Here is a 68730-nt window from a genome sequence, read left to right as displayed (position 1 = left end):
CAGGAGAGCCTGTTTCGCTACACACAGTCTGCTCAGGCTGAGCCGCTTAAACACAGACACATTGTCTCTCAGTTCCGGAAGCTGGATGTCCAAGATCCAGGTGTCGCAGGGTGGGTTCCACCTGAGGCCTCTCTCCTGGGCGTGTAGACAGCTGTCTCCTCCCCCGTCCTCACATGGTCATCCCTCTGTGTACATCTGTGTCCTGATGTCCTCTTCTTATAAGGACCACAGTCACTTTGGATTAGAGGCAACTCTTATGACCTCATTTAACCTTAATTACTTCCTTAAAGACCCCATCTCCAAATACAGCCTCATTGAGGGTTAGGGCTTCAACATAGATATCGGTGGGGGCACAGTTCTGTCCATAACACCTTCCTCATTCATCTTTAAGAGTGTTCTGGGCTATTCAGAGCTTCATGCATGTCCGTGTAACATTTAGAATGAGTTTGTCAAGTACAGCAAAATCCTCATTGGGATTTTTATTGGGAATATATTGAATCCACAGATAAACGTATTTTGCAAATTGAGTCTTCTGATACAAGAACATGCCCTGTTTCCTAATTTGGAAGACAAAGTGCAGCCCCCTCCATAAAGGGAGGGTTCTCGGTTAATCACCTTGTTTCCAGGTAGCATTCTGTTCTCCCCCAGGCAACGGTACCACACTGGAGGTGAGTTTTTGGCCTCTGCTCTTGGCAGACTGGATGCTCAGCCTTGGTGTGGGGATGTGGGCATTGCTAAGCCCCTGCAGAGCCTCTGGCTCTGCTGCCTTGGCCACTTTGCCCCTGGGCTCACTGAGCCACAGTCTTCTGTCCACTTGCTCATAGAGGGACCCTCTGCTGTCGGCATCCCCTGGTGGGCATTCAGGAGGGACCCCAACATCTTAATGCTCTGTGCTTGTCCCAGGAGGTCCATCCACAGCTCCAGCTCCATCCCAAAGACCACCTTGTCACCAGTTGTCCAACCAGGGATGAGATTTGCTGCCCAGGGAGACATTTGCATTGTCTGGAGATATTTTTGGTTGTCCCACCGGGGAATAGAGCCCCCTGCATCTATCAGGGAGAAGTCAGGGATATTGCTAAAACATCCTACAATGCACAGGTTGTTCCCATCAACAAAGAATTACCTGGTCCCAAATGTCAACAATTGAAGTTGGACCCTTACCTCACACCTTATAAAACAAATTAACCAAAATGGATACATGACCTAAATGGAAGACCTAAAACTATGACCCTTAGAAAAAAACATAGGGCAAAATTTTCACAACATTGGATTTGGCAGTGATTTCTTTGATATGACACTAAAGGCACAGACAACAAAAGAAAAAATAGACAAATCGGACTTCATGAAAATTTTAAATCCTTGTACATCAAAAGACACTATCAATAGAATAAAAAGACAAACCATAGAATGGGAGAAAATATTTGCAAGTTATATATCTGATAAGGATTTAATATTCAGAATATATAGAGAACTCCTGAAACTCAACAACAGCAAAACAACAATTCAAAAATGGGTAAAGGACTTGAATAGACATTTCTTCAAAGAAAATATACAGATGGCCAATAAGCACATGAAAAGATACTAATCATTAGGGAAATGCAAATCAAAACTACAATGACATACCATTCCACTCTCCTTAGGATGGTTTCTATCAAAAAAACAAACAAACAGAAAATAGTATTGGCAAGGATGTGAAGAAATTGAAATCCTTGTGCACAGTTGGTGGGAAGGTAAACTGGGGCAGCCTCTATGGAAAACAGTAGGGAGCTTACTCAAAAAATTAAAAATAAAATCACCATATGATCCAGCAATTTCACTTCTGGGTATATACTCAGAAGAATCGAAAGCAGGCTCTGGAAGAGGTATCTGTACACCCATGTTCACAGCAGTATTAGTCACAGTAGCTAAAGTGTGGAAGCAACCCAAGTGTCCACTGGTGGATGAAAGGATAGCAAAATGTGATATGTCCACACAATGGAATATTATTCAGCCTTAAAAAGAAAGGAACTCCTGACACCTGCTAAAATATGGATAAAATCTGGAGGACTTTATGTTAAGTAAAATAAGCCAGTCACAAAAAAACAAATACCCTGTGATCCCACTTACAGGACGTCCCTAGAGCAGTCAACTTCACAGAAACAGAATGTTGGACGGTGGTTCCCAGGGGCTGCGGGAGGGGGCGTTAGTGTTTAATGGGGACAGAGTTTCAGTTTGGGAACATGAGAAAGTTCTGGAGTTGGATGGTGGGGATGGTTGCACAACAACATGAAAGTACTTGATGCCGCTGAGCTGTGCGCTTAGACATGGTGAAGACGGTAAGCTTTGTGTTATGCGTGCTCTACCACAATGAAAGACCTGGGCGTAAAATGCCAACGATGCTAAGGTTGGGGACCCTGGATGAACCCTCCCAGCAATCTGCCAACATCCCTCCAAGTCCTGCACACGCCCGTGAGTGTCCCCCCTGCCCCCCGCCCCCGCCCGCCACCAGCGCTGAGGCCACTTCCGCACCCGCAAGTTGTTGCGGTTGCTTCCTCACGGCGCCCCGCCCCCGGGTCTCCCCATCTGCTTTTCCTCATTTTCTCCTGCAGTCTGTGCTGCCGCGTGGACTGTCCCCCTTCAGCTGAAGACTTCTCCTTGCTACGTCGTTTGTGTTTGTAGCACAGATCTGCTTTTGCTTATCCGAAAACATCTTTATTTTGCCTTCATTTTGGAGGATACTTTCAGTGAGTGTAAGTTTATAGGTTGGCAGGATTTCTTTTCTTCTGCCACCTTTCAGATGTCATTCAATTTTCTTTTGGCTTCCATTTTCAAGGTTGGGAAGACTTGCCCTACCACATAGCAAGATTTATTATAAAATCATTTATTAAGAGCACGTTACATTGGCTCAGGAATATGCAAATAAGAAAATTAGATTCTTACTTCAAACAAAAAATTTGGATTACTTATCTTTTTCATAATGATTCCCAGAAATTCTAGTTTTCTGGATACTAACATCTGTTCTATGAGCTGCAAATATCTTCTCACAGTCAATAACTTTTTCTTTCTTTCTTTCTTTCTTTTTTTTTTTCATCTCTAAGGTGTATTTTCTTGAAGAGGAGTTTTAAAATTTGAAACTAACAACGATAAACTTACTTTTGAGACGTTTTATTTCACTTATGGTATTTTCCCTCCACCTGGAAGACAACATGGTTCTTATTTAGCTTTTGTCTAGCAAACTTGTACGTACTTAGTCAGTTAGCTATAAGCTTATAAGTAATCTCAAAAGTGTGGAAAATAACCTTCTCATCTTGAGACAGGTCATCTTGTTGCCTGAGAAGTATCTGGCCCAGCTCTGCCCCAGAGGAGTGGGAGTCTGTACGGCAAGAGGGTGGTGCCTTGTCTCTGCTTAATCGTAGCAGGAGCGTGAAAGGCCATCCCAGCATCACAGCACGTCTGTCCCTTTGGGAAGGGCTGCTCGGTCAGGGAGTGGCACACGGTGCTTCTTGCCTGTGAGACAACACGGTCGTAGCCCCCACCTCACTGGCGGTGAAAAAGATGAGCTGATATAACTGCTTACACTGTGCGCCCCACTGCGTCAGCTTCCTTGTTTGTTTCCTAAGGGGCAGATACACTGGGACCCTGAACAGTGTGGGTGGTCGAGGCAGTGTGGGTGGTCCAGACAATGTGGGTGGTCCATGCAGGGTGGGTGCACTGGGCAGTCTGGGTGGACCGGGCAGGGTGGGTGGTCCAGGCAGGGTGGGTCATCTGTGCAGGGTGGGTGATCCGGGCAGGGTGGGTGGTCCAGGCAAGGTGGGTGATCCTTGCAGGGTGGGTAATCCATGCAGAGTGGGTGGTCCGGGCAGGGTGGGTGGTCCAGGCAGGGTGGGTGATCCGTGCAGGGTGGGTGGTCCGGGCAGGGTGGGTGGTCCAAGCAGGGTGGGTCATCTGTGCAGGGTGGGTGATCCGGGCAGGGTGGATGATCTGTGCAGAGTGGGTGGTCCGGGCAGGGTGGGTGGTCCAAGCAGGGTGGGTCATCTGTGCAGGGTGGGTGATCCGGGCAGGGTGGATGATCTGTGCAGAGTGGGTGGTCCGGGCAGGGTGGGTGATCCGGGCAGGGTGGGTGGTCCGGGCAGGGTGGGTGATCCTTGCAGGGTGGGTCATCTGTGCAGGGTGGGTGATCCGGGCAGGGTGGGTGGTCCGGGCAGGGTGGGGTCCAGGCAGAGGAGAGACAACCATGGAGACATCAGGCTCTACCCCTTTCCCCAGTGGGCTTTCCTTGAGTGTGGCTTGAGTGCTGGTCTGGGCGCCGCTCCGGCATCACAGCCAGGCCGTAACCCTGGGCGTCGTCTGGAAACCTGCTGCTGCCCCGGCGGCCTTGCCCTCAGCCTCTGCACCGGGAAGCAGCATCTGTCCAGCAGGTGGCAGGCCCGTCACCTCCTCGCTGGGGCCGCCAGCCCTGAGGTCCCCTCCCGCCGCTCCTTCTCTCTCTTTTCAACCCACCGCACAGGAGGAACGTTGCTGCGCTGACATTTCCTGTATCTTGGGAGTGTACGTGCTCCTTTTGTTTATTCTCACAAGGTTTTTATACTTAATCAGAATTAAGGGTAGGAGGTCAGAATCCAGAGAGCACAGCTGAGAACACTCCCAGAAGCTCCAGGAGCCCTCGGGGTCCCTGAAAGGTGACATGGGGGCCGCTGTTCCATCCCCGTGCTGGGGAGAAGGGGCAAACTCAGGAGGAGGGGGCCTGGGTACTCTCTGCCCCCCTCCTGCTGGCCTCCGCCATGGGGACAATCCCAGGAACGCAGAAGTCGGCTCCCGGGGCAGCGCTGGTCTCCAGAACCCCGAATCCTCACCTGGCTTCTCCAGTCAGTCACGGAGAGAAGAGATCCTCCCAAACGCCACATGAAGACAGATAAGTAACTGTACCTTCTTTTTCGGTATCAAAGCCCCCCACACGCCACTTCTCAATGTTTCAACGTCCTCAGCTTGGGGGAGATTAACAAGTGTGTCTCCGTAAGAAACGGTAGAGAGGCCGGAGGGTCTTTACCTGTTGCCTCTCCCGCCAGCTCAGTGGGGCCGTGGCGCACTGCCATCGTGGCACTGCCGGGAAGTGGGCCCGCGAGATCTGGAAACAAAACCTGTGCTGGCCCCCCTCCTGCTTCCACCGGTCAGACCCCTGAGCGTCTGTGCTTCCCTCGGCCCGACTCCATGTCTTGGCCGCAGCCCCTGGTGGCCCAGGCACCTTGGGGAGGAAAGGTGCATCCCAGGGACACCTGGAGACCCCAGCATCACTGACCTCCTGGCAGGCAGTGAGCTCCCTGCCGTTCATTTCCATTTCTGGCTAACTTTCCCTACAAATACTGGGGCTGTGGTCTTATCTTTACATCAGATGTTGTGAATAGTAAATATCCAATGAACACGAAACAGCTGTGTCGCCCTCGCTTTGGTCCAGAATGCAGGCACGTCTGGGTTTTGTCTGCGCTCGAGAGAAGCTCTGGGGCCCAGCACTTAGCCCTGTGGTGGTCGGGCTGGTTTCGTCTCTGAAAGGAGCTGGGTGTGGGCACCCGGGGAGGGCTGGACACGGCTTACTGTGTGTGGCAGGGTCCCTGGTGGGGCCCCGGGGCAGAGGTGTATGGGGAGAGCTCTCGGACCCGCAGCTGTGGGCCCCTGGGACGTCCCTGCAGCCTGACCCAGCGGCCGTGGTCGGGTGCAGCTTGCTGCCCTGCTTGAGGCGGGCCGCCAACCTTCCCCAGCGGGGGTGGGAGCTGTGGCCCTTCGGGGGCACCTGGGCAGCTGCCCTGCCTGCTGGGGCTTGGTGCTCACGCAGGTTACTCACAGGACCGCGATGCGAGGGAGGCCGTGCATGAGGTTCATAAGAGTTCAGCAACCCTCGCAAGGTCCCTGAGAGGGAGGACCGCCAGCCTCGCCAAGGGACCATCCCAGGTGTCACCACCTCTGGGGTTCCTGTTCATAGGAGCCTTGTGCCGTGCTGAGCATAGTTATATAAGTGGCCCAAAATTCCTTTGAGAAGGAGATGGGGGGGGGACACGCTAAATAAACAACCGGAGTGATTTGTTGAAAGGTAAAGACTCGTTTATTTCCCTCGTCATAAACCTGCCGTGGTAACTGAGCGGAGACCTGACCAGCAGCGAATTCGGCGGCCAGGGCGCCTGCTGAGGCCCTCGCTGCTTCGGGACCTTCTTGTAGACACGTGCTGGGTGGCTGGTACGAGACTCCAAACTGGGGAGGAAACACCGGAAACAGCAGAACCAGGGGCTGCCCCTCCTCGTGTGGCTTATTCCTGGCTCTCTTCCAGCGGGCCTGGCCGGTACCCGCAGTTCAGTCTGTAGAGCAGATGCTGGGCAGACACTGTCCAAATAACTCTTCTATTTGCTTGTAGCCATGCACGTTCACTGTAAAAAATCTGGGAGCTGTAGAGAAGTATAAGTTGATGAAACAAAACCGCTCCCAAGTCGTGTGGCCTGGAGCCTGTCAGGACCTCGACGCATGTCCGTGCAGTCAGAACCCAAGTGTGACCTTCTCTCCTCTGCTGTCACCATCACGTTGCACATATGAGGGTCCTGATTTTTTTTTCTCCTAACATCACATAGTGAACATTTTGCCATGTCATTAAAATTGTTTGAAATTTTAAAGGAAGCATAACATCATCAGATGAATACACTATAATTTATTTAATCAGTCCCTTGTTTAGGCTGCTTACTGAAATGCGTTTTATGGACCCAAGTGTGTGTCCGTGTGCGAACACTGACCCTTCAACGCCCCCTTACCCAGCCCCAAGCGCATGTTTCCTCACCTTTCTGCTAACAAAGGGACTCTATAAACTGTGCCCAATCCAAAGACAAGACTACCCTGGGGCAGTCCTCAAGCAGGCACGAAATGGATATTTATTCACCGTGCGCTTGCTGCTAGAGGACCCTGCGAAGGTAGCGCCTGCAGAAACGGGCAAGGCCACCAGGTCAGGAGGCCGGCGGGCCCCACAGGGCACAGCCCCAAAGGTACCGGGTCATTGTCCTTCGCAGCTGCCCAGCGTGATATTTGGGGCGGGGGGGGTCCCTGTGGCTCTGGTCTCCTGGGGGGGCAGGACACCAGCCCCAGCACAACGGCTGAGGGACCACAGCCTTGGCTCCCAGTGCAGGTGTGGGCAGGGCCGGGGGCTCTCACCACCTGGCGCCTGGGCCTCAGGTGAGCAAAGCAAAGAGCCCCTTGGGTTCACCTGAGCCAGCAGCACCGCCCACGGTGGCTGTTGCAAGGGCAGGCCCCTGGCAGGAGCCCACGCTGACCGGACCGCTCCATGGGCCTGGCTGCCCTGGGCCGAGCGGCCTGCGGGCAGCGACGCCAGGAAGGCCCGCACAGCACCGGGCAGCACCGTGCAGACCAGCCACACCCCGCCGGGTCCCGGGGGCCAGCCTGCCCCTGTGCCTGGGAACACAGCCCCCCTGGGGCAGGCACGGCCCCCCACCTGCCTCGCCAGCCCCTCCCCGGCTGCCTGCCTAGCAGCCCATGTCTCTCACCCCCTCTGCTGGTGCCGGGCTTGAACAGCCTTGACCCTGAGCCCCTGACCACACCCCTGGGCTGTGCAAGCTGCTGGACAGCGCCCGTGGCACTGACGTGAGCCTGGGAAGGCCGAGCCCCGGGGTGCTGATAACGACACTTTAAGGTAGAGCTTCCCCTCCCCGGTCCGGCGGGCCCTGGGGACGGGGAGGGGGGCCAGGGCCTGACCCCACTCCCTCCCGAGGGTGTTCGTTCTGCCGGGGTCAGGGTGGCAGGAGGGAGATCCCGGTCTGGCGAGGCACTCCTGGCCCCTCAGAGCCCCCAGAGCACACCCTCTGCCTCCTGGGCCCCAGGCTGAGCCTCCCTTCTGCCGTGGGTCCCCAGCCCAGAGCAAGGCCACAGTGACGTGAAGGGCAGAGGACGGTCCAAGGTCCCCCCCCCCGCCGAGACCTGCAGGCCGGCTCCAGGGGAGGGCGCTGGCAGGGTCTCGGCCTGGGCGGGCTGGCCTGCCTGCTGCCATGAGGTCCGGCAGCCACACGCTGTGGAAAAGCCCCGCGTGGGTTCCCCGGGGTCAGGGTCACGGTCATGCCATGGCGGGCAGGACCGCAGGGCCGCCTTTCCCGATAAGCCCCTGGCAGCCGCTCCGGACTTGGAGGGACAAAGTCACTTTCTTGCATGGCCTTCCCGGCACCTGCCCAGTACCTGCCCGGTACCTTCCCGGCACCTGCCCGAAGCTGCCAGAGGCTGCAGAGGCTGAGCCTGCCGGGAACCCAGGAATCCACCGTGGGGTTGCGGGGACGTCCCCACCCTGCGCCCCTTAGGGTCCAGGGCCGATTCTTTGGGCTCTGTGGTGGGGGGTCCTCACGGCCTTGAGGGGGTGGGGAGGTGGCAGCCCGAGGCTCCCCCATCCCCGGGCCTTCAACCGGGTGGGGGGCCGCATGGGCCCAGGGGGCAGGAAGGAGGCCCCCTCGGGTGTCGGGGCTGCCACACCTTCCTGAGGAAGGGCCGGCCCTGCTCTGCATCAGCTAAGATAAGCGGCGTACACTTGGGGAGCGGCCGGCGCACGGCCGTGCCCGCCGCTGCCTTCTGGAAGCCCCGTATCTGATGGCTGAGCTGCAGGTGCCACCACCCTCCCCCTGCTCGCACAATTATAAAGCGTCGAAGACGCCCCGGGCGCCGGCCCCTCCCGCCGCAGCCTGCGCGCGGCCAGAGGCGTGTTCGCTCCCGGCGCTGACCCTCTGCCCTCCAAGGAGCGAGCTTGGCTAGAGGTGACTTGACCGTAAAACGATTTTCAGATCCTCAGCCTGGGCGTCCAGGCAGGAGCCCCGCCCGTCGCCTGGAGCCCTCGGGCTGGGACAGGCCTCCGCTCCAAGCTCCCGCCCCAGCTGCCCGTGCTCTCTGTCCCAGTGACGCGACGTCCAGCTCCAATAATTGCTCCTGGCAGCGCATCATTTCTCCTAGGCTGATGAGGGCGTCTAAACCGCGAGAGGCTAACAGCTGGGCGCGGGCAGGACGGACACTCCGGGGCCCCTGAGAGCGGGCGCGCGCCCGGGTCCCGGTCCTCCGGGGCCCCTGAGAGCGGGCGCGCGCCCGGGTCCCGGTCCTCCGGGGCCCCTGAGAGCGGGCGCGCGCCCGGGTCCCGGTCCTCCGGGGCCCCTGAGAGCGGGCGCGCGCCCGGGTCCCGGTCCTCTGGGGCCCCTGAGAGCGGGCGTGCGCCCGGGCCCCAGTCCTCGGGAGCATGAGTCCTCCACCCCACGAGTGCGGCCCTGACCACGCTCGCTCCCGTGTCCGGTGGTGACGAGGCCCCGGGGAGCGTCCCCAGAAGAGGCCTTGAGGCCTGCGGAGCAAAGCCCCCTGGGACCCAGAGCCGGTGGGCGTCCAGCTGAGGCTCCCTGAGGACCCTGCCGCCCCACTGCCGTCCAGTGCCCCATCCAGGGTGCGTGTGCAGAAACCCCAGAGGCATTACCGCCTGGGCTGGCTGAGCTTGTGCACCAGTGTCTTCCTAATAAACAACACGTGAAATTTCCCTAGATGATCTCTCTTCACAACTTTAAGGTAGAAGACAACTGCTTCTGACAGAAGCAGCTCTGCTGGTTCTGCTTCAGAACCTGCTGCTGACACGCGCCGTTTGCACGGCTTGCACAGACTGGGGCTGCTGGCGGGGCTGGAGCTGCAGGCTGGGGCTGCGTCTTCCCCGCGTGGCCATTCCCGACCATCCCCACCTTCATCCCTCATTCGCAGGTTCCTCCTCCACACGCGGGCACCAGGGGACCAGCACTGACTCAGGCAGAGAAACCCTGGCGCCCAGCTCCGCGTCAGGGGAGACAGACGCTACAGAAACAGAAGGGGTGCGCTGGGGGTCGCTGTCTTCAAGGCTGGAGGTCGGAGGGGGTTGCCACTCAGCATGGTGTGAGGACGGGCCTGCAGGGGGCCGGGCAGCACAGGCTTTGGGGGGAGGGCAGCTCTCACAGAGGCCGGAGGCGGGGGAGAGGTCAAGAAGAGGTGTGGGCACAGGGGCCAGGTCTCAGGTGGGCTTTGATTTCTCCAGGGGGCATCATCAGGAGGCTGACGGCCCACCCACCTTTTAAAAGGATGGCCTCACCTCCTACAGGTCAAGGGCCTGGACCAGACCAGGGAGCTGTCACCAGCCAGGTGTCACGACCCCGCACGGCCTGTGACCATCGCCCCGTCCTGCTTATCCTTGGGAATTGACTCAACACACTGTCCTGTCCAGACACACTTTCTGTTATCTTTTCCTATTTTTTAAGACTTTATTTTTCTAGAGCAGTTTTAGGTTCAGAGCAAAACGGAATGGAAGGTACAGAGAGTTCCCACATACCCCCTCCCTGCCCCCCACACAGCCTCCCCCATATCGACGTCCCCACCAGAAGGTACGTTCGTTACGACTGATGAACCTATATTGCCTCATCTTCATCACCCAGAGTCCAGTTTACACTGGGGTTCACTCTTGGTGCTGTACATGCTATGGGTTTGGACAAATGTACAATAACGTGTGTCCACCATTCTGGTGTCACACAGAGTATTTTCACTGCCTAAAAACTCCCTGCGCTCCTCCTGTTCGTCCCTCCCACCAAACCCTTGGCAACCACTGATCCTTTTAACGTCTCCACAGTCTTGCCTTTTCCAGAATGTCCTAGAGTTGGAATCCTACAGGATACAGCCTTTTCAGATCAGCTTCTCTCACTCAGTCATATGCATCTAAGGTTCCTCCACGGCTTTTCATGACTTGATACCTCGTTTATTTTAAGAGCTGGAAAATATTCCAGGGTCTGGATGAACCACAGTTTATCCATTCACCTGCTGAAGGACACCTTGGTTGCTTCCGAGTTTTGGCAATGATGAATACAGCTGCTGTAAACATCTGTGTGCAGGGTTTTGTGTGGACATGAGTTTTCTACTCCTTTGGATAAATACCGAGTAGTGGCGTGATTATGGATCAGATGCTGAGAGAATGTTTAGTTTTGTAAGAAACCACCAAACTGTTTTCCAAAGTGGCTACACCAGTCTGCATTCCCACCAGCAACGAGTGGGAATTCCTGTTGCTCATTGCCTGTGTCCCAGATTGTGGCTATTCTGATTGGTGTGTAGTGGTCTCTCGTTGTTCTAATTTACATTTCCCTGATGACATATAAGCGGGAGCATCTTTACATATGCTTATGTGCAGTGTGTTTATCTTCTTTAGTGAGAGGTCTATGAAGGTCTTTGGTCCATTTTCTAATTGGGTTGTTTGTTTTCTAACTGTTGAGTTTTTAAGAACTCTTTGTATAATTTGAATAATAGTTCTTTATCAGATGTGTCTTTTTTTTTTTTTTTTTTTTTGCTGCGTTGGGTCTTCGTCGCTGCGCGTGGGCTTTTCTCTAGTTGTGGCGAGTGGGGGCTACTCTTCGTTGTGGTGCCCAGGCTTCTCGTTGCAATGGCTTCTCTTGTTGCGAAGCACGGGCTCTAGGCGCTCAGGCTTCATAGTTGTGGCGCAAGGGCTTAGTGGCTCTGCGGCCTGTGGAATCATCCGGGACCAGGGCTCGAACCCGTGTCCCCTGCATTGGCAGGTGGATCCTTAACCACTGTGCCACCAGAGAAGCCCTATCAGATGTGTCTTTTGCAAGCATTTTCTCCAGTCTGTGGCTTATCTTCCCATTTTCTTGAAACTATCTTTTGCACAGCAGAAGTTTTTAATTTTAATGAAGGCCAGCTTATCAGTTATTTCTTTCATGGGTCATATCTCGCTGTTGCGTCTAAAAACTCATCTCCAAACCTGAGGTCATCTAGGTCTCTCCCGTCTTGTTTTCTGGGAGTTTCAAGTTTTCCATTTTGAGTTGATTTTTGTGAAGGGTGTGAGATCTGTGTCTCAATTCTTCTGCTCTGTGGACATCGGGTTTTCCATCACCATTTGCACCCTGGCTGATGTAACGCCCCCCGAGGCTGCCACCTCCCGGAGCTACTCTCCCTCAGAGTACGAGCTGGAAAAACCGAATCTATCTGAATATTTCCTTGAGCAAATCGGTGATTGGCAGGGATTTCTTGGGGAATGAATACAAATTTTGCTTTGAAGCCAAATATGACTGTTGGACTGTCTGCTGCCGCAGGCCCCGTTTCCCGAGGGGGGTCGCTGGGCGAGTGTAGGCGCAGGTCTCAGGACTGGAACCCAGGGCCGCAGGGCACAGGTCCTGCTCCGAGGGGGTCTCTGCCTGGAACTAGCGCCGCGGCCACAGAGGCACCTCTGCAGCAGCATTGCAGGCCGTGCTTCTGGGCTTAGCCGCTCCCTCCTCCTGCTCTGGGTCCTGGAGCACCAGTCTGAGAAGCTGAATGTGACTTCAGGGGTCTAGGGGGTGTTCCCACCTTAGGCCTGAGGGTCCAACAAAGTTTCTCATTTCCTTGTTGAAATTCTCCCCAGGGAAGATGAACTGGGTGACCTGGTGCAGCTCACAACTCCAGCAGGACCCCGGGCTGGAACCCACACTGGCCTCAGTCCACCCGCAGGGCATTCCACCCTCCGCAAGAGCACCTGCGGCAGGACTCGGGGGGGCCCTGCTCTCAGGTGGGCTCCCCAAGCACGTGGGCAGGGGGCTCCAAGAGGCAGCGCCCAAAACTGTCCTTGGTGAGACGCGTGCTGGGCATTTCAAGAAAAGCCCCCGTGGTCATGGTGAGAAAGCCACAGAAGCGCGGGCGCCGGCCTTACCTGCTGCACAGCCAGGTGGGACCTCCCTTGGAGACACGGCCTGAGCACCTGGCCTGGCCACAGAGGGTGTGCGGATCTGGAGCGCCCAGGCGCCACCTGAGCTAGCAACTGCCTCCTCTTAGAAGCGGGCTCGGCCAGCTGGTACCCCCTGCGACCAAAAAGTGGGGAACGGGGCTAGCGCCTGGTCCTCCCCTGGGACGTGGGGGGCCAGGGCAGTGCGATGGGCCCGGCACACTGCTTTTTCGCCTGGACCCCAAATAAGACGTGGCTGCGACTCCACCAATGCAGTCAAATTGCAACAATGCACCATGATTGCCCACAACTCACCCACAATTTCAGTCTGCCTACAGGCCAGAGGGATGGCCTTCAGGGAGACCCGGTATCAGCTCGGCTCCGCCCCGGCCCCGCCCCCAGGCCACGCCCCCAAGGCCCTTCCCGGCCCCGCCCTCTCCCGCGGCTCTTAGGGGGAGGGGCCGCTGGGGAGGGGGCGCGGGAGCAGGGAGCTGAGAGCAGCCAGGCCCAAGGACGAGGGGACAGAGGGTCAGACGGCCTGCACACCAGCGCGGGGGGCAGATTGAGGGCGCCGTGCAGCCCCGTGCCTGGCCTTGACACTCACCCTGGACGGCCTGCTTGTGACGCGGGTGGCCCAGATGCCGCCGCTGCCCCTTCTCCAGTCCCAGACCCTGGGGTCTCGCTGACCAGCTGATTCTCAGGCAGGGACGCCCCACCTCCACACCTCCGCCCCCCCAGCTCCCACTGCTTCCACCCCAGCTGGCCCCCCCTCCGCCGCCTGCCGGGCTGGCTGGATCCGCCTCCTCGTCTGACCCCACTGCCAGGGGCCCCGCCCCCCCACCCCGACTCAGGAGGCACTGCCGGCCGGCCCTCATGCCTTGGCTCCTCCGGGCCCCAGGGCAGACCCCCAGGTGGGGCTGGTCCACTCCTGCGTGCCGCCGGTGGGCACGTTCCCAGGCTCGGGTGCCGCCCCGGGACAGCGGTCCAGGGCCAGGGCCCTCCTCCGGGCAGACTCTCTCCAGGCCTGAGGCCTGTGTGGGAGCCGCGCTTGTGGACACCGTCGTTGTTGTCACTGTGGATGAACCGTGTCTGGACTGGCTTCCGAACAGGCAGTGGGAGGGGCAGGGGGAGGTAACCCGAGCTGAGCCAGCTCAGGACAAGGAGAAAATGGACGGTGTGGAGGTCAAGGCTGGCCTCTGGAGATCCCCATGAGGAGGCTCGAGGGAGGGGGTCTGCAGCTGGCCTGGGGGCGAGAGGGGAGGGCCCGAGGCAGGAAAGAAGCGTCAGGGGCGCAAGGGAGGACCCAGAGCCCAGGGGAAGCCTCAGAGATGGGCAGGGGCTGCTTCTGCAGCCACAAGGCAGAAGCGACAGGCCTTGGGGGCTCGGAGCGGGCGTCCTCCCCGCCGCTCCTGTTGCCGGAGAGGCCCGGGGTGGCCAGGACAGCTCCCTGCGTGGGGAGGGGGCTCTGATGGGGACTGGCGGGGGGGGGTGGGTTCTGTGGCCTGAGGCTGGACCAGGGGCCACCTCTCCTTGGAAGCCGCTGTCCTGTTGCGGATGGTGGTCCGAGGCACCCTGTGCCGTCAACGTGAATTAGCACGAGTTAATATGTAATTTTGCAGCCCATGGGTATCTTGCCAGAACCAGGCTATTGTTTGATAAGGACTGAATGAGAAGAAGGAGGGAAAACACCTGATAAGAGCCTTCTCCCATTGTGAGGCGCACCAAGGTCAGGAGGGGGTCCCAGGGGAGGGCACAGACCTGCCCCTCCTCCACCCACGTGGGGCCCGACCGTCGGGACCCCTGGTGCTCCACCAATGTCTGCACTGCCCTTGGGGGACTTTGGGGTGATACCTCAGCACTGGCCTATATTGAGTTATTCTGTTCTCACTACTTTGTGCTAACGGCTACCCCGGGCCACAGCCTTGATGAGGGGCTGGTCACCCAGGTAACCCTGGGAAGCCCGGCCTTTCCGTCTCCATGGGCTTTTCCCTCCTGGCTCACAGACAGCAGCCCTGAGAGGCAGGGTCAGGGCGAGTGGCTGTAAGGTCACCCATCCCGCGTACAGGCAGTTCCCTTCCTGCTGGCAGGTTCCAGTGGCAGGTCGGGCAGAGCGCAGGCTCTAGGGGTTAAAGTAAGAACACGGCGCGTCATAAGCTGGGCTCATCTCCCACCCGGCCCGAGCCCAGGGCCCTCGCACTGCCCGCTTATGGGCCCGGCTGCCAGCGGAAGTAGGGCTGGTGACCAAGGGCCCATGCCTGCTGCTCCCCAGAATGATTCTGCCAGGGCGGGGTGCTGGCCTCTGGGGGAGCAGGGGAGGGCCTCTGGGGCATCTCCGACCCTGCCCAATGCCCCCGTGTGCAGGCCATGCCTCCCCCTCCTTCCTGGGGTGCTGGGCACCCTTGGGCATGGCCCCCTCTCAGATGAGCAAACATGGGAAGGAAAGGGGGGCACCCACGCATGTCAGAGAAGAGCTATTGGACTATTACTGGGGGGACACCCCCCTCCGCCCCCACAAGCTGCTCAGAGGTGTGGCTTCACAGGGATCAGCATCGGAGTCTCAGGACACACGCGCTCACACACGGCTTTGCTGCACACGTCTGGTCCTGGTCGAGGACAGCCTTCCTGCCCTTGGTCTCCCGCGCTGCAAGCAGGTGGAGGGTGTCTGCCTGGGAGACGCCATGGGGCCGGGCGCGGGATGCCGCTGTGGTGCTGGCCGCCTCGCCTCCGCCAGCTGATGGGGCCAGCCCGCCGGAGATGCCGTCTCCCCCAGCGACGCTGTCCTCTTGCCAGAGCACACGTGTGCAGACACACTCTGGGGCGGCCAGCGGCCACACTGTCCACAGGTGGACGAGGCCGAGCGGTGTTCCAGCCGAGGTTCTCAGCGCGTCTCCCGAAACTGCTGGTCAAGGACTCATCAGGGTTCCTGGTCACCCCAGGCCAGCTGCCCCCCACCGCCAGGCCTCCCCCTCAGCCCTCATGCTTCTCCCACTGCGGGCTCTGGGGTTACGGTGCTGTGAGGTGAGTGGAGAGGGGCTTCAGGCCGAGGTGTGTGGGCACGCACCAGGGAGGGGCGACCGCCACAGTCGGCGGCAGGCAGCCTGCGAGCAGAGCGCCTGTTACCCAGGACCGTCTGGGCAAGTTCATAAACCAGCTGCTGTTACCACCATCACTCTCCTTCAGGCGAGCCAGTCCCCCAGCCAGCCCGGCTCAGTGGGGCACGTTCACTGTGGCTAAGCTCTGTGCCGGCCCCACACCTGGGCAGTGGCTTCACTGGGACCATCACAAGGGGCCTTGGGTGCCTGCAGAGAGCGCCTTCCTCCTGCACAGGGGGACAGTCGCCCACACCTCTCACTCACTGAGCCCAGACACTGGACCCTCACGTGGAGCCCTCGGGCTGGGGGCTGTTGCCATCACCCCATCTGACAGATGAGCTATGCAGGCGCAGAGAGACTAAGCCACTCCCCAAAGGCAATACAGCCAGCCAGAGCAGGGGCAGGATTCCCCCAGGCCCTGGGGCCGGCGTAGGCCCACCCTCCACACTGCTGCCCCTCAGGGAGAATGTCCACGGCCAGGGCAGCCGAGGGGGCTCAGGGGGCCTGGCTCCGGGGCCATGTGATGCGCAGTGATTCGCCGAAGCCTCCAGCTTCCTTGCTTTACGATGGGATTAGGAGGCGTGGATGGGGCTCGTGGGACTCACTGTGCATGGGGTTCCCAGGGGTATCGAGTGAGATCAGGGACGTAGTGGGGGTTAGCGGCTGATTTTATTTTTCTGTGTATGTAACTCTCGATCTCTAAATAGGGAAGTCTGAGGCAGAATGATGAGCGTATTCATTTGCAGGCAAGCACGAAGGCCCATCCGTGTCCTGAGCCAGGAGCCCAGGGGGCAGACAGCAGTGTGGCCAGGGAACCGTGCGGCCAGCTCATGGACACGCACACGTGTGAGCGGGCCACGGATTCTTCCTGGTACGTTTTCTTAAATGCCAAAGGCATGTTAAATAAAGGACACCATGGCCCCAACCCAAAGGACAACTCTGCAGACTCAGGAATTCCCCGCGACAGTCCACGCCGTGAGCTGGTCGTGGGCAGACGATATGCATTTGATAAGGTGTCAGAGTCACAGAATTACTGAGAAAATATTTTCACGTGAAGGAAGTGGTGAGCAAGCATCCACTTGCCTCTTGCTCTTAGGTCGGATTTGGCCGACTGCAGCCAGGCGAGCCAGCCGGGAGGGCCCAGCCTGGCTGTTCTGCGAGAGGGCCCCGAGCAAGCATCCAAGAAAAACACCCTTGTTTTCACACGCTGAAACGCAGGAGCAGGAGAGATTGATTTTTGAAAATATTATTCCTGAAATCTAAACCTGCCGCTGGTATTTCCCAGCAGCCTGGATATTTGGGCATCTCCAATTCGGGATGCCAGCATTCACCCTGGGCTTGGCTGGAGCCGGTCAAGGAAGCACATTTGAACTGGGGAGGAAAAACTTGAATTTCCATATTGTCTCCCCCGCCTCGCCCCACATCTCCGCAGTGACCTTTGCACCCGGCTGGCGTGGCCGGGGGCGGCGGGGGGGTGTTGCTGCTGCAGGAGGGGTGGGGAGTGGCCCTTCCACGCCCTTTCTGGGGCCACTAAACGGTGACTCAGATGGTGCTGTTTTCCCAATTCTTCCTCAGAATTACACTCAATAAACCTGGCGACTCTATTTCTGGAAAGAAGTCCGGTTTATGTACCACACGGCCGTATCTCCTTTACAGCCCCCAATTGACCTCGGCCCAGCCAGGGCCAGCCCAGGACAGCCTGTCCCCACTGGTGCCTTCGCTGCCTGGCCTGGGCAGTGCTTGGGCCAGGCCCTGGGTCAGGAGTGGCGAGTGAGGATGGGACGCATCCAGGATGGGGAAAGTCCTCCCCGGCGGTGGTGGAGGAACGGAGGCCAGAGGGGACGCAGCTGGACTCGGGAGGGGTCCCCTGGGCTGAGTCTGAGCCACCAGAAGCTGGTAGGGGCCAGAAGCCCCAAGCCCCAAACCCTGAGCTGCGGACGGGAGGCCCACTCGGGCCGCTCCTCAGGGTGACGGGCTCAGCATCCCTTCCCTCCCCGGACTGGACCTTGGCCCGTGAGACTCTCAGCCCAGGGGTGTTGGCTCCTGCCCACGGAGTCCCCGCAGACAGGCCACCCTCACGCGCAGCCTGGGGCTGTCTCTCTGTGCGGGTTTCCCAGTCTCTCATCCTCCCTCGATCTGCTTTCACCCTCATTTTACAGACGGGGAAATCGAGGCACGGAAAGGCCACGTACCCAACGGTGCTCCACAACCCCCATGAAAGCGCCAGTGTCCTGGGAGCCTGGTGTGCAGTGGCGCCTGGCAAACCCCGTGCCACGGGCAGGTTGCCGGACACAGGCAGGATGCACCGGGGACGGGGCAGCAACCTGCAGAACGCTTCCAGCAGGCCTGTGACGGTGTCCACTGGGGGACCGGGAGGCAGACTCGCCCCCCTCGGGGACAAGAGCTGGTCTCGATGAAGCGTGGCTCAAGGCCCAGTCCTGGAGTCCCCGGCCGTGGGACCGGCGAGAGGCGTCCCTTGAGAGGCCCTGGCGGGGGTGCAGGAGTGGCAAGGGTCAGCAGGTCTCAGCCATCTCAGGCCCCAAGGGGTGGAGCAGGGGAGGGTTCGGCCGACGCGGAGTGTCCCCGCACACAGTGCCCGCGGCCCTCCCTCAGGACAGTCCTGTGGGAGATGCGCTGAGGACAAAGGCAGGTTTGCTGAGCCTGGCTGACCGCGGGGCCTGGCGGACTCCCATCTTGGCTCCTGCATCCCCTGGAATCCAGCACGCACCCTGAGAGGGCAGGTCCCTGCTGGGGCCAAGGCCGGGGCGTCTGGGAGCCTGGGGACAAGCATGTGGGGTCACCCTGCCCTCTGGCTCCACCCCTTCACCAAAGAGGCCAGCAGCCCCAGCTCCCCCTGCCACTCCTGGCCCCGTGGCCCCATGGCCCCTGTGCCCTACAGGGGAATGCCAGGGTCTTCAGGGACCAGGCAGCCCTACCTTGGGTCCTCTTCCTCCAGTGGGGACGGGTTCCTCCAGAGCCCTTATTTCTGTTCGGGGGTGTTTCTCAGGGGAGTCTGAACAAACAGCTGTGCTCAGGCAAGTCTGGGCCAACAGGGGTGGCCCCCTCAACGGCATGCTGCACATGGCAGCAGGGCAGGCGGAAGGGACCCCCAGACCCTGGGACAGGTGACACGCTCGTGCCCTGCGGCATCCAGGCACAGGACCCCCCGCGGCTGGGAGGCCCGGGGAGCAATAGTGGGTGCCTGGGCTGGGGTCGGCCTCGTGCCCGGACACGGATGGGTGCCCTGCGCCGAGCCGGCCCCGCCTGCAGCCAGGGCCGCGGACTCCGCGAGGGTCACTCGGGACCGGGCAGGGACAGTGTGTCCGGGACCCTCGCTGAGCGGGGAGCGGCGCCGCTCTCACGAAAGCACCAGCAGAGGCGTCAGGCCAGAGGGAGCAGGGCCGTCCTGACCGACCTCGCAGACAGAGCCCTTTGTCCTCCCTGTGGTCCTTCTGACGAAGGCAGGCAGCTCTCGCCTGGGGGCCTCGAGGGAAGAGGCTGTTTGGGGGCGGGCGGACCTTGGCTGTGCCCTGGACGCCGAGTTCCCCAGAAGCCGCCCTGTGCCAGGCGGTCTTGCATGAGCGGCGTCGCCATCTGAAAGGCTAATGTGTGCAAACGAGTGCTCTGCTCGCCGCAGGCCTGCCTAGGAATGTGCCTCCTCACCACACACCGCACGCGCTCCCCTCGTGAAAACTTTCCATCGTCGGCTGGTCCCGCCGCGCGCTGTCCTCGGGGAAGCCTTCAGGTTCAGGCACCAACGGAGCCGGTCAGAGAGCTTGAAGGGAGGCCGGGGGCCGCTGCTCCGAGGCTCAGGGGGACGGGTCGGCGGCTGCACGCTCACCGTCGGTTGGTTTCAGGACTCAGACTCTGGTCATCGATTCCGCCTGTGAGTCCCCATGGGGACCCCGGCCCGAGCCAGTGTGAAGCCCCCCAGACAGGAGCCCGTGGCATTCGTGGTGCTTCCTAAATGGGGACAGTCCCGCTGGTGACAATGACAGGCCCCCAGAGCCAGCCAGAGCGCCAGCCTGAGTCACGACAGAGGCAGCGGGGGCTCCAGCCCTGCTCGCAGCCCCGCGGCCTCCCGCCCCCCCCAGGGCCCCGCCTCTCCAGGCTCTGCAGCTGCCCAGGCCTCCCGGCCCCTCTAGGCTGTGTGGGCCCGGGGCTCACAGAAGGTTCCTGGCTCTCTGTGAATCCGCAGCCAGCCAGCCAGCCAGCGCTCACACTTAAGAACGAGGACAAAAGGACAGATGCATGAATCTGCTCGCGGCCAATTTTCTAGCATGTTAGCAGGAGTTCTAAAGTTATTCCTGGAGAAATCTCTCTGGATTCCTTTTTTTTGGGGGGGGCGCGGTCGTGGGGAGCCGTGCTGCACGGCTTGCGGGGTCTTAGTTCCCCGACCAGGGACTGAACCCAGGCTGCCGCAGTGAAAGCGCCGAGTCCTAACCACTGGACCGCCAGGGCATTCCCACTCGGGATTCTTTTTAAATAACTGCTCTCAGGAGTGAATGTGTTAAAAAAGCCGGCGCGTCCCCGGCGAATGGGGCTCATCCCGGCGGCCGGCGGCCTGTGCGGAAGCACAGCGTTCACTGCGCGGCACCCAGCTCCGCGGTCCAGAGCCTCCGAAGCCCTCCACGCACACCGTGCCGGCCCCAGACAAAGCCCAGCTGCCCTGCTCTCCCTGTCTGGCTATTGTCACCTGGCCTTCCAGGCGAGTGTTTGCTCTGGGCCTGGCCTGATACTATCGATCGCCAGGTGAGGTGGGGCTGCAGGAGAGGCGGGAGAGAGAAGGTTTTCAGTCCCAAGGGGACCCGCCGTGGTGCACATCGTGGGGTGCAGATGAGGCCACCGGGCCGTCCACATCTGTGCTCCGTGGTGGGCGGCCACCCGGGGGAACTCGGGCTCGTCAACATAAAGGAGACCTTGCCCGAAGCAGGTGGGTGTCTGGGTGCGGGTGTGGGCCCAGCGACTTACCGTGTCAGCAGCTCCAGGCCCTTCTGGTTTCAGGGGAAGCACGGAAAGTAAAGGCGTCAGGAGTGTCTGAACGCCCCCCTGGATGGAGGGTGTGCGTGGGGAGAGTGTTAGGGCTCGGACGCAACTGCCCGACGAGTCAAGTCCTTTCTTCTTCAGTAACGTCCAGGAGCCGGAGCGACACGGCGCTGGAGGGCAGACCCAACGGCGACCGGGGCCCCCCCAAGCCCATTCTGAATGCCCCTTCACTCATGTGGGTACAGCCCTGCGGCCCCAGGACTCAGCGCCCCATCCTTCCCGGGCGGGCACTGGGAGTCCCCAGCCAGCACGCAGCCTTGGGGTCTGGCTGCAAGGGCTGCAGCCTTGACTTTGGGGGTGAACGGGCCCTCCCAGGGGGTGGGCCTGGTAGGACTGGGCTGGGCCCAGGACAAATCCAGCGACGAGGCTGACCCAGCAGCCCAGCAGGCCCACTGCATCCGGCCGGGACACACCCCAGAGTCCGCGGGGGCCCTGGGGCCTGGGAGGAGGCCAGAGGACGCGGCCCGGATGACCACTCACCTGTGAGAAGCCCCGGGAACTCCAACGACAGCCAGATTCTGTGTGAACGGTGACTTGGAACACCGCAGGGCAGAGGCGAGCAAGACGGGACCACAGGAACTTGGGGTGGTGGTGAAGGGATCCCCATGTGGCCGCTGCCACCTGGACCGGCCCTGCTCTGTGTCTCCAGGGCTCATTCGTGCTGTTCTGACATTTATGCACGAAGGTCCACTTCCCATGGGTTGGCTGGGCAGCCGGGGCGTCGCCGCTACATGCAGAGCCCAGTGGGTCAAGCAAATCTCTGCTGAAGGGAAGTGAATATAAAAGGAACTCCTGGGGAATTTAACTGGGCCCAAAAAGCGGAAGAAAACATTCGAGCACATGGAGACATTTGAGCTAAGTCTGAGCAAGTGATAGAGCAGAGGGGAGCTGTGTCCCTGGTGGGGCGCTGTAGGTGACAGGAAAGACAGACACGGCAAGAAGCCCACGGCAATGCCCAGGCCCTGAACCCGACGATCGCCATGCGCACGTTACTAGTTACGAGCAGATGCGTGAACATAAACCTTGTCAGACTTGATGAGAAAACAAAAAATGCACTTTAAATATAAAGACGGATGGAAAGCCAAACGATGGCCAATGATTCTCCATACACACATTAACCGAAAGGAAACTGGTGTGACTGCACGAGTAGCAGAGGAGACTTGAGGCAAGAAGTATTAGGAGAGAGAAGAAAGGACAGTCCGTAATGACACAGAGCCAATTCCACCTGAAGACACAGCAGCCCTCAAACACAGCTTAAACCACGGAAAGCAAAAGCTAATAGAACTAAAACGACAGACAAAGCCACCGCCAGAGAGGAAGGTTTTAGCGTTAATCTCTCTCAGTTACTGAAATTAGTAACAATATAGATTTGAACAACACAGTTAACCAATTTGACTAAACAGACTAATATCAATAATAGAACCCTACATCCTTCAACTGCAGAATGTACACTCTTATCAAGGGTGCATGGAATATTTACCAAAATAGCCCAGATTCTAAATCACAAAGCAAGTTTTAACAAATGTAGAAGGATTGAAATCTCACTGTGTACGTTCTCTGGTCATGGTGGAATTCTATTAGATCTCAACTACAGAAAGATAACAGGAAACACGCCCAAATATTTGGAAATTAAGCAACTGCCATAAACGACACACTTCTAAGTAACTTATGTCAAAGAAGAAATTACAACGGAAATCGGAAAATATTTTGAACTGATAAGAACATGCAGCATATTAAATCCACCGGAATATCAGAGGGAGCTTTATAGTTTTTTCTTTTTTATTGAAAAAGTCACATATTGAAAAAGGAGAAACACTGAAAATCAAAGACCTAAGCTTCCAGTTCAAAAAGCTAGAAAAAGAATATCAAATAAAAGCAAAGAAAGAAGGAAAGAGACAATGATAACTATGAAACAGAAGACGGAACTACGACAAAGTCAGCAGGACCGGAATCCAGTTCCGTGAGAAGATTCATGATGTTGATAAACCTCCAGTAGGACTGATCCCTAACAAGAAAGAAAACAAAAATGACCAACATGAGGAATGGAAAGCAGAACATCACAGCAGAGTCTTACAGACCCAAGAAGGATCTTAAAACACTATGATGGACTTTGTGTCAATAAACATGATATTTTTGATGAAAAGGGCAAAATCCTTGAAAATTCAATTTACCAAAATGGACACAAACAGAAACAAAAAGTCTGAATAGTCTGAGATTTATTAAGGAAATTAAATCTATAACTTAAATCTTTTCCACCTAGAAAAGTCCAGGCCCAGATGCTTCCCTGGAGAATTCTCCAACAGCATCTTGCACATCTCGTGATAGATTTTTTTTCCTAGGTGTTTCGTATTTTTGATGCTGTGTAAATAGTACTTTTAAACTAACTTTTGGACTTCCCTGGTGGTGCAGTGGTTAAGAATCTGCCTGCCAACCCAGGGGACAAGGGTTTGAGCCCTGGTCCGGGAAGATCCCACATGCCGTGGAGCAACTAAGCCCATGCGCCACAACTGCTGAGCCTGCACTCTAGAGCCTGAGAGCCACAACTACTGAGCTTGTGCTCTAGAGTCCATGATCCACAACAAGAGAAGCCACCGCAATGAGAAGCCCGCGCACCACAACAAAGAGTAGCCCCCGCTCGACGCAACTAGAGAAAGGCCCGCGCGCAGCAACAAAGACCCAATGCAGCCAAAAATAAATTAATTAATTAATTTAAAAAATAATAATAATAAAGTAACTTTCATTTTCTAAAGAGTTTGTTGCTGCATGTAGAACTGGAGCTGGTTCTGTAGCCAGCAGCCTTGCTTGCCCACTTCTCCTTAGTTCTAATAATTTGTCCAAGTCCTTTTGGGCATTGCTAAGAGTTCTCCTTCTTGTCTGTCTTGTCCTGAGTGGATTTTCAATTTCACCAAAGGCCCTTTCTGCCTCTGTTGATGGTCACCCACTTTCTCCCCAGTCTGTCAAATGATGGTCACAGGCTGGTTCTGGGGGCCGAGGGCTTAGGAGGGTCCAGCTGCATCCTGCGGGCAGGGGTTCCCGGCCGCTAGGCTGGCCTGGAGGCCGGGAGGGCAAGTCACCAGGCACGGGGTCCAAGCATGCCCCCACCCGAGGGGTTTTTGTGGGGTCTCAGCGCCAGGAGCGTGGTCTGCGGTTTGGGGTCCCAGGGTCATTTTCAGGGAGCGGGTGCCTGGTCCCTGAGGAGTCCCAGCCGGGGGAGGGCATGGGATGTCAGGGGCATCTGTGGTAGGGGTCCCTCCCATAATGGGGGTCTTGCTTCCAGAAAAGGGGGCACTGAGACCCTGCAGTGGGGGGTCAGGCCCGGAGAGTGGGGGTCCCACCAAGAGTCCCCAGCGTCAGGGCTGCGAGGACCAGCTGGGAGGGGAGTGGCGTCAGTGAGAGAGGGGTTGGGGGTCTTTCAGGTCACTGGAGTCAGGGAGGGTCTCCGGTGTCCTCGAGGGTGGGGAGAGGAGAACGGGCGTGGCCCCTGGTCAGGGTCGGGGTCTGCAGCCGGCCCAGCCCCCAAAGTCCAGACTGTGCATCGCCCTGGGGGGCCCATGGGGGCCGAGACCCTGTGGCGCAGCCCACAGTTCCCAGGACCTCGACCCCACCTTGGACCCTGGCCTGGCCATCCCGGCAGTGGGACAGTGCTGGGGGTGTGAGTCCACCCCCAAGGGGGGTGTCCTGGGGGCACTGGGGACAGGATAGCGCCTGCTTGAATGTCCAAAGGCTCCTTCCCTGCAAGCTCGGCCTTGGGCCAAAGGCTCCAGGCTCACCCGAGGCCTCAAAGCCTGACAGACAGACTACAGAGGAGCTGGACTCACAATTTGTTCGAGAAATGCAATTTTATTCCAGCAATCAAACAAGAGAACATAAATATTCAATTATGGTGATTTTGGACAGCTCCCAGAGGGGCTGTCGCCTGGACAGTCCCTGGCACACAGTAGGTGCTCAGCAGAGGGAATAAGGCAGTGCAGGAGTTCCTGGGTAATGAAGCCTTCAGAGGAGCCGGAGTGACCACTGGGTAGCGGTGATGAAGCCATGTGTGCAGCCTCCCACATAAAACATGAAAACGTGACTCTCATGCCTGTGTGTTGTCAGCAAAAGCAATAAGCCTCTGCCTCTTTATTCACAAGATGTTTTTCACCAACCACGTGAATGAAATTCATAACCAAAATTACCATGATGGACTAGATGCGATGTTTTTCATTTTTATTTTCTTAATTTTGCAGTTCAGGGTTTGGACTGGTTACTTGCATTATTTTAACTTTTTAGGTTATGTTGTATGGTTGTGGCTTTTCCATGGGTGTTATGGACTGAACTGTGTCCCCCCTGAAATTCCTATGTTGAAGCCCTGACCGTCCACTGTGATGGTATTTGGAGGCAATCAGGGTTAAATGAGGTCATAAGGGTGGGGCCATAATCCAATAGGATCAGTGGCCTTATAAGAAGAGAAAGAGAGAGAGCTCCCTCCCCCCTCCCACCTGCACTCCGAGGAAAGGCCACAGAGGACACAGCAGCTGACGGCCAGAAAGGGGCTCTCACCAGACCCAGGACTCTGTCAAGCCTTGACCTTGGGCTGGCAGCCTCCAGTTCTGTGACAAAATAGATCTCTGTTGTTTAAGCTCTCCCGTCTGTGGTGCTGTGTTCTGGCAGCACAAGCGTCTGTGTGCAGGCAAACCCACAGGTGATCCAGGCCAAGGGGGAGGGGAGGGGAGTGGGGGCAGGGGGCAGAGAGGGGAGGCTCATGGCTGCCTGATGGCCACTGTGAGTGGCGCAGTTCTCAGGGTCCTGAGGACACTTCCCAACATGCCCTGCCAACCCCCCTGCCCAAGCGCACACCGCCCTCTGGGTACATTTGGCCTTGCAGGTGTGTCCTGGTGTGGAGGGCAGCCTTGGAGTGGAGTCACTGCAGCCCTGCCTAAAATCACACCCCACGTGGAAGCAAGCAGGTCATGCAGGCTGCACGCCCACCTACAGCCCCAGCCCACGGGGGCGACAGTGTGGAGAAGTGGTCGAGGGGAGGCGCCAGCAGCTGGGCGTGGGTGTCAGAAGGGAAGGAACAGTGCACATTCCACACCCCTACGCTGACTAGGCTCACAGGGCAGGCTGGCCTCCGCACCGTTCCTGACCATCTGCCCCGGAGATGCTTTCATCCTACAGATGCCCACAGATCCAGCCAAACAGCCAGGCTTCTCACCCGAGCTCTGCTTCCCGTGTGAGGTGCCCCAGCTGCTCACCCGTGCCTCTGCAGGGGCTTTGGGCTTCCCGTCCCCTTGTCCTTGGGCATCCTGTGGTCTCCTCTGCAGCACCCCATCCAGCGGCCAACGATGGCATCACATTCCTTCTGAACCCGTGTGTCCACAGGGTAACGCTGTGCTCTGCTGCCCTTTGAACGGCTTCTTGGGTCTCAGAAGCATTCCCACGCAGGAGAAATGCCATGAGTTCTCAGGACGGGCTCTTGGTGAAAGCCCCAGAGGGTGACATGAGCAGAGGGTCACTGGGCAGGCAGCGCAGCACACACTGTTCGGGTGGGGATGTGGCTGGCCTGTGCAATGTGAGGGCGCTCCACAGAGGCCACTCTTCCGAAAGGCTTTGCTCAGGAGCCCTGACAAAGGGACAGGGGCGTGTGCTGGGCCAGAGGTACCCCAAGCGTGTCTGATGGCTCTGTCTCCGGGACAGGGGGCTGAGGATGGGGCTGCGGACAGAAACATGGACACGGCTGAGCCCACCACAGCCCACTGCACCGGGCTGCACCCCTGGTGCTGGGCGCCGTGTGCCAGACCCTGTGCTCAGCTCAGTCTAGCCCCCGACAGCGACCCTTGAGGCTGACCTTCCTCCCCCTACTGAGGACCCCTGGGCTACCTCACAGCAGAAAGTCCTCGAAGGACACCCAGTGAGGACTGGACCCCTCGGCAGCATCTGCCCAAATGGTCACCTAGCTCCACCCCCCCCAACTCAGAGCTCAGCCGCCCAGTCAAGCCGCCCAGTGGAGCAGGATCTGAACCCGCTCTCTCTCCACTACACCACTGGTGGCCACTTCCCATCAGCAAGAAACCGGGGAGAAAACCCGAGGAACAGTCATACTGCTCAGGCCTCCTGGGACTCCGACACAGACTCAGATACTAGAAGATGCACCCGCCCACGTCCCCACCCACCTGCCCACCAACCCATCTGTCTGTCCATCCAACCAGTGTCTCCTGGGTGCTCTGTGGGTCAGGCAGTGTGTCAGGAACTGGGGAGGCATCCAGGAGCCTCACGGGCTTCGTGGAGCCCCTCATTCATGGAACGATCTTCCCACGGGGAGGGCAGGCCTGGCCGGAAGCCTGGAGGAGGGAGCCCGCGTGTCACAACTGTGAGATGCGATCAGCTGTGGTGGGAGAAGGCAACACCTCAGGGAAGGAGACCCAGAAAGGGTCTCCAAGGAGGTCAGGGAGGGAGCGGAGTCCTTTCCTCTAAGTAGGAGGGTCCCTAGGCGGCCGGCAGGGCAGGTGAAGGGGGCGGGAGGGAGGCTCTGAGCAGCTGCGTGGTGGGCACAGGTGCTGAGCAGGGGCCAGGTTTCGTGTGGGTTCTGAAGGTGCAGCGGACAGGTATGCCGGGGGGTCGGAGCAGGGCGCCTGCCTCCTAGGCCTGGGGCAGAAACGCCGGAAGAGGGTTTGCCCGGTAGGTACTGAGGCTGCAGTGTGGGCCTGGGAGGAAATGAGCGCTGTGTTGGCCTCAGCCGGGGCCCAGGTGAGCATCTAGCTGGCAGCACAAGCAAGAGCAGGTCGAGGCCTGGACGTGGAGCCCCGGCCAAGCCCTGGGGAGAAAGGGCCGGGAGTCCCCTTGCTGAAGGTCTGTGGGGGCGGGGGTGCCGGGCTCCCAGGTCGGAGGGGAGGGGCCCCTCATGAAAGGAGCAGGGGCAGCCCTGGATGGGGGAGGGCAGAGGGACTTGGAGTCTCCCCCACCAAGGCGCCGTGGGGAGGCGCTGGCTTCTGACAAGTTGCTGACCCTGTCAGGAAATGCAGGCTCCAGGCGGAGACACGGCAGGGGCCTTAAGGCCTGGCCCCTTCCGACCCGCAGGCTTCTAGTGGGTTCGGCGCAGTCCCAGGCCCCCGCCTTTAGGGACAAGGAGCGCCTCCGGGTGAGTGTGCCCACAGCGGCCCCAGGCAACTCAGGAGTGGAGCCAAGGGGCGCCCGACGCACCGACGCCCACACCCGGCGGTTGAGACCGCAGGGACCCCGGCGCTGCCCTCTGCCCCCAAGGGAGGCGGTCGCCCGGGCCTGCGCCCTCCCGCCCCGGGCGCCAGAGAGGGCGGGACGGAGAGCGCGCGGGGCGGGGAGGGGGCAGGCCGGCGTGAGTAGAAGATGAGGTTCCCGGGGCGCGGCGGTGGGAGGCGAGGTCTGGCGGCCCGGCGGGCGTGCGCCGCACGCCGGCGGGCGGGCCGAAAGCAGGCGACTCCGGCTGCGCTCTCGTGCGCGCGGCGCGGGCGGGAAGGCTCCGCCCCGGGGAGGGAGGGGGGCACCGGATTAAAGGCCACCCTGGCGGGCGGGGACCGGGACAGCAGCCCTCACCCAGAGCGCACTCGGCTCCGCGCCGCCCAACGCGAGTCCCGCCGGCCCCGCTGGTCCGGCGGCCCCGGCGCGGCACGTCCCTCAGGGCGCAGCAGGTCTCTCGCGACCTGAGCATCTGGGCAGGGCGCTGAGCGGTGGCGGCGATGCCGGGGCGCGGGGCCCCGGGCCCCGGTTGGGGGCTGCTGCTGGTGCTGCTGGCGCTGGGCGAGCTGCCGCGGGCGCAGGGCGTCGAGGAGAAGCCTGGCGGCGCGCACGGGGAGAGCCAGGGCTTCCAGGTGGTCACCTTCAAATGGCACCACGTCCAGGACCCGTACATCATCGCGCTCTGGATCCTCGTGGCCAGCTTGGCCAAGATCGGTAAGCCGGCTCGGGCTCCTTGGGCGCGGGTTCCTGGCCCCGCCGCGACTTCCCCTCCGCCCACCCGCGGGGTCTGCGGGTCCCTTCCTGCGCCCCCAGCCGACAGAGCCGGCTGCCTGCGCCGCCTTCTTCACGGGCTCCGCCGGGTCCGGGCTCTTCCCTGTGGAAGGGGCGCGTCCAAGGCCGGTTGCCCGGCGGTCCCGTCGGGGAGCGCCGCGGCCAGCCCCGGGGATTCGGCCCTGGGTCGCTCAGGGCGAGGCTCGGGGACTGCGAGCCTGGCCGGGCCCGGAGTGGCAGTGCTCGTGGCCGAGGGTTACCCGGTCCCGGCCGGGCGGCGCAGCCTCCTGAGTCCCCGGGTCCCCGGGTCCCCGGGTCTCCGCGGTCGGGACTCCCTCTGCCCCATCCAGGCCAGCAGACGTCGCGGACTGCTCCGCGCTGGGGCTCCCGCAGCCAGGTTTTCTGTCCGTCGGGCTTGTCGGGGCTGTTGGTGCAGGAGAGGGAATGTCCCTGCCTTCAAGCGCTGGGGCACTCCGTCCCCAGTGCAGAAAGAAAAATGGTGTCACCGAGATGAAACCCAGTACAGTCCTATTTATAGGAGCAAGTTTTCCACTGACAGTGTTTCTCTTCTAAAAATCCTGGTCTGTCAGATTTCTCTTCTCCTGACTTGCTCCACTGAACCAGCAAAGTGGGAATTGCAGGTAACTCCCGGGCAAGGTGACAGGAAGGTCAGCTTTCTTAAGAGCCTCTGAGGACCAAAGTTTCAACGTGTTGATCAACACCAGGGAGGGTCTTCCCCGAGGTGGCGGAGGTGTGAGGGCAGGCGTAATTAGTAGGTGGAGCGGGGGAAACCCTGTGAGGGGGTCTGAGGGCTCCCCCCTCGCCACGGAACAGCCAGACAGGGATGGGTCAGCAGAGGTTTTGGAATGGGGAGGGGCCGGGGGCTGCTGACCTCCTCAGCAGGACCAGGAGGGGCAGGCGCTGGGCAGAGTCGGTCAGAGGACTTTGGACCTGGCTTTGGGGGTTCCTGGTGTTCCTTGGCGGCTGGTTACAGCTTGTTTCTCCTTCAGCCCTGCCTGCCATGTGTCCTCATGTGCCAGCGACCTCCCTTTAAGTCTCTCGTTTTGTTCTGTTTCTTTAAAAGCTCTCCGACCCCTCTGCCTCCCCCTTTTCCCTCCGGTGTCTGTTTAGTTCCTGGGCCCTGCCTGCCCTCCACTCCTTGGCTTTTTTGTTGGGGGTTGTGACGTCAGCAGTGAAATGTCGGCACCAAGATGGGGTCTCACGTGCTGTGTCTCCTCTGGACGTCTCTGCCGCAGGGGACTTGCCGACACTGGCCACTTTCTGCTGGTCACTTACGGGGCAGGTCCAGCCTCACCCTGGGGCTCTAGGAGCAGCACCCCGTCCTGAGGCTCCCCTGGGAGCTGACCAGTTTCTGGGGCAGAGCGGGGGACTCCTCCTCAGCCCCCTTCTCTCTTCTGTGAAACCACGGTCAGGATACGTGCAGGGTGGACCCGTGACACTCCGGGGGTCCCCACCTGGGACCTGGAGCCCCCCTGTCTTTACTGTGCAAGCCCAGCCCCAGGTCCTGCACCTGGAGGTCCAGTGTCTGTTATTCACCCAGGAAGAGCCTGCCCCGAGGTCTCCTGAGCGCTCGTCTCCTCCAGAGGGGACCTTCTTGCGGGGGGGGGGGGGCTGCTCCCACCAGCTCCGCCTCTCGTGGGCAGGATGGGCCCAGAATGTGTTTTCCTGCCGCCACTTCAGTAGCTCCGCCTCCCCTGGGGCTGCTGGCCCCATCCGAGGGGGAAGGGGAAGGGGGGCCAGCTTGGGTAGAGGCTCGGTGGGGGGCTGTAAGGGAACATGAAGAGGACCCCGGAGAGAAGACCCACGGGGCCGGCCTGGCTGGCCTGGGAGTGCCCTCCTGCCCCGGGCCAGGCCTGGCCCCGACGCTGCCCACGCTGTCCTGCATTTGGAGGCTCCTGCTGTGACGGCAGAGGGTCTTGCCCGTGAACAGGCTGCACAGCGGAGAGACTCTGTTCTCCCATCTCAGAAAGTAAGCTGGGACCCTCCCCAGGCCCAGCCCCCTCCCAGCCACGCCCCTGTCCTCTGGAACCCACTGCACTGACCCTGCCCAGGTCCCCAAGGCCCTCCGGGCGGCTCAGCATGGGCTTCACGTGACCCCGCCTCTTTGCCCTTCCCTGCGGCACCCCCCATCCCCTTCTGCCCTGTCCTGTCCCTGTTGCCCCTCGGCTGCCCCTTCACCATATACCTCGGGGCCCCACCCTAGGCCTCCCCGCCGCAGCCCAGCACCTCCAAGTATCTGTCTGGTGCCCGGGGCCCCCGCCTCTAGCGCACCAGGTGTCTCTGCACAGACGTCTCCCCGCAGCTCAGACAGAGATGAGGAGCAGGTGTGGCTGCCGAGCGCTCAGACCCCCGAGACCCCAGGCCCCTCTTCGCGGGTGCATTCGGGCCTGCCCGGGTCCCTCCCTGCTGTTGCATCGTCAGGAAACGCAGAAGGGGATGAAGCCAGGCCGGGAGCTGGCGCGCAGCTCCTGGCTGAGGCTGCAGGGCCGAGGTTGAGGGCTCTCCTGCAGCGGGTGGGGCGGTGTCTGCCCCTGGGTGCGTGGGGAAAGCCGGGGCCGCGCGTGGGATGTGTGCTCCGCGGGGCGCCTCAAGTCTGCAGCCGCTCAGCTCCCACCAGGATGAGTCTGGGCCTTGGCCCCGGTTGGACTCTCTCTCCCTCATCCTGTCCTGTCTCCTCCGGCCCCCTTTGGGGCCAACGCCTAGTGGGCTCAGTGGGCGCACTTCGGCCGTGCGGCATCGCGAAGCTGTGGCAGCACTGGGTGGGGCCCACCTGAGGGTGGAGACCCAGGCAGCTTCTGCAGACAGAGCCTGGAGGTGGTGGGTGACCAGGGTAGGTGCTCCTGGAGGCCGCAAGGGAGACCCCGTTTGTCGTGCTCTGGCGCCGAGCCGGTGGGTTGAGGGCGCCGCTGACTTCTGGCCGGAGCTGCTGGACGTGGTGACTTGGCTTCTGAGCTGGGGAGCCAGAGGGGCAGGCGGAGCTCGCCGTCTCTGCTGTTTCTCCTCTCCCTCTCCGTCTCCTCTGTCTCTAAGAGGGCGGCCCCCGCCCAGATCCCACCCCCAAGGAGGGAGGGGGCTGCCCCCACACCCCAGCAGGAACACTTCGGGAAGAACCCGGAGCCCATGGGTCCCCCCGGATTCAGGGAAGGCAGCAGCTGCGGTGGGTGGCGCTGGCCCAGGCGTGCCCAGCAGCCGTGGCCCTCTGAGACCCTCGGCCCCTCCCCCATGGCCCCTGGGGTTTTGCAAGTGGTCCTGCTCCATGCTTGGTCACCCCCTCCCTCTTCACCCAGTCTTGGAGGAAGAGACCCCGGCGGAGGCGGGGGGTGTCCTTCCTAACCAGCAGAAGCCGGACACAGTCCCCCGGGCACCCTGAGGAGTAGCCAGGGCCTCTGGGGTCACGCGTGCACACCAGTGGGCTGGCAGACCCTATCTGCACACTTTACCCGCTCTGCCCCTCCGAGACTGCAGCACCTTGGCTCCTGTAGACGCGGGTCCCTTTTCCCACCTGTGCTCCAGCTGCAGCTCAGCCTTGGGGTCACGCTCTGTTCTGCCGGACGTTGTCGGCAGCTGCCTTATCAGGTCAGACTCTGCTCTCCAGGCCCCTAGACCCCGATTCCTGTCACTTGCAAAGCGCTTCCACTGTGGCTTCTCCTCTGGTCCAGTCCCAGCCCTTGCCAGGGGAGGGGCACAGCCCCCAGGTGCTGGGACACCCATGGCTTCTGTCCAGAGCACCTGCCGCGTCGGTGGATTTCTCTGAAGTTCGGGTGCTGGGTGTCTGCCCTGGGTTGTGCTCCCAGGCTGTCGGGGAGTGGTGGGCAATGTTTACCTCCTTGGGTTGACACTGGAAGCTTGTGGTTTTCGCTTCGTGTGCTCTGGTCCTAAGACCAGAACCCCCATCGCTGCACCCAACCCCTGTCCCTCTTTCCTGTGGGCTCCCCGGCGCCCTCCACCATGCTCTTCTCCCCGTTCCCACTGAATTTCCCTTACACTGCTCGAAAGAATGCATGAGAGGATCTGGAGAACAAGGATGACCTAAAAAGGCAGGGTGAGCAGCGGGAGTCCTCGGTGGACCCCATCCTCCCAGGAGTAGACGAATCAGTGGGCCCTAGTGGACCCCAAGCCTGGCAGGACAGATGGAGTCAAGACCCATCATCCAAGGTCTTGGAACCAAGGCCTCTCCCAAGAGTCTCTATGGGAGGGACATTCTGTGCTGAAAGTGTAAAGTCTCATTTGTCAGGAACTGCCCGTGGGAGAATTAGCCACGGGCTGTAAAACAATCCACTGCATTTGGAGCTAAGGTACCTCTCTGGAGTATCCTGAGGAAGAGGGGCAAAGGTTGGGAAGTGCTGATAGCCCCAGTCCTGCCTGCTTGGCAGAAGGAACTCTCCAGGGATTTTCCCATCCAGCCAATTCCCGCAAGAGGATCCAAGAGAATCACGGCAGTGTTCCCAAGACTGCAAGTCCCAAAGGTCCCTGACACCTGCCGCTGGGCTCTCCCAGTCCGGCGCCTGGTCAGCCTCACGTTTATTTCTTCCCAGCGTCCGAGTCCCTTCTGACAGCAAGTTTTACCAGGAGTGTGTGGCAGAGTGGGGCAGGGGGCTCAGTGTGCAGTGGACCAGGTCAGGGCTGGTGGTCCTGGGCCCCCTCCACTCCTCCTGCCTTCCCTCTGAGAAGGGCCTCCTCCAGCCCTCTCTGCGCTGGAGCCCAGAGTGGGTGGTGACCTCCCTGGGCTGAGGTGGGCACAGCTGGGGCCCGTCCCCTGCACCAGGAAACCTTGGAGGCACCTGGGTGCTTTCCTGGCGTGATGTCTGCTTCACTGGGGTGGCTTTCTGCCCACCCCACCCCTGCACCTTTGCTCCCAGCCAGCCCCCGCCCTCCTTCCTGACCTCGCTCAGTGTCTCCTGCCCCTTCTCCATCCCTTCTTCATACTGTGAAGTCTGTCTTCTCTGTCTGCCCGGGGCAGGGGGAAGAGGGGTGCTGGCGGAACCCAGGTGCCTGCAGAGGCCCTCCCCATCCAGCCCTGCCTACAGAGCCCATCAGACTCGGGGAGTTGAGCTCCAGGGGCCTGTGAGCCGGGTGGGGATGAGGGAGGCACACTATTAGTGGGGGGGATGGGCAGGGGACTGGCGGGGTGGCAGAGGCCCAAGGAGCGCCGGGCACGGGAGCAGCAAGGCCCCGTGGGTGCGAGGCTGTGGCCCTGCCGGCTTCCCTGGGTTCTAGCTGAAGCCCAGCCGCTACCCCCCGTCACCCCTGCGGCCAGGCCAGGAGCCCCACCCACCAGCATCTCTCCCCCCTCCTCTTCTGAGCTCAGAACCCTCCAGCGCACTGGGGTCTTGAGGTCGCCCCCCTCGACACTGGGGTCTGGGTTCAACCAGGTCAGCTCTGCAGAGGCGGGGGCTGTGTCTGTCCGTTCCTGCGCTTCCCAGTGCCTGGAGGCCGGCCTGCCCCGGCGGCGCTCCTGCAGGTGTGCGTGCAGATGTGTGTGCTCGGCGGACGGGCCGCTAGACGGGTAGCTGGGCAGGCGCGTGAGTGGGTGAAGGGATGGACACTCCACGGCGGTGTGAGCTTCGTGCAAACCCTCGAGACGTGAAGCTCCTCAGCCAGGTTCTCGGCCGGAATTGCCACACACGCACACCCGGTGACCGCCCCACGCCGAGGGCAAGGCCGCATCAGCTTGGAGCACCGCGGGCTGTAGGTCTGAGGTGGGGAGAGCTCGCCCGCGCGAGGCCTGGCCTGAAGCAGCTCCCTGACGAGCTGATTCGGTCAGTTCACCCCCAGTCCTGCCTTCTGGAGCAAGACAGGGCAGAACAGGCCCGCGGGTCCCCACTCGCGGGCCGCAGACAGACGCCTGCACGCCGGCTCGCGGGCCCCCTGGGCAGAGCCTGGACTCGGGCCCCAGCCACGCAGTATCCCCGGCACAGTACGACATCTGGGCTCCAACGTTTGATTTATTGTATTAGCGCAGCCAAAATGCTTGATTTTTAGCAGCCACAGCTCTGAGCGCTAGTTGAACATTCACCTCACAAACATTAATGCTGCCACGTGCCTGGCACCGCTGCAGGCCACGAGGACACGGCTTCCAATGAAACAGACCCAGACCTCCTCGGGGTGTGTCACGCCCCCGGGAGCAGGCGAGTCCAGCCGCAGGATGCATGGCGTCAAGTCCTGGCAGAACAGGGAAAGAAGAGAATAGCGCAGGTGGGAAGGAGTGAGCCCTGAGGGTTAGGGGGACATTTCCAGGGTCCAGACGGCCCTGCAGAGGCCCTGAGGTGGCCATATGGGGGCATGTTTGCGGGGCAGCTGAGGAGGCCACCCAGGAGAGGGGTGGCAGGTGAGGGGCCAGCGGGTCCACCGACCACACGCGTCCCAGCGAAGTGGGGCCTCAGAGGCTTCTGGGCCGAGCACCCTAGACCCCTCCGGGAGGGACAGGACCCCAAGGGAGAGATGAGGGTGGGTCGGACCCATCACCCCCTGAGCTGAGCTGCCCCGTGGTGGTTTGTAATGTTTGCAAACTCCCTCTGATTTTGTAAGATTCTTCCCATAAGCGTGTTCAGAACAGACAAGCCGGAAAAACGGTGCGTACCTGCTGGAGGATCGGAAGGGAGATCCAGGTCTGCCTTCCGGAGACTCCGAACGAGGTGTCTGAGCACGGAGGGCCCAGCTAGGCAGTGTCGCTCCGGCCTCTGCGCCTCCAGTGTCCCAGGACAGGGAGGGGCCTGGTGCCGCCTCGCCTCTGCCAGGACCCCGGCTCTGCCAGGCCTGAGCCGCCTGTGGGGCTGGGGCTGAGGTCCCACTGCAAGGCCCCGGGCGGCACCTTGAGGTCATGGGGTCTTTCCTTGGAGCTGGCTGCATCTCAGGCCCACATCTGTGACCTGAGTGTTCACACATCGGTTCTAGAATGAATGGAGAGGCCCCAGGGTTTGCTGGACACAGGGGTTCAGAGTCCAGGCTGAGGGGTCAGGTGGTGGCCAGGGTGCCGGCTTCCCCCCTGGGGGGCAGTCGAGATGGGCCGCAAAGGGAGGGGCCGGCAGAGCAAGAGGGGCTGGGGGAGGTGGTCCAGGCGGAGATGCCAGCCACGGGGCCCCAGCGCTGGCGGGTGGGGAAGGTGTCAGGGCCACCGGAGCCACGGTGGGGGGTGGTCAGGGCCGGACGGTGGAGATGTGGGACAGGCTGGAGGGTGTGGACTTGGGGGGGTGTTGAGCTGAGTCATCACAGGCCCCCGGTTGAACCCTCTGCTTCCGGCACAGCTGTGGCCCTGGCGGGGTGGCCAGGTGTCGGCTCGGGAGGGCGTCCTGTGAGCCTGGACCTCCAGCCTCCGGGGCTGGGGGCAGACCGGGGTCCTCCAGGGCCCACCCGGTGCTCGCGGAGAGGCCGCAGGCTGGAGGGGGAGGGTCAGGCCCCGTTTCCTCCTGGGTACACAGGAAGACTGCGATGAGTTCACCACCTGCAGAGCTCTCTTGCCAAAGTCCAACTGGTTTTGAGTTCTCAGCTGGGAAAGGCCGAATGTGAAAGCTGGAAATGGCTGCTTCTCACAGCTCTTGGAATCGCACAAAGGGTGGAAACCGCCAGCTCGCAGGGCTCTGTTTCTGCTAAGGTTTAGCGGGCCCTAGACGTTGGGGCACAGCGAACACGGGCCTGCAGCCTCCCAGCCTGCTTCCCTTGGCACGTGGCCCTCACGTGCTGGGTGCCGGTGCGGTGCCCCCCTGCCTGCTGCTCGGTGTGGACCCACCGAGGCAGGGCCGCCCGGGAGGCCCTCGCGCCTGCGTGCGTGTGCTGGTGCCCGTGGGTTGAGGGTTTCACCCGTGGCACTAAGATCTAGTCCCCAAGTGGCCGTGGATGCTGGGGACCTGAGGTCCCCTCATGTGCCTCTGGGTCACACTCTCCCTACCAGGGTCTGTGAGGAGTGGGTGAGACAGGCCTGGGGCTCTGGCGAGTGTTCACATCGGCCTCGCCCCACACAGCGGGGGCGCACGGGGCCGTGAGGAGGCTCCCGGGCCCCACTCCAGCAGGAGAAGCCGGGCTCCCAGGGGCGCAGCTGCGAAGAGCCTTGGCCCCCTGAGAGCTGTATCCTGGGGTCACAGAGGCCTTTCTGCTGGAGAAGCCGCCAGGCACCCCCAGGGCAGGGCCCCAGAGCAGGCCTCCTCAGCGCTGCCTGGGGGCGGGGGTGGGAGGGGTGCAGCCTCCCTCCCGCTACTTTGCACAGGCCCGTTCGGAGGCCAGGCTCTCCGGAAGGCAGCGTCGCCCCCAGGCAGCACCAGCAGTAGCTCAGTAACCGAGCAGAACGTGCCAGAGCACCCCCACACGTGGCTGCTAACCCCAAACCTAACCCTTCCGCCTCCTGAGGCAGCGAAACCTTCCTTCTCCTCCTTCAGTTGACAATCCGGACGGAGACCGGCTGCCCAGTAGCCTGGGGTGGGCGTGTCGCCGGCCTCAGACTCTCATCAGCTTCTGGGAAGCCTGGCGAGACCCCCGGTTCTCAGTCCGGTTCAGTCCCCTGGGGGTCGTCGGCCCCAACATCTCGAATCAGAGCTTCTGGGGTGAGGCAGGGGCCAGGCCCAAGCCTGTGGGTCTCCCGGGCGGGCAGCAGGCGGAAGCAGACGGTCGCTGTCCTGAGCACGCGCCGCCCGGCTGGGCTCCTGGAGGCTGCCTGCAACCTCACAGGATCTGCGGACGCCCCAGGGCCCCCCACACCCTGGCACCTGCCTGGCCTGCCACTGCGTCTAAGAGGACTTGTGATGGCCTTGCTGTGGGCAAGCTGCTGTCCCCTCGGACCCCTCAGCCTCCTCGGCAGGGACACGGCCAGGTTCAGCATCTCCCTCGGGTGCAGACTTAAACAGGTGCTTAGAAGGTGCCGGGTGGACATTCTGTGAACACTGTAGTTACCCTGCACAGCACCCGGCCTTAATAAGAGGTCAACGCACAATAGTTGGATGAAAACGAAAATGCCAAGACAATCACACAGTAACTACAGACACTAAGTCTGAGGTGGATGGTGGGAGCCAGGACCTCGTGGCACCAGCAAGGGCAGGGGCCAGGGTCCTTTAATGCCGGGTAAGGGGGGGACTGGGCAGTCCTGCCCCCCACACACCTGTTGCCTGCAGCCTCCCAGTTCCCACCTGTCCTGGGGTGGGAACGATTCTGTGGACTCAGCAAGGTGCTGGCTTTTACCCAGTGAGTTCCCAGCTGGAGAGGGTGTTGCACGGAGCCGGCCAGGAGTGTGAGGAGTGACCTCTCTGTGACCTGGTGTTGGCCCCACGCAGGTGCCCCTCAAACCCCGGCTGTTAGGTGACCCTTTCGGTGCTGGGGTCTCCAGTACAGTGTTGCTAGGATTTGGGAGGGGGGATCACGTGACCGCCATTTAGCAATATAATTAGTGAACAGAGCAGGGCTCAGGGGTGAGCGTGTGAGGTGGGGCCTGTGGGCACACACCCACGTGCAGGCTGTGAGGGCCCAGCCCTCTCCCCTCATTCCCCCTCGACCCCATACAGCCTACCTTCCTGGGGACACACTACAAAAGGAGGGCAGTTTTAAGCTTCTGAGAAGGCCCTGGATGGAGAATGCGGCATCTGTTGTCAAAACCCTTTACTCATTAACTTGCTAGAACCAGGAACGTTCCGATGGCAAGGGCGCCCTCAGCCCCAAGCCCTGCCCACGGCCTGCCTTGGGGGCCTGAGGGGAGCACATCCTGGCCCAGCACCGCCTCTGCCTTCCGCCGGGGCACCCCAGGGAGGCACTGGCGACGCAGGGTGAGCACACGTGGCCGCCCGAGGGCAAGGACAGGCTCCTCTCGCCAGGCCAGGGGCGCCAGTCCAACCCGACTGCCCCCCGGGCCCAGTGCTCTGGGACCCTCCTCCCAACACGCCCGGCCCCCCTGGCCTCTTCCAGCTGGTGCGGGGGGCAGAGACCAGGGGAATTTGTCCCTGCAGCCCCCGCAGACCCCCACCTGGCCCTCAAGGGCACCCAGGGAACTGGCATGCCAGCAGTAGCTCCGGCGGGCTTTCCATTTACAATCCTGGTTTTCTCACGATCTGGAGATTCCTTTTAGTGTTAATGAGCTGAACATGTCCGGAAGGCAGATGGCGTGAGCGCCCTCCCAAGCCACAGGCTGCAAGTCCTTGCTGTCCTGAGCCGTGCCCGTGGCCCGTGGCCACGGAGTCTCGGGGGAGGGGGGCCCGAGGCGGCCAGGAGAGGAGCGGAAAGGAGGCCGGCTGCCCGGACGGCCTGCCCTCAGAGGAGGCCTGGCCCCAACCCCGTGCCCGCGGTGGCCGCCTCTGAGGACAGGCCGCCCGGAGTGCGTGGGACCACCGCATCCCCGCCCCCCCCCACGCCTGCAGGAGCCCCGGGGCCGCGCTTAGCTGTTCTCAGCCTAATCCACGCAGGCCCCCTGGCCTGACCGTGGGAAGTTAGAGTTAAACGAGACAAGTCGTCCGCTGTCCGGGAGCAAGGTCCTCCGCTTCGCAGCCGCGCATCCGTCTGCACCTCTTCCCGGCAGCCTGGCCTGGGCCCGCCCGTCGGGGGCCCACGGGGTGTGCGCAGGGCGGGTCGCAGGGGTTGCAGCCTCGGCTCCCGCCTCCCGTGGAGCTCCCGGGCTCCAAGGACCCTGCGTCGGTGGTCGTCGGGGCCCCTCCTTCGGAGCAGGGAGAGGCCCGCAGGGCTGAGGAGCGGACGCTGGTCCGGGCAGCGAGGCCGCTGCGCCCCGGGCGGGACTTTCTCCCCCGGGAGGTCCTCTCGCGCCGAGTCCCGTGTGAACAGAGCTCCCGGATCTCGGCGAAGCGCCTTGTGCCGCAGACTCGAAGGTCTGAGACTGCCGCGCACCCGGGCCTGGCCGGCGCTGGACCGCGGGTCCGCCACGTCGCTAGCGGGCTTTGCCGTCGTCGCCGGGGCCGCCAGAGCTGGTGTCTGAAGATGGTGCCGCCCCTGCTCGCGCGCTCACGCTCGCCCACGCCTCCCTCCTTGGCGCCCCGCCGCACACCCCCAGCGGGCAGGCCCCCTCCCGCGCCGGCGTCCCGGGTCCCGGACCTCACTCTGCTGGTCCGAGGGACCCCTCCCTGCGGGTGGCAACAACACCCTTTGCAGTAAAAAGTGGGGCTTTTGTTTGTAAGAATTCTGGGGGAAGCTTCCCGTCGTGTTGGCGCAGTAGAATCAGGACGGATGGTTGACGCTGGCGGGAAGTTGCAGGCTGAAGGCACCGGGTTCTCCCCCTGGGTGACAAGCAGGCGTGTGTCCCAGCCCGCCCAGCCCGCCCTCTCGTACTCAGTGTGTCACCTCCGTCCCTGGCCCGGCCTCCTGAGGCCACATCCCAGCGCGAGGCCCGCCGTCCAGAGGAGCACCCACCATGGCTGCAGAGATGCTGGCTTTTAAAAGTTAGTAGACCGAATATTTTTAGTTGTAAATTTACAGGATCATTGAGCAAAGAGTCCAGAGAGTTTCCTGTACTCCCCATCCCTATTCCCCTCCCCCCTCAACACACACACAGTTTCCTTATTGTCAACATCTTGCACCGGCACCGATCATTGGTTACAATAGATGAACCAATATCAGTACGTTATCATTAACTGAAGTCCAAGGTTTACATTAAATTTCCATCAGTGTCATACAGTCTATGAGTGTGGACAAATGTCTAATGACATGTATCTACTTTTTTTATTTATTTATTTTTTGTGGAAATCTTAGTTCCCCAGCCAGGGATCAAACCCGTGCCCCTTGCATTGGAAGCGCGGAGTCTTAACCACCTGACTGCCAGGGAAGTCCCAACCACTGATGCTTTTACTGTCTCCATGGTCTTGCCTTTTCCAGAACATCCTAGAGTTGGAATCCTACAGGATGCAGCCTTTCACATCGGCTTCCTTCACTTAGTCACACGCATCTAAGGTTCCTCCACGTCTTTTCATGGCTTGATGGCTCACTTCTTTTTAGTGCAGAATATTCCACTGTCTGGATGGACCACAGTTTATCCATTTACCTGCTGAAGGACACCTTAGCTGCTTCCAAGCTTTGACAATGATGAATACAGTTGCTATAATCATCTGTGTGCAGGGTTTTGTGTGGACATAAGGTTTTAACTCATTTGTGTAAATACCAAGGCGCATGATTGCTGGATCACATGGTAAGAGTGTGCTGAGTTTGTAAGAAACTATTATACTGTCCTCCAGAGCGGCGACACCCTTCTGCATTCCCATTGGGGTTCCTGGAGCTCCAGGTCCTCACCAGCAATTCGTGTGGTCAGTGCCTGGACTTTAATGATTCTGGAGGATGAGCAGTGGTGTTTCCATTTGTGTTTCCTACAGCGCATGGTGTGAGTGTCTCTTCGTGTCCTAACTTCCATCTGCACTTCTTCTTTGGTAAGGTGTCTGTTTAGATTTGGGGCCCATTTTTCAGTTGGGTTGTTTGTTTTCTGATTGAGTTTTAAGAGTCGTTTGTATATTTTGGATACAAATCCTTTATCAGATGTGTGTTTTGCAAATATTTTATGCCTGTCTATGACTTTTTTCATTCTCTTAGCTTTCACAGACACTTCATTAATTTGAAGGAACCCCAACTTATCAATTCTTTCTTTCATAGATCATACTTTTGGTGTTGCGTCTAAAAACTCATCTCCAAACCTGAGGTCATCTAGGTTTCTCCCGTCTTATCCTCTGGGAGTTTCATAGTCTTGCAGTTTCATTTTAGGTCCCTGATCCACTTTGAGTTGGTTTTTGTGAAGGGTGTGAGGTCTCGATTCATCTTCTGTGAGGACGTCAGTTGTTCCAGCACCATTTGTCTCTGCTCCATTGCGTTGTCTTTGATCCTTTGTCAAAGATCAGTGACCGCATTTATAGGGTCTGTTTCTGGGCTCTGTTCTGTCCGTTGATCTATGCGTCTATTCTGTCCCTGACACCGCACTGTCTCGGTTTCTGTAGCTTCACAGTAAGTCCTGGAGTCGGGTGGTGTCCGTCCTCCAACTCGGTCCTTCTCCTTCAATGTTGCCTTGGCTGTTCTGGGTCTTATACCTCCTCTCCATGTAAATTTGAGAATCAATTTCTTGATATTCACTTAAAATAACTTGCTGGGATTTTTTATTGGGGTTGCATTGTATCTGTGGATTATGTTGGGAACTGACATCTTGACCATATTGAGTCTTCCTCTCCATGAATGTAGACTCTCTCTCCATTTATTTAAATCTTCTTCAGTTTCCTTCATCCAAGTTTAGAAGTTCTCCTCATACAGGCCCAGCACATATTTTGTTAGATTTATACCTAAGTGTGGGGTTTTTTGGTGCTGATGTAAACGGTATTGTGTATTGAATTTCAAATTCCGTACATTCACTGCTAGTTGATAGGAAGCAATTGACAATCTACATCCTTCAGCCTTGCTATCATCACTTACTAGTTCCAGGAGTTTTTTGTTGATTCTTTGGGGTTTTCTACTCAGATGATCACGTCACCTGGGAACACAGCATCTGCCCTGCGGCCCCGCCCCCAGTAAGGCCAGTGTGCTCGCCCTGTGGCTCCCGGCTTTGCTGCCATGTGTTGGGCATTTCAAGCTATCTTGGCCGGGACCAGACATGAGGTGGGCGAGGCGGGAAGGAGTTGTGATGTGAGTTTCCCAGATGTGGGGCACCTGCCCCCACCCACGTGCTTGCTCCCTGAGTTCTGATGTTCCCACCAAGATTTCAGTGCCAGACACTGTTAGGACGACACGAAACGTAGCCTGGAATAGCGCGGATCACGGCTCCATTTCCTGCACAGCCGTTCGTTTTACCTAAAGTTAACGATTGCCTGTGGCTGGCAGTGCCATTTTCTCTGTACTTAAAGAACCTCCCGCCCCAAACCCCGTGTCTGCTGCGCTGCACAGCGCCAAACCCCGCAGGCTGCTGCGCTGCACAGCCCCAAACCCCGCAGGCTGCTGCGCTGCACAGCCCCAAACCCCGCAGGCTGCTGCGCTGCACAGCCCCAAACCCCGTGTCTGCTGCGCTGCACAGCCCCAAACCCCGCAGGCTGCTGCGCTGCACAGCGCCAAACTCCGCAGGCTGCTGCGCTGCACAGCCCCAAACCCCGTGTCTGCTGCGCTGCACAGCCCCAAACCCCGCAGGCTGCTGCGCTGCACAGCCCCAGCCCCCGTAGGCTGCTGCGCTGCACAGCCCCAAACCCCGTGTCTGCTGCGCTGCACAGCCCCAAACCCCGTGTCTGCTGCGCTGCACAGCCCCAAACCCCGTGTCTGCTGCGCTGCACAGCCCCAAACCCCGTGTCTGCTGCACTGCACAGCCCCAAACCCCGCAGGCTGCTGTGCTGCACAGCCCCAAACCCCGTGTCTGCTGCGCTGCACAGCCCCAAACCCCGCAGGCTGCTGCTTTGTCCCGAGACACCAGGTCCCGGGCTTCCCTCTGCCAAACACAGCACCGGCCCTCCCGTCACTCTGCCCTCCATGGGGCACCCCGCCTGGCATCCCATGCCTTCTGTCTTGGGGAGCCCCTCTCTGGTGGACTCATTCTCCACCAAATGTGACCTTCCCCCCCTTCCTCTGGGGACTGGCTGTGCAGTGGAGGGTGACATCGACTGTCCTGAGCAGACTGATGACCTACTGGATTCATGCTGGGGACCCCTCCCCTCCCCCCCACCCTCCTCCCGCCTCCTCTCCCCAGTAATGATGTGCTTTGAGGCAGATCTCATTTCATCTGTCGAGCTTGGTCCCCGGAAGCACAAGCCTTTCATCCGGAGACGTTTGTGGCTGCTTCGTCCGTGTCTCTCCCTCTGTCCCTCTTCTAGCTCCTTCTGAGAGAACCTGTGTTGTCCTTTCTACTCTTGAATTTTCTCTCCTGTGTTGGTGTCTCTGTCTTTTTCCTCTGTCTTCTGAGAGAGCCTTTAACTTCATCTTCCAACACCTCCATTGAGTTTTGTTGTTTTTTCTAATATTTATTTATTTATTTAGGCTGCGTCAGGTCTTAGTTGCGGCACACGGGATCTTCGTTGCTCCATGCAGGCTCTTTGCTGCAGCCCGCAGGCTTCTCTCTAGTTGTGATGCGCGGGCTCCAGAGTGGGTGGGCTCTGTAGTTTGCAGCATGTGGGCTCTAGTTGAGGCGCGCAGGCTCAGTAGTCGTGGCACACGGGCTTAGTTGCCCCGTGGCATGTGGGATCTCAGTTCCCCGACCAGGGATCGAACTCGCGTCCCCTGCCTTGGAAGGCAGATTCTTTACCACTGGACCACCAGGGAGGTCCTTCCATTGAGTTTTTAGTGTCTGCTCCCGTATTTTCTCATATTAACAAGAGTTTGTAAATCACTGAGTGCACTCTTTTGTCTAGGATGCAGATCCTTTTCCCAGTGTGGACCTGCCTCTCCCTGCAGCGTTTCCTCACTTGCTCTGCTTGTGCTTTACATGATTCGGCCACTGGTTTTCAAGCCCAAGACCTCCCACGCCCCACCCCTCCCCCCCCCCCCGGCTGGTCAGGCTGGGTCCGCGCACGTGGGGGCCGACCTCACGGTGCCCAGCAGGGAGCGCAGGGGCTGCAGGGGTGGGGAGGCCAGGATGCCAGTGTCTTCAGACCCCCCCTTCCTACTGGTCTGGCCAAAAATCTAAAAATAAAGAAAATAAATGACACCATTGCCCTTTTGTTTTCACCGGGCTTGGGAAGGAAACACTTAATCCACCTTCCTTGCAGGAATCTGATTTTCATCTTTACGACAGCCCAGAAAGGTCTAGACTGTCATCTTACGATAAGGAAACCAAGTCTAAAAGGAATAAAATAATAACTTGCTAGTGACCGGCAACACAGGTCCCTCAGAACAGAAAGCCCTCGAATGTGCAGAAACCCTGTCTCTTGACCCCTCTGACAGGTGCTGTTCCTCTGGGTGGCCCCAGCACGGGGTGGGGGGCAGCTCCTGCCCTTGGTCCTGAGCCCCCTGCACGCGTTTGGGCCGAACGATGGGAACCTGGGGGTGCAAAGCAGTCCCAGTGAGGGTGTTGGCTGTGCCGTTCGCCCCCAGGGACAGTTTACATAGCTCGGTCCAGCTTTTCTCAAGACCCGTGCCCGTGCAGGGTCCTCTGATGGTCTCCCCGCCCTTTGCCCTCTGCAGCACGGTGTCCATATCAGAAATCAATAGTCCCATCGCTTCCTGCTGCTCTGGGTCTGGGCAGTGGCCTGTGACAAAGTCCTGGCTTCGGGGCCAGTGCTGGGAGCGCCCTGATAGCAGGGGCTGCGGTGACCCGGCAGCCACGTGAATGGCAGACGTGGTTTATGACACCTTGGGACATTGCCCACGCACTTTATCTGCACAAAAGACATCCTCAGAGAAAATGGCCTTGCTGAAATTTTTCACATGAAGGTATAAAGGTCAGCGAGATGTAACATTGCTCCTCTACAGGAAATCTGTTTCCACATTCCCCGAAGCCGCGCCAGAGTGGAACAGCCTGCGTCTTGGCTCCGGTGGACTTTACAGTGAATTTGATCACTGCAGTCAGTCTCCAAACCTCCAGCCAACCAGCAGCTCCACTGAGGTCAAGACTTTTCTCCCCTCAGTGATGGCTCCCTGTGATGTAACTAACTTTATGTTCTTAAATCTTAGAACTCTGAAGAATGCCTCTTCTGGTTTTTTCAGCCTCCAGGGCCACCAGCCTCCAGCTTCCTCATTCTGTAAAAGCAGAATCACCGAGCACATGCCGTTCTGTGGCCCTTTTTACACCTCACGCAGAGAAAGGGAGTGTGTGTGGTGCTGGCGCTGGGATCCGTGTGATTCTGACTTGGGAACCTTACCTCTACCTGCCTTTGCTGTTTTTGCTGCTGTGCCTGTCACAGCTCAAGTTCAATGAATTCTTTTGTGAAGTAAGGCCTCAGTGACCTGATTACCAGCTACCTTCAGCAATCAGGCCCTGTGTGTCATTCAACTGACACCGTCAGCGTGAACCTTCTGTGCCTTGGCCCTGCCGTGGTGCTCTGCTTGGGCCCAGGCCGTGGAGTAGCCCCTCCGCCCTCCTCTTCTGAGGGCCTGGCCCCAGACCCCACCCAGCTCACCCCGAAGTCCAGGCGCCCACTTCACCTCTGACCTGCAGCTTTTAGGCCCTTCCCGCACCCAAACTTACCTGCCCTGGACCCTCAGCTTCACTTGAAGCAGAGCAATAGAAATCGTCTAATCTGAAGTAGTTCTCAAGTCTATAAATTGATATCTTTCATCAAATTGGGGACATTTTTGGTCATTACTTCTCCAGATTGTTTTCTACTCCATTGCCCTCTCGTCTCCTTCTAGGACTCCAATTTCTTCTGATATTGTCCCACAGGCCACTGAGGCTCTGTTTACTTTTTATCTTTCTTTTTTCTTTGTTCTTCAGATTGGATCATTTCTACTGTCATCTCTATCTGCTGTTAAGCCTATCCATTGACTTTTTTATTTCGGTTATTGAATTCTTCAATGCTAGAATTCGAACTTGGTTCTTTTAGATATCTTCGATTTCAAGGGCCAGCAGACTACGCCCATGGGCTGGCTACCAGTTTTTGTAAATAAAGTTTTATTGGAACACAGTGGTGTTCATCTGTTTATATATGTTATGACCGTTTTGTGCTATAGTGGCAGAGCTGAGTAACTGAAAAACAGAATGTGTAGCCCACAAGCCTAAACAATTTACTATCTGGCTCTTTTAGAAAAAAATTGCCAAATCCTGTTGTATTCCACTGGTGAGATTTACTATTGTTAATTCATTACAAGCATATTTTCCTTTACATTCTTGAGCATGGTTATAATAGCGGTTTTCAAGTCCTTATCTGCTAATTCCAACATCTGGGTCATCTTGAGGTCTCCACTGATTTATGGATCCCATTTTCCTGTTTCTTCATATGTCTAGTAATTTTGATTTGTTTCCAGGACACTATGAATGATACATTGTAGAGACTCTGTATTCTGTTATGTTCTTCTGGAGAACATTGGTTTTTGTGGTGGGTGTTGTTGCTGCATTGTGGTTTTGCCAGGACTGGACCGAAACTCCAAATGTGTCTCCCTGTGGTGACAGCAGCTGAAACCTCTGAATTTTTGCTTCTGGCAGCTCAGGACCTGTCTCTCTTGTGTGTAATTCAAGGATCAGCCAGAGATTTCAAGAGTTCATGCACAGAATTTGGGGTTTGGCCTCTCAGGCTCTTTCCTTTCTGGGATTTCCCCCCTCTCTTTTCAGCTCCTGTGGTTGCCCTGATCTCTAGCCTCTGATTTTTCAATCCAGTCAGACTGTAGGTTTCTTTGAGTTTTAGCTGCTCTGCATGGCCCCAGCTGGGACCTGCCCTCTGAAAAAAAGCCATAAAAAAACAAGGAAATCGGCTGGCACTGGTCCCTTCCTCAATGTAGAGAGCCCATCTGGTGTCTGCCTTCGTTTACTCTCTCTTCAGTGTTGTGTTTGTTGTGGGTATTTTTTCCAGAGCTCATGGTCATTACCCAGAGGACAGTTGGCTGGACAGCTATTGACAGTGGGTCCATTGCTGGGACAATGGGAACTACTCCACTGGTGCCCATCCATGGGGTGTGATTGTCATGAATTCTTCTCCCAAGTCTTTAAGTCAGAGCCAATCATGAAATCATAAGAAAGCAAAGCTTAAAACGTGTGCTTCTTTGTATGTGGAGTGCTTAGGAGCAGGCTGACACAGAAGAAGGATGGAGAAGCCTCTTGGGGAGAAGGGCGCTGTGTGTGGAGGGGGCTGGCGGCTGCAGACCCAGCTGGCACTGGGGCCAGGCCACTCACTCATGGCTTCACTTGACAACACTTGTTAATTAGTATCATTAATGCGTATAATTATATGTGACATCACCAGTCACACCTGCTGGGTGGTTGCTGCCTGCCCTGCAGGGGGTGGCATCTGGGGGGACGCCTCTGAGCCCAGGACGAGGGTCCTCGGGCCAGTGCCTGTCCTGGGAGGGGCTGCGGGGACCCCACGGCGCGACTGTAGAGAGTGCTGGAGAGTCAGCGCTGGGACCTGCGTGTGTGTCTGTGTCCCTGTGTGTGTCTGTGTGTCACTGTGTGTGTGTCTGTTGCGTGTGTCACTGTGTGTGTCTGTGTGTCCCTGTGTGTGTCCCTGTCACTGCGTGGGTGTGTCTGTGTGTCTTTGCCCCTGAGTGTGTGACATTTCAGGTCCCACCCGGACCGCTCGTCCTCCCGAGCAGGGGGGGTGGTCCCCTGTGCATTCCAGTGACTGCCCATCTTTCTGCTGGAAGGGTTTCACCGTTCATCTGGTTACTTTGAAGCAGAGCTGGATTTACCAAGGCTCGTATGTGTTAAAGTAAAACCAAGGGATTTACTGTGCCGCTGCATTGCGTGGACTCAGCTGAATCCTGCTGAGAGGTCCCTGGGGGCGGTGGCCACAGAGGGCCTGACCCTGGGCCCCGGGTTCCCGGCCGCGTTCTGAGGGGGCGTGAGGGCCATTGGCAGTGACCTTCCCGGTGCCCGCCCTGCACAGGCCCCCTCCAGAATGGCTGGCTGGTTGCCAGCGCCTCCCGACCTTTAACGTCAGTCCGAGGGTTTGTAATTAGAAGTAAACACACGTGTCCCTGCTGTTACCGTCCTGCAGCCATGCTTAATTAGCTGTGACTCCCCAGGCCTTGGCGATCAGAGACCCGTGGGCTCGGAAGTCCCTGTTGGGAGGCCTGGCGGGCGGGCAGCTCCGGCCCGGCCTCATGCGGCTCCTCGGGGCCCTGCCGACGCAGCGCCCCGGGATTTGTGCTCCACAGAGACCGTGGTCTCCTGTGGTCGTTAGCGCTCTGCCGGGTCCCGGGTGTGTGTCACGTGCTCTCCCTGCATCGGCACCTGTAACACTTGTGGGGTCCCAGTCGCCCACGAAGCTGCTGCCTGTGGGTCCTGGCCTGGCTCTGGCCCCGCGGTGGACGTGCACTTGGGCCCCACGTGGGCCCTTTACACATAGGGTGCAGGAGTCCCTCGAGGCCTCAGGTGGCCTCCACCCTCCCAGCCTAAGGGTTGGCTTCCCAGCAAATGCGGGCCCGATGGGGAGGGCTGCCCCCCCAACTCGCTTCCCAGGGGCGCGGCCCCGGGACACAGGCCCTCGATGTCCGTGGCCCAGGCTCTGGGTTGGCCGGACGTGGAGGCCCCGGAGCTGCAGGGCCCAAGATACCGAGGGGGCTGCTCCGAGTTGCTTTGCGGGCCCTTCTGTCTTCGGAGGTAAAGGAGGCGAAGGTTGGGAGGGGGATGAGGACCCGCACGCCGCTGTTGGGGTCTTGGTGCCCCCAGCAAGGACCGGGGTGCCGAGGGGTGGCGGCGATGAGCCCCTCCACTCTCCTCGCAGCTTCCCCAGAAGACCCGGCCGTGCGGGGCCGCGGATGCTGGAAGGAGGGGCCCAGCACGTGCTCTGGCCACTGTCTCCACCCCGTCATCCCCGCCGTCTCGCAGAAGCTGCGACGTGAGTGACCGTCCTAACCATGCACAGTCCGCGGCCAAAGGAAGGGTCCAGCCTGCAGGGACCTGCCCCACCGGGAGCGGCCTCCCTCCCGGCTGGTGGACGGCGTCCTCAGGCAGATGCGGACGCCCAGGGCACCTGCAGCTTGGCCCACCAACTCCTAAAACGCCCATTATGGGCTTAATGGCTGAGCCACTAACAAATTGCCATTTAAAATCAATCAAGTCTTCAGTTTAATTAGCTCATTACAATGCGGACTGCCGTCTGATGGTGGTCACGGGAGAGCCGCCCGCGGGCCGGACCGGGCCCGGCTGGCGGGACGGCTCGTGAAGAATTCCCATCAAGCAGAGACCCCGGAGCTCTGGGCGAAGACGGAGAATGGGGACCCCCTGCAGACTGTTGCTACCCCTCCCCCCAGACCAGAAAGACAAACCAGGAACCAGGGGCCAACCTGATGCCAGACGTCTCGGACCACAGGGGAGGGACGGCGCCGTCCGCCCCGATCGCTCGCTCAGGGGAAGGCACGGGGACCCACACAGGCAGCAAGAGCGTGTCAGGCCGTTCCCCCCACACCTGGGAGGCAGAGGCTGCGGACAGAGCTGCGTGGCACGGGGCGACAGGGGCTGACGCTGAAGCAGGAGGGAAGGGAGCGAGGGAGGGAGGAACCCCCTGGAGTAAAACGTCACCCAAGAAACAGAAGGAAAGTCCCCGTGGAGCTTTACATCACAGACAAGGGCCAGAATACAAATTCAATAAGACAGGAGCTCAAATTGAGACAATAAAATGGTGCTGAAAATATCAAGAGGATTTTCCTAGCTAAGAAAACGGGAGAAGAACTAACACAGTGAGATCTGAGAAATAAACTCAGAACAGCAGGAGCCAGACGGAAGTCTTGGAGGCAAACCACCGGCCGGACAAAAGGTCTGAGAGATTGTGGGTGGCAGGCGGGCGGGAGCCAGCCCGGTGACTCCGTCCTCCCGGCGCGTTTGCTGGACTCCGTGGGACTCCGCGGTCTGCCCGGAACCGACTGTGAGCAGTGAGCCTGCGGCACATGCGTAGTTAGCGCAATGCCCTCGGGGAGCCGGCCTGGCCACTGCCGGGGGACGGGGACGCCTCCTTGAAATGCAGGCTGAGCCAACGTCCCCAGTATCAGAGGAAGAAGGAGAATCAGCGCTAAGATATACCCTTGCTACAAGGATGCTCTCAAAGACAAAACATCTTCTGACAACCAGACAGAAAAAGCAAGCAAACAGGCAACCACACGGAGAAGTAAAGTAAAAACCGGGCTGGGCTTCCCTGGTGGTGCAGTGGTTGAGAATCTGCCTGCCAATGCAGGGGACACGGGTTCGAGCCCTGGTCTGGGAAGATCCCACATACCGCAGAGCAACTGGGCCCGTGAGCCACAATTGCTGAGCCTGCGCATCTGGAGCCTGTGCTCCGCAAAAAGAGAGCCCACGATAATGAGAGGCCCGCGCACCGCGATGAAGAGTGGCCCCCACTTGCCGCAACTAGAGAAAGCCCTCGCACAGAAACCAAGACCAACACAGACATAAATAAATAAATAATAAATAAATTTAAAAAAAAACAAAAAAAAACAAAAACCGGGCTGGTCCGGCCCGTCCCCCGGGTCTGCAGGAGGCTAGGGGCCCAGCTGGGCAGACACCCGCAGACGTGAGAAGGTGGTGCCGACCTCTGGCCCCCAAGGGAGACGGGTGCTGAGACTGTCTGGGCGAGGGCCTTGCGGCGGAGGGAATGGTGGGGTCCTGACACCTGCAGGGGCTGGAGGGGCCACGCTCACTCGTGGGATTTCGGGAGCCTTTCTCCCCGGAGTTGGGCAGGTCCTTCAGTTTCAGGACTATTTTTAAATATTTTCTTTGTGAAATTCAAGTAAAGTTAAATTGAACATCAAACATTCAGTAGAAAACATAGGAGAAAGGATGGCTTTTAGCATAACACAAAACTCAGAAGCCATGGAGCAGACCAACAGATTTACCTAAACAGGAGACATCTGCCCACAGCAAAACCTGAACAAGAAGCTAAGTGACCACACCTTTGAAGTGGAAATACACCTGCGCCGGTGCGTGAAGAGCTGCCCGCCGGTAAGAAAAGGCGGATAACCCAGTGACGCGGCAGCAAAGGCCGTGAATACATGGTTCACGGAAAAGGAAGAAATGTCTCCCGAATGGGAAGAGACGCGCAAACCTCACTCAGGATAAGAAAGTCAGGTTAAATCTCCCAGGAGATGCCGTCTCCCACCTGCCTGGGATGAGGGACAGGCGACCACCGCCCCCAGCCCCCCCGTGGGCAGGTGAGACGGGCATCTGTGCGGGACACAGGTGAGCGCTCAGTAGGCCCCGCCGTGCACAGAGGTGTGTGTCCAGCACCACCAGACACAGAAGTTGGAACGGCACGCCCGTCCGTCCACACTGTGTGTGTATGTATTTCTTTCTCAATGGGTAAAAAGTTCAAATCACTTTTTCTCTGGGCTTTCAGGGCTTCCTTCCAAGCGAGAGCATCTGGTGTGAAGTCAGCCTGTGTCTCATCCACCCGTTTTCCAAATTAATAAGATTTTCTGGTAACCGGCTGCGGTACAGGAATGTGGCGGAGGATTAGGACTCCGAGTTCCCAAGGGGCCGAGTTTTGTTGCTGTTGTTAAGGGCCACCTGGCTCCTCGGCACCTTCCCGCCCCGCTGGCCCCGCAGTTGTCAGAGGTGATGGAGATCCGAGGTCCACTCGGAATGTCTAATCTGGGGAGACATTCGGCTAAAGACTGAACACGAGCCCCAGGACCTGAAGCCAGCCCTGGGCCGCCCCCCTCTGCCGCCTTGGCAGGGGGTTCGCTAGGGGTCAGCGGTCACTCGTGCTCCACGCCTGGCCCTGGGCCCAACGACCCGCAGTGCTGGCCTCAGCTTCAGGGGGCCCCCAGACCAGCGGGCACCGAGGGGGTGAAGGGGCAGTTGAGGGGCCGTCCCAGACGTGACCTCCGCTGGAGCCTGGCCAGGACGGGAGAACAGCAGGAGACACACATTTCGTGGGGAACGGCAGCTCCGGTGAATGGGGTGGGGTCCGGGGGGCGGCCCTCCGTGCAGTTTGCTCCGGGCTCACTGGGAGTTTGGCGGGCAGGAGCGGATGCCGCCCGTGTCCCAGAGAAAGGCGCGGCCTCACAACTGCCCAGCAGGTAGGGGACTCGGGACGCACCTGCGGCTCCGGGAGGCTTTTCTAAACTCAGCTCCCGGCCGCCGAGCCCATCGGGCAGGAGACGAGAGGACGAGCCCGCCGTCTGTGGACTTAAGGGAACGCCTGGGAGGTGCCGAGGAGGGGCGAGAGCCCCAGGCCTTTCTATGAGAGCACAGCTCCCGAGCGGCCGTCAGAGCCCAGCGCGGACTCCTGGGCCCGGGCCCTGCTGATCCTGGTGTCCGGGGGGCGCCTGGGACCTGCAAGGGTTCTTGCGCTGCCCTGTGCACTTGGCCGTCGGGGCCAGGAGCCACGGGGCGGAGGGGGCGCGGGGCACGGCCTCCCAGGTCTCCTCCCAAAGCCTAGGGCGGCCCCGACCGACCGTCACCCAGCCCAGGGTGCGGGAGTGTGCCGTCAAGGGAAGACGCGTCTCTCCGCGTCCTCGCCGGGCGGCCGGGGGGGCAGGTGCCGCCAGAATGGGGCTCTGGGGCGCCGGCCCGTCTTCCCCACGTCAGGGCCCCTCCGACGCTGGGCTCGGAGAGCCCCTCCAGGGGGACGTGAGCCTGCCAAACCCCGATGCCCCGCGCTCACGGGCAGGGCAGGGCTGGAGGACTTGCAGGGAGCTGGGGCTCGCGCTCAGACACGGCCTCCCTTGCGGTACCCGCGGCGGCCACCGAGGCCTGGTAACTGCGTCACGTGGAAACGTTGAGGCATCAGCCTCCGGGCCTTTGAGTCTCCCCACGAAGGCAGGACCGCTCTGCTGGCTCCTGGGCGCCTCTACTTGGGGCAGCAGCTGCCCTCACCCCCCCACCTGCCACGTGTGAAAACTTTCAGAGGAAGACGCTCGCTCCCAAATCAAAATGTTCAGCTGGTGCTGGGGCACCAGCGGGTCCTCGGGTCCTGGAAGCAGTGCCCGTTCTACCTCCACTGGCTGAAACCTGACCCTCCCTGGGCCACAGAGCAGGGCCCGCGCCTGTCACGCTGCGTCTCAACCAGACTCGGAGAGGACCGTCCCGGGGGACGAGGAGCAGTGACCCGGGCCCTCCTTCCTCGGGGAGCCCCCTTGAGAGCCAGCACCTAACCCCCAGATGTCCCCTGGTTACCAGCGAGGACACAGGCCAGGGGCAGGGTGCAGGGCGCCTGGATCAGCACCCGTGGGACCCAGCCCAAGAAGTCTTCCCTGAGACAGCTGGGACGGGCCAGCATGGGTCAGCCTCTCCCACTGGACGCCCCGCCTCCTGCTGCTCTGCGGTCCTTGCATCTCAGGAGACAGCTCTCCTTAGAATACAAAAGAAGACCTCTCAATAAACAGAACTTGCGTGAGTGAAGAGAGAACTATCTCAAACTCTGCTTAAGCTGAAGAGTCCACCTCTTCTGTCAACATTCCAACTATTTTGAAATCAGACTTAACACAGGATTCTTATCACTTTTTTCCCTGAGTCTTAAAATAGAACAAAGGAGAAATGGCCCCAACTGTTGGAGTGCACGCCTCCCCCGAGGTCCTGGCAGGGTTGACAGGTGAGGGGGCCGTGGCTGGGGAGACCTCTGCGGCCCCGCTGTCCCCCGAGCGCGTGACTGTGGTGGTGGGGCTGATTGCTGCTGGGGAGCCCTAAGGCCCTGGCCTTACAAGGCTCTCGTCCTTGGCGCTCTGACCCCAGGAGAGCCAGGCAGAGGGGACGGCCGGCATGGGGTCCCTCCACGGAAGATCAAAACACAGCTGGGCTTCAAGCAGGGTGAGGGTCCTGGTCACCAGGTACGGCACAAGGGAGGATGCCGGAGGGGGTCAGAGGGGCCCGGGGGCCTGCAGGCCCTGCACGCTGCCCACCAACCTGAGCCTCCATCCCCCAGCCACCATGCAGCCCCTCTGGCCTATCACAGGGGGCTCCCTGTGGAGGGGGGCCATTCTCTGAGCAGGAGGCAGGGGGACATCTGAGGAGGGTGTCCTTGGGGCCAGGGGGACTGGCAGGACCTCCTGTGTGGCCACAGACCCGGATGTTGGGCCTTGTTTCCCGAGTTCATGTCTGTCCTGTGGTGCCAGGCCGGCCCCCTGGCCCTCCCCTCCCCCCCTCCATGGGGGTCCCGGCCCCCCCACCTCCCTCCCCTCCCCCGTGGGGTCCCAGCCCCCCGACCCCTCCCCTCCCCCCTCCATGGGGGTCCCGACCTCCCACCGCCCTCCCCTCCCCTGTGGGGTCCCGGCCCCCCTGACCCCTCCCTTCCCCGCAGGCTTCCACCTGTCCCACAAGGTCACCAGCGTCGTCCCCGAGAGTGCACTGCTCATCGTGCTGGGCCTGTTGCTGGGCGGCATCGTCTTGGCGGCCGACCACATTGCCTCCTTCTCGCTCACACCCACGGTCTTCTTCTTCTACCTGCTGCCGCCCATCGTGCTGGACGCCGGCTACTTCATGCCCAACCGGCTCTTCTTCGGCAACCTGGGCACCATCCTGCTGTACGCCGTCATCGGCACCGTGTGGAACGCAGCCACCACCGGCCTGTCCCTCTACGGCGTCTTCCGCAGCGGCCTGATGGGTGAGTGGGCACCGGCCCCCAACCAGGGGGCTCATGGAGGGTCCTGGGGGGTCCTCAGGGCGGGCTCCAGGCAGCCTCATTTAAGAAAGCTCAGGACGAAGAACACAGACCTTAAATGGGGGGTGAGCTTAGGGGTCATCAAGAGATATCACCAGTGGCCACTTACCCCTCCTGGCTTGTAAGTCATCAATAGCCGGTCCACGCCCGGCCCCAGGCTGAAGCACGTGTCCTGCTTGGGAGTAAAGTCTGATCCGACCGGGTCAGGCAGTGGGTGGGGCAGTGGGAACTACCCAGCTGCTGTCCCTCCCCCTTGGCAGGGAGATGGGGTCCAGCCTCAGTCCCCCATCTCCACGAGGCCAGGGAAGGAAGAGGAGGCCCCTCTGGCAGAGGCCGGCATCCGAGTCCCACGACTGTGGAGCCCAGGTACCTGCACCTGAGCAGAAGCTTTGGGTGTCATCTCTACTCAAACCGGCAGGGAAAAGCCACGCCAGCTTCTCCTCTGTCACCGTGGCATCTGCGTCTCCTGCTCCCTCCCCTGCCGGGGTTTCCTGCCGGTCTGGTTACTAACCTGGGCCCTGGCATACCTCGGAGGCGCACCCCACCCACCTGGGAGCTGGCCATTTTCCACCGGGGAAACCGGAGCAGCTGGGGCCTGGGCTCACCTGAGGCCTCGCACAGATGTGCCGGATTGCGCAGCCCTAAACGCAGCCCGTCCCGGGGTGGCTACGGCTGCCCCTGTTTGCCTCCAGGGTCCGCAGCTTGAGCTGCTGGCATCGGGGACCGCTGGGGGTGGGTGTCGGCACCCCGGGCACCAGTCCACGCTCAGCCTTGGCCTCAGACACTCCCACCAGCTGAACCAGACCCAGAGCCAGGCCGTCTGACTGAAGGAAGGGCACGGCACCCCCCGAGCCCCACGGTGGGGCTCACGACCTACCTTGAAATCGCAGTGACAAGACTATTAAGAAACAGGGACCAAAGGTCCCCTGTCGGGAGGAGTCACCTCGGGACTTTGTCCTCACCCCGGGGGGAGCGTGCACTTCCGCGAGCCCCCGCTGCCATCCGGCACCACCCCCAGGCCCGCCCGGGAAGCCCACGAAGGCTGGCGTGGGGCCGCACGCGCCTGGCCAGGCCTGCCAGACGCCTGAGCGGCAGGGGCCGTGTGAGTGCGATTAGACTGCTTTCATCGGCGGTGCCTTTAGGTAGTTGGGACAGTCTACGGCCATCGGGCCACCTCCGGCTCCTGGGCCCAAGGGTAGGTCTTGGGGTTTGGAGCAGGCATTCCTGCTCCCCGAGGGGCCACCGCTGTCTGAGGCCTGTGCTCAGCCCCTGGGACATAGCTGCTCAAGGCTGGGTGTCAGCCAAGGTCATGGAGCAGAGCAGCGCCCAGGGCACACGCAGAGCCGGGGCCCTGCAGCCTGGAGGACAGCGGTGGGTCTCTGCTGCCCGGCGGCCGGGCTCCAGGCTCTGAGGTGCGGCCCAAGGCCAGGGTGCGCCTCCAAGGAAGGGTCACCTGGGGGGGCATCTGGGCACAGCGGCCCAGCACCCAGAAGCTCTGGGCCATAGAGAGGCCCTGAAGGTAGGCAAGGCCGTGGCGGAAATGGGGTCCTGGGACACACAGCCTGGCGGCCGTGAGCCCACAGTGCGGTCCCGGGACCTTCCTGGCAGGGCTGGTGGGTGGTGGACTGACCCGCCAGGGAGGAGGGCAGGCTGCCCCACCCCGGGCTCTCCCCCCCAGCCCACTCCTCTTCCAGGAGACCTGAACGTCGGGCTGCTGGACTTCCTCCTGTTCGGCAGCCTCATTGCCGCCGTGGACCCAGTGGCTGTCCTGGCAGTGTTTGAGGAGGTGCACGTCAACGAGGTGCTCTTCATCATCGTCTTCGGGGAGTCGCTGCTCAACGACGCCGTCACTGTGGTGAGAGCAGGGGGGGAAGGAGGCACCTGCCTCTCGGGGCCACTGCGCTCGCCCCGCCAGCACCTCTGCCGGGCTGTCCTGCTCCAGGGCCGCCTGACTCAGAATGACCGGCGGCTCTGGTCAGACCGTCATGGTTCTTAGAGCCCACTTCACACCTTCGCAGTTAGCGACGTCACTGCTGAAATCCCACGAGCACTGTTCCCAGCTTTGGGTCCCGGCCGGGGCCCCCGTTCCCGACTGTGGAACCGGTGGATGATCACAGTCTCACGGGAACCACGGAGGGGAATCAGCTGCGCTGCCGGGTGCCCGCGACCCTGGCGGCCGGCAGGGGCCCGCATCAGCTCCGTGCAGGGGGGACAGAAGGTGCAGGCAACGGGAGGCGGCTGTGACTGGACGTCGGCATCCCCCCCGACACCGGGCCGCGGGCTCCGGGGCAGTGAGGTCCCGGGCGGGGGCAGCGCAGAGCCGCCCTCCTTCCCCGCATCAGCCGGCGGTGCGTCTGGGCACCTGCCCGCTGGCGCCCGGCCCGCGGATTCGCAGACGCAGCAGACGTGCGGTCTCCTCTTTGCTCGAAAAGCCCCACGCTTTCGTGTCTCGTAGAAGCGGGAACTTCTGCCCGGGCCAGGGAGCTCTTCACTTGACCCCTCCGTGAGGCTCATCTGCCCAGGACCCCCGTTCCCGTAAAGAAGCGGGGCTGCTGTGGTCTGGTCCCGTGACCTTCACGGCTGCGCCGCACCCGCAGTCCCTGTGTCTCGGCACTGCGTGGGTTTCCTGCCGTTAACACAGCTTTGCAACCCGCCCCTTGAGGGCCCTCTCCCCGCTGGAGAGCACAGACTTGGGAGCACAGAGACAGGCTTCTTCCCAAGGGGCCTGCAGCCCACCCCGGGCTGTCCCTCGGGCCCTGCCCCGGACGCGGCGCCGCTGCGTCGTTCAGGAGCTCAGAGGACACAGCGGCGCCCACTCCCGAGGCCTAGCATGAGGTGTTGGGCGTTTATCTCAACGTCGTGGCGGGATAAGGTTCACACGTCAACAGGCAAAGATGCCCCGGGTGCCTCCCCGCAGTCAGGGCCCAACATAGCAGCAAAGTCGCTGAAGATGAAACTCTGGGTTTTTCCTGGGAAATGACGTTGAGGATTGTCACTGTGGGCTGGCTTCGTGGTCGCCCTGCTTAGCCGACGGTGGGAAAGGCCAGGTTTTCTCTGAAGGTGCTCACTCCTCCCAGGCTGCTCTCCTGCCCTCAGACCCCACACTGCTGCCGGGACGACTTCCTCCCGGGGGTTTTCGGTTTCCGTTCACACGGCTGCGACAGTCCCCTCACTCAGCTCAAGTTCCACAGGGCCTGGGGCCCGAGGCAGGGAGGGGTCAGTGCTGACCGAGGGCTGATGGTGTCCCGTCTACCTCTGTCCCCGCAGGTCCTGTACAACGTGTTTGAATCTTTCGTGACGCTGGGTGGTGACAAGGTGACTGGTGTGGACTGCGCGAAAGGAATAGGTGGGTGACTGGCAGGGCCGTGCATCAGGGGAGAGCCGGGGCCGGTCTCTCCTCCAGAACATGGGCCCCGCAGGGCGGTGTCTGTGACGGCCTGGGACCCACAGCCCGGGTAGGAAAACATGTTTCCACTTCCAAGTCTCGGCCACAGGTCCCTCCCTCCCCCTCGTGTTTCACTAACACGATTTGATCAGGCCCCAGGCACCCTGGGCGGCAAGGGTCATCGCCCCATCAGGCCCACGAGGAGGACGTGGATCCCGTATCCTGGGGGTCCTGGGCATTTCTCTGGGCAGGGACAGTGACAGCTGGCTGTCCCTGGGGGCCCAGGACCCAGTCCTTGCTGCCAGCGCTCCGCCCAAGGGCCGCTGGTCTCAGTGCTGCCTCCACGGGGGCGCAGCCGGGCCTCCCTCGGGCGCAGGGCTGTCCCCTCCCCAGCTGTCCCTGTGGAGGCCGGAGCCGACACCCGGCCTGTCTCTGTCCTCCGAGAGAATCAGCCTCTTGTTTGCTGAGCTGCTGGTGCCTCGGGGGGTCAGTGGGAGACCTCGACGAGGAATGGCCCGGAAGGCCGGCAGCCAGCTCGCCCACGCCGCGGCCACAAAGGGCCATTCAGGGGCCAGCGCCGGCATCCTTGCCCTTGCAGTGTCCTTCTTCGTGGTGAGCCTGGGGGGCACGCTGGTGGGGGTCGTCTTCGCCTTCCTGCTCTCGCTGGTGACGCGCTTCACCAAGCACGTGCGCATCATCGAGCCCGGCTTCGTGTTCGTCCTCTCCTACCTGTCCTACCTCACGTCAGAGATGCTGTCCCTGTCGGCCATCCTGGCGTGAGTCCCCCCTTGCCGGTGGGCCACGGCCTCGGGGTCCTGGGCCTTGGGGGTGGGGTGGCTGCAGGCCAGTCACCCCACCTGGCCCCCACGTGCCAGGCGGACCCGCCCAGGGGAGGGGTGGCCCGTCTCCCGCCTGGTCTGCCTGGCCCACTTCCCCACGCTGAGTGGAAATTCACTGTGGGCGCAAAGAATTTGATCTATTCAGTCTTTTCAATAAGGAGTTGGCGTTTTCACAGAACTGTCCGGGGGCCGCAGTGCCTGCTCTGAGCAGCCCCTCCCGGGGCTCTGGGTCTCAGAGCTGCCCCGCTCTGGGGTGTGGACAGAAACCGAGGCGGCCCACTCCCCGCGGGAGTGCGGGGCCCAGGCCCCCAGAGGCCCGTAGACAGTGTCGGGACGCCGAGCCCTTAGGAGGAGCCCCGTGCTCACGAAGAGGAGGGCTGACCAGTGGGGCGGACGTTCATCTGGGACACAGAGGCCCTGAGGTGCCGCCCGCCCGGAGACGGGCAGGTACCAGGCCTTGGAGACGGGCCCTTAGCCCCACGGGGTCCGGTGGGAGCTGAGCCTCGGCCCGAGACCTCACGGTGGGCCGACCCGTCCCTCAGCATCACCTTCTGCGGCATCTGCTGTCAGAAGTACGTGAAGGCCAACATCTCGGAGCAGTCCGCCACCACGGTGCGCTACACTATGAAGATGCTGGCCAGCGGGGCTGAGACCATCATCTTCATGTTCCTGGGCATCTCGGCCGTGGACCCTCTCATCTGGAAGTGGAACACAGCCTTCGTGCTTCTGACACTGGTCTTCATCTCTGTGTACCGGGCCATTGGTGAGGGTGTGGGGGGCATGGGGGGCAATGGAGGGAAGATGGGGACAAGGGGGGGATGGGAGGAGGATGGGGGATGAGGGGGAGGATGGGGATGGGAGGTGATGGGGAGATGGGGGGATGGGGACATGATGGGATGGTGGGGAGGATGGGGGATGAGGGGGAGGATGGGGGGATGGGAGGTGATAGGGGTGGGAGGAGGATGGGGGGATGGGAGGAGGATGGGGGATGAGGGGGAGGATGGGGGATGAGGGGGAGGATGGGGATGGGAGGTGATGGGAAGATGGGGGATGGGGACATGACGGGGGGATGGTGGGGAGGATGGGGGATGGGAGGTGATAGGGGTGGGAGGAGGATGGGGGGATGGGAGGAGGATGGGGGATGGGAGGTGATGGGGAGATGGGGGGATGGGGACATGATGGGGGGATGGTGGGGAGGATGGGAGGATGACGGCAGGATGAGGGGACACAGTCGGGCAACAGCAGGGATTGGTTGCAGGCAGTCTGTGGAACCAGGGACATGCATTTGCCCCCAGCTCCCAGCCCCATACCCCAGTGAATGGCAGGTTCAAGAGACCCTGGGGAGCCTCAGGCTGGCCTGGCCACTGGTCCTCCTCAGTGAAGGGACAGGCCTTCTCACAACCTTGTAGCCTCACGACTGAAATAGGACAACCTAGAGGTCAGAGTGGAAGGTTCCAGAACCCAGGGGAACCCACATGGCTTCCCACTGACTCACTCTGGATGTGGCCACTCGGGGACAGCATCAGTCACCATGGCACGTGAGAGGCAGGAGCCCTTGCTGCCCGCACCCAGCTCAGGTCCCTGGTCCCTGGTGTGCGGCTCTGACCCAGGGCCAGGGAGGGGAGGAGACGAGAGACGGTCCAGGTGGCCCCCACCCGCTCTGCCCACAGTCACTGAACTGAGGGCTCCAGGGAGCAGATGCTCCACGGGCAGGTGGCATCTGGTCCTGGAGCTGCTGGGCAGTTACACCCGTGGTCACCGTGAGACCTGAGAACTTCCAGAGCTGCTGGGAGCAGAGCTGCGGGGTGTGCGGAGGTTGGCCGGTGGCCCAGAGGGCAGGGGCCTGGGTCCAAAGTGGACAAAGGGACTTGGCGGGAGGGGGCTACAGGGTGGAGTTTCCTGGTCCCACGTGCAGAATGCGGCTGTTGGAGGAGGGGGTTTCCCACCGTGGCCCCTCCTGCACCGCGGCTGCAAGGAGGGCCTCGGCAGGGATGGAAGGGCTGCGTCCCCCTCCCAGAAGTGCTGAGCGCACACTGGACCCTGCAGGTGTCGTCCTGCAGACCTGGATTCTGAACCGGTACCGGATGGTGCAGCTGGAGATCATAGACCAGGTGGTCATGTCCTACGGCGGCCTTCGTGGGGCCGTGGCTTATGCCCTGGTGGTCCTTCTGGATGAGAACAAGGTCAAGGAGAAGAACCTGTTCGTCAGCACCACCATCATCGTCATCTTTTTCACTGTCATCTTCCAGGTACTGTGCCCTCCCCTCCCATAGTGGGCGGGACCCACTCTCACAGGCTCCAGGCCCAGTTGGGTTTGATAATTTTAGTAACTAGGAGCAGTTTTGTAGGTTTTCATGTGGCCCCACTGGGGATGCAGCACGACTTGGCCTAAAAACGTCCTTCCTCGGTTGTTGCTGGTTAGCGAAACCCCAGTTAATATTTCATTGACCAGACACGCCCAGGAAGGGCCCCACTTCGCCTTGCTTTTGGCTAATCTAAGGAGCCGGCCAGGGACCTCCGAGGGTGTCCGGTGACCCGCAGGTGGCAGGGGCTCCTTCCCGCCGGGAGGTGGGCACAGACCACCTGGAGCCTGGCTAAGGGGCGGCTCATTCCTCCCCATGTGGGTGTGGGTGGGTTCTGGCTTGGTGGGCCACAGTGGGGCCTGCTCCAGACTCAGGGCCCAGGTGCCCTGTCTTCTAGGGCCTGACCATCAAGCCCCTGGTGCAGTGGCTGAAGGTGAAGAGAAGTGAACAGCGAGACCCCAAGCTCAATGAGAAGCTGCACGGCCGGGTAGGGGGAGTGGGGAGAGGAGAGGAGAGGAGGAGGGAGGGGGAGGGGGAGGGACGGGTCTGTCCAGGTGATGCTGACCCACTTGCCTTTCCTCCCAAAGGCTTTTGACCACATCCTCTCAGCCATCGAGGACATATCAGGGCAAATTGGACACAATTATCTCAGAGATAAGTAAGTGGCTGGAGTGGCCCCTGACCGAAGTGAAACAGGAAAATTCAGAGGCACGTTTGTCTCGGCTGTTAGTCCCCCTCCTCCTTTAACTGATGACCGCGGGACCCCCAGGCTAGAGAAGGAATCTCTGGCATCACCATAAACCTAACCCCACAAAGCCCTAGTGACCTAAGAATACTGCCCTCAAAGGAGCCAGAAGCCACTTGCCCACTTGTCTGGGTCCCCCCTCCTCCCCCTCCTGCCCCTTCTCCCACTGGAGCTCCCTCCTCCCCCAAAGCCCACTTCTCCTCCTAGAATCCCTCTCCTTCTTTTCCTGGGAACCCCCTTCCCTCCTCCCCCTGGGCACCCCTGTCCCCCCATGTCCACTGTGCCCATTCAAGTCTGGCCCAGCCACCTCCTTTTCTGACCCAAATAACCCAAATATTCGATTTGTGTTGGAGTTAAAGTCTCCTTCTCGGCAGGCTAGTTCTCTAAGTGTGAGAGCTCAGGTGGCTTCTCCCAGCCTACCACTGGTACAGGTAAAATGCGCCCCGGTCACTGTAGCCAGAGCCCCAGGCCCCGCCCCTGCCGGCCCACCCCGCCCTCCACCCATCTTTCTGGAGGGTTAGGCAGTCACAGGAAAACTGCTTGCAACATCGCATTAGAGAAGGTGTAATCCCGCTTTTACGCACACGCTAATGAGCAATGCCGTGACAGGAAGGCAGGAGCAATGCACACGACTGTGAGGCAGGCGTTAGGTGGCAGCATGGAGGCTTACGTCTTTTCTTTCAAAGCTCTCCTGTGTGGTTGTCACAGGAAATGGAAATCAAGGTGTCCTGTCCCAGCAGCCAAACACTGTGTCCATCCCGAGTCTGGATGGTGGAAGGGGGACCCCTGCTACCCACAAATGCCACCAGTGTTCTCTGTCCTGGGGCCTCACCCAGGCCCTGCCGAGCGCTGACAGCTATTGGTTTGACCCCCCAGGTGGTCCAATTTTGATAGGAAATTCCTCAGCAAAATCCTTATGAGAAGGTCAGCTCAAAAGTCACGAGATCGGATTCTGAATGTTTTCCACGAGCTCAACTTGAAGGATGCCATCAGCTACGTGGCCGAGGTACCAGACATCTCGTCTGCTCTTTTTGTTGGAGTCGGGGTTGAAGCAAGACAGACACAGATGCGGACAGCTGCTGGGGTCCGCACAGTGGGCCTCAGGGTCCTGCACCCTGAGGCCCCGGGGTGGGGCTGGGGGCAGCTGGCGGGCGACACACTGTCTTCTCGATGCCTTAGCTGCGAGTTCACCTGAGCTCCCAGGTCCTCAGGCGCTCCCGAGGATGGCTTATGTCACAGCCCCCAGTCTGTGGCGCTGGTGGGTCTGAGATCGCAAACCCCAACATGCACAAGCTCCAGGCTCCAGCAGGGGCGAGGCCAGGGGATGGAAGCTACTGGAAGGACTGTCGTCTGCACCTTCCACCCTGGCTGAGAAAGTGCAGCGCACGAATCCCGGCCCCTGTGGCTGTAATGCCTCCGAGGCCTCGCAGCCTGAACGGGGCTGGGAAGGCGGGAGGTGTTCTCCTGGTGGCGTCCCCCGCTGCTGGCTGCACCCTCTCTCCTGGGGACCCTCTGCGGCCCCCAGTCCCCACGAGGTAACACAGGCTCCCAGCAGGGCGCCAGCCTCCCCTCCACCCACTGCTGCCACGTCGGTGCCTGGGACCCAGGCCTGTGGGCGCCTCCCTGCTCAGACCAGACGGGGTGGCATGTCCACCGGGCTGTGCCTGTGAACGGCGGCCTCTGGCAGGCCCGCCCGCAGCATCCGCTCTGCCGTGGCGGGCTGGCCCCCGCCCGGCCACCCTTCCCAGCTCCACCCCCCTCTCCTAGGGCATCCCAGCACACGGTGCCGCATCCCGCTGGGCAGTGGGACTTCCGTTCTCCCAGGGCTCTGCTCTGTGTGGTTTTAATCTGATTCTGGAGGCCTGGGGGTTCCCTTCTGGGGTAAACGAGGGCAGCTGGTCTGGAGCCCCCAGTGGGGACAGGGCCACCTTCCCAATCCCGTGGGGATTCGTAGTGTCTTCCCGACACTCCCCGAGGTGCACCAAGGTGCCGTGTCCTTCGCACAATCGTCTGCGAGCCGTCCAGCTCCAGCACGGCCTCCACCACGGCTTCCAGGGTGTTGGCTCTCCCGTGGCTGCAAGGTGCCTGGGGGCCAGCGCACAGCACCTCGCAGCGGCTGGGGCCCTCTGGCCCCACCCGGCTCTGCAGCCAGGCCGCGGGTGCTGATGAGGCTGCCACCTCCGCAGGGAGAGCGCCGCGGGTCCCTGGCCTTCATCCGCTCCCCCAGCACGGACAACATGGTCAACGTGGACTTCAGCACCCCGCGCCCCTCGACCGTGGAGGCCTCCGTCTCCTACCTGCTGTACGTGCCCCAGGGCTGCCACGGGCCAGGCTCTCCCCGGGCCCCCCGACCAAGCCGCAGGCACCAGCAGTGGGCACGCTGGGGCTCCCGGCATGGAGCGGAGGGGGCGTGGGAACGGGGCCAGAGCCCCCGCACCAGATTCCCCCGTAGTGTCAGTCGGTGCTGGTGTCTGCACTGATGCAGAGGCAGCAAGGCAGGGCCGGGCGGCAGATTTAAGGCCGGAGGCCTCATTGGGAGTGCCCCCTACCCCGGCCAGGAAAGACAGGGCCTCCGGTCCCGGATTTCAGGCCTCCGGCCGCTGCTCGGCCGGGTTGCTTGACTGGGGCTTGCGGCCAGCTCAGGGCTATTCTGGACATCACCCGCCGGCAGCCACGTGCCGGGGAGAAGCCCGGGGCTTTGGAGGGGCGGGTGCACTGCTAGGAGGCCGAGAAGCCCTAGGGGGGACGGCCCCCAGGCCCCAGGGTGCGTCGCAGCGTGCGCTCACCGAGGCCCCGCACAGGAGGGAGAACGCCAGCGCCGTGCGCCTGGACATGCAGTCCCTGGAGCAGAGGCGACAGAGCATCCGCGACACGGAGGACATGGTCACTCACCACACGCTGCAGCAGTACCTGTACAAGCCCCGGCAGGAGGTGGGCGTGCCCGGACCCCTCCCGCCGGAGCCGTGGGCGGGGCAGCATTCTCGCCCCCCTCGCCCCGCCCCGGACAGGGCGGGTCCTTACTTAGCGCAGGACGGCTCCAGCAGGCGGGGAGGGGGCAGGGGAGGGTCGGGGCTCGGTCCCCAGGCTCGCGTCCGGGCGCAGCCGTGACTGTCCTGCCCCCCCTCCTCCCCCAGTACAAACATCTCTACAGTCGACACGAGCTAACCGCGGACGAGGACGAGAAGCAGGACAAGGAGATCTTCCACCGGACCATGCGGAAACGCCTGGAGTCCTTCAAGTCGGCCAAGCTGGGCGTCAACCCGCACAAGAAGGCCGCGAAGCTGCTCAAGAGGGAGCGTGTCCAGAAGCGGGTGAGGGGGCCACGCCTGGGCTGAGCCTCACCGAGGGGGGTGCCCTGGCGGCAGGGCCGGGGGTCTCCCGGGGGGTGGACAGGCGGATCGGGCACGCCCCAGAGCTGTGAGCAGTTCCCTTCTGTTTCTCAGAGGAACAGCAGCATTCCCAACGGGAAACTGCCGATGGTGAGCCCCCTGCACGACTTCACCATTACGGAGAAAGGTACGGCTGGGCCGGGGCAGAATCGCTGGTCAGCGGGAACTCAGGAACGCGCCAGGGGCAGGCGGGTGCAGAGGGCTGTCCTTCCAGGGAGACCCTTCCCCTCGGCACCCAGGACCCTCCTGCACAGGCTGCTGCCCTGCTTTTCCCGCTGCAGCCGCTCTGGTGGGCAGTGCCCTGGAGCTGGGCTCCGCATCCCCTTCCCCTGTGGCCACGTGGTCCCAGCCCCTCCCTTCCAGGTTGCCCCCCTCCTCAGAACGGCCAAGTGTGGCCGGGGTGGGGGGAGCAGCGGGAACCCCCGGTGAGGTTCCCTTTGCCCACCCCCGTGCTGGTGCGACCACGAGGGCGCCGCCGTCCATGAGCTGCCCAGAGGCTGCTGGGTGCGGTGGAGGCAACGCCAGCACTCGGGCACGGCAGGCTGGCCCAGGGTGCTGGTCAAGAGCGTGGGACGAGGTCATCCGCGCCTCCAGCCTGTTCCCCTCATGCTGCCCCTTCCCTGCCACCAGATTTGGAACTTCCAGACCCTGAGGAAGCCCCCAGCTATGATGCCGAGGAGATGAGTGGGGGGATCGAGTTCCTGGCGAACATCACGCAGGACACAGCGACAGACTCCCCCTCAGGTGAGGGGACGGCCCTCTGCTACCCCAGAAACGATCACGGGCGGGAGGACTGGGCTGTCGAGCGCTGGGTCCACGTGGCTGCACAGTTGTGGGCAGCAGGCTGAGGCTCTGCTCTGCAAGAAGGGAGAGCGAGAGCCGGTGGAGGGCCTGAGACCCCAAAGGCCCAGGACCCTGACCTTCCAGGTGACCTTCCAGGTTGCGGCCGCCGGACGAGCTGGTGTCTGACCCCAGGGCAGCTCCCTCCCTCTCTGCCCTTGGGTGTGCCTGGGGAGCTGATGAGCCGCTGCCCTTTCTCCTAGGAATTGACAACCCCGTGTTTTCCCCGGACGAGGACCCCGGCATCCTCTCTGCGGTGCCACCCTGGCTGTCTCCTGGGGAGACGGTGGTGCCCTCCCAGAGGGCCCGCGTGCAGATCCCCCACTCTCCCAGCAACTTCCACCGCCTGGCACCCTTCCGCCTCAGCGGCAAGTCCGTGGACTCCTTCCTGCTGGCCGATGGCCCCGAGGAGCAGCCCCACGCCCCGCCCGAGTCCACACACATGTAACTGGCCCCTCTAACCCCGCCTCTCTCCTCTGCTCCTCTCGCAGCGCCCGCCTCCTCCCGCCTGGACCTGAGCTTCTGCACACTCTCTCCGGCAGCTGCCTGCCTCCTTCTAAGCCTGTTCTCACAAGCCTCTTGTTCCAGCGCACGTTTCTTAAAAGACCCATCTGACTTCCTGCTTCTCCAACCGAGCGGGGTGGGGGATCACTGCTGTCGAAGGACGTGACTGTTTTAGGCTGTCGGTTAGGAGAACGTGAGCTCAGAGGGGGCGGGGCACAGGGAAGCGGAAGGTGCTTTTCTCCCTGAAGGCCCGCGGCCCTGGAAAGCCCACTGACAGAAGTGAGTCCAGGAGAGACCCTCACACCGAGGGCAGTGCAGGGGGGCTCCCCGAGGGCCGGCGCCTCTGCGGCAGTCTTCTTCCCGCGGCTTCGCCTCCGGGCCTCGCACCCTCCTCGGGCCTGGGGTGTGGTCCCCGGTCCCGCCTGGGCGGGGGGGTGCCGCGCTTCCGCGCGCTCACGCCGGCTTCTCCCGCAGGTGACACCGGCTCCGACGCGCCGCTGACTGGACGCTCGTCCCCGCGCGACGCCCCGCCCGCCGCCGAGAAGCCCCCGCGCGTGCGCGCCCCGAGCCCGGCCCCGCCCAGCCCCGCGAACGCCCCGCCCACTGCGCCGCCCGACCCCGATACGGGAGCCGGGCCTGCTCCGGGGGCGGGGCCAGAGCGCCGCGGGCTACTTGGTGCGCACGCGCGGTCGGCGGCGGCGCGCCGCGTGCATAGCCGGCGCTCTTTCCAGCGGCCACGCGCGCGCCGCCGTCCCGCGTTGCTCAAGCTGTCTTCGCTGCAGCCGTCGTGCTACGCGCCGCCGCACGCGCTGGAGCAGGAGGAGACGCCGCTGTGATGGCCGCCCACCAGGGGTCTGCACGCACGACCTCGCCCCCCGGGGGTGTGCCGCACGGCCGCGCCCCTCTGGCGTCTCCACCCCCCCCATGGCCGCGCCCCTCGGGGGGGGGTTTCCGCCCCCATCACGGCGGCTTTCCCGGGATCTGCACCCATTACCTCGCCCCGGGCGATAACCTCGACCCTCACGACCTCGCCTTCCAGGGGTCTCTACCCCCGCCATAGCCGCCCATCCGGGGGTCTGCTCCTATGGCCGTGTTCACCTGGGGCCGTGCCCTCCATGGCCTCACTCCCAAGGGGTCTTCCGGTCGCCTGGAGTAGCCCTGGACGCTCACCCATCCACTTGGGTGCTGGGGTGGGCAGGAGCTGGACTCCCCGGGGACCAGCTGTGCAGCAAGGCCTGAACCTCGGCACTGCATGGGGTTCTTGCGGAGAGGCCGCTGCGGGCCAGGAAGTGGGCCGTGAGCCTCCTCCACCTTCTGGGAGGCCTGGGCAGGTGCCCTTGCCGGGAGACTCCATTGTGGGCCCTCTGTCCCCTGTCCTGGATTTGAACTGAGCCGGCACTTGTGTGTTACTGTTTCCACAGTCACCCCTGACTCAGGGACAGTCTGTGCTTGAGTTCTTGCCACCAGTGTCCATTCTCATCACTGCTGGGGAAACTGAGACCCAAACCAGATGAGATTTGCCCACTGTGATACCCACCCAAGACTCCAGGCCAGGCTGGCCTCTCCCAAAGCCCCCAGGCTTCTCACCTTGGGGCAGCCCCGACTCCAGGGTGGGATGCAGGATATCTTCGTGTCCACTCACCAGGTCTTTGAACCACCTGTCACCTTAGGGACTGTAGGTACAGCCGCAGAAACATTCTTCGTTTGCTCATCCTTTTTGTGCTGAGATTCCCAGAGCCCAGCCCTCGCCCCGCAGACACCCCAGTCTCAGTACGGTGGCTTCTGGGTCTGTAGGC

The 68730-nt window shown here is 60.8% G+C and overlaps 1 protein-coding gene across 2 annotated transcripts; it reads left to right on the top strand.

Annotated features, from left to right (window-relative positions):
* The first annotated feature begins 28369 nt into the window (after positions 1-28369).
* On the top strand, positions 28370-67547 carry SLC9A3 (solute carrier family 9 member A3). Of its 2 annotated transcripts, XM_057540096.1 has the most exons (17): positions 28372-28743; positions 54570-54872; positions 56624-56784; positions 58197-58275; positions 58913-59090; positions 59696-59916; positions 61200-61402; positions 61854-61943; positions 62044-62114; positions 63078-63207; positions 64388-64503; positions 65003-65132; positions 65336-65512; positions 65645-65717; positions 66221-66334; positions 66634-66874; positions 67409-67547. In XM_057540096.1, the coding sequence occupies exons 1-17, from the start codon at positions 28530-28532 to the stop codon at positions 67410-67412; spliced, it is 2505 nt and encodes an 834-aa protein (XP_057396079.1). In that variant the 5' UTR covers positions 28372-28529; the 3' UTR covers positions 67413-67547. The 2 variants fall into 2 exon arrangements, with proteins under 2 accessions (XP_007191722.2, XP_057396079.1); XM_007191660.2 differs by lacking the exon at positions 67409-67547 and having other exon boundaries at positions 28370-28743; positions 66634-66878.
* Positions 67548-68730: the final 1183 nt, after the last annotated feature.

This window comes from Balaenoptera acutorostrata, chromosome 2, assembly GCF_949987535.1.
Source record: "Balaenoptera acutorostrata chromosome 2, mBalAcu1.1, whole genome shotgun sequence".
Taxonomy (NCBI): domain Eukaryota; kingdom Metazoa; phylum Chordata; class Mammalia; order Artiodactyla; family Balaenopteridae; genus Balaenoptera; species Balaenoptera acutorostrata.
Note: the sequence above shows the minus strand (reverse complement) of the source record. Positions and strands in the feature narration are given on the sequence as shown.

What these genes read in the sequence shown, in the direction of transcription:
- SLC9A3 (XM_057540096.1), top strand. Translation starts at nt 28,530, where the DNA reads ATGCCGGGGCGCGGGGCCCCGGGCCCCGGTTGGGGGCTGCTGCTGGTG. An exon ending in CCATCAGCTACGTGGCCGAG is followed by an intron (nt 63,208 to 64,387) that starts GTACCAGACATC and finishes CCACCTCCGCAG; the next exon opens with GGAGAGCGCCGCGGGTCCCT. An exon ending in AGCGACAGACTCCCCCTCAG is followed by an intron (nt 66,335 to 66,633) that starts GTGAGGGGACGG and finishes CCTTTCTCCTAG; the next exon opens with GAATTGACAACCCCGTGTTT.